The 59,869-nt window shown below is 41.9% G+C and overlaps 1 protein-coding gene across 2 annotated transcripts; it reads right to left on the bottom strand.

Annotated features, from left to right (window-relative positions):
• Positions 1-26,266: 26,266 nt before the first annotated feature.
• On the bottom strand, positions 26,267-47,828 carry naa60 (N-alpha-acetyltransferase 60, NatF catalytic subunit). Of its 2 annotated transcripts, none has more exons than XM_078537159.1 (7): positions 47,663-47,828; positions 45,555-45,670; positions 45,017-45,146; positions 43,222-43,318; positions 37,640-37,874; positions 32,190-32,381; positions 26,267-28,181 (listed from the first exon to the last, which is right to left on the bottom strand). In XM_078537159.1, the coding sequence occupies exons 2-6, from the start codon at positions 45,662-45,664 to the stop codon at positions 32,225-32,227; spliced, it is 729 nt and encodes a 242-aa protein (XP_078393285.1). In that variant the 5' UTR covers positions 45,665-45,670; positions 47,663-47,828; the 3' UTR covers positions 26,267-28,181; positions 32,190-32,224. The 2 variants fall into 2 exon arrangements, with proteins under 2 accessions (XP_078393285.1, XP_078393286.1); XM_078537160.1 differs by lacking the exon at positions 47,663-47,828 and adding an exon at positions 47,313-47,431.
• Positions 47,829-59,869: the final 12,041 nt, after the last annotated feature.

Below are 59,869 nucleotides of genomic sequence, written 5' to 3'. Positions count from 1 at the left end.
AGTGAATGTACCTTCAAATACCATTTCCCACTAACTGCACCACTAACCTCACACACTGCTCAATTCACATCTCCACAACCTCTTTCAATCAGGACCCATACTTGACATCCACATGATCCACAGCATCCTCATACACTTGGCACTGTGACAAACAGCACACCCACATCTCACAGATTGCACACTACCATATATTCAATCATGACAGCCGCATTATCCAAACAGACTGCAGATACGTTTCCCTCTGGCAGGTCAAGGAGACACACAACCAGAGGAGTTAAATGGAGGGGAACAGGGATACCTGCATGTCCTAACCCCCATGAAGCAAACAGGCAAACAGTGCTGGCCACTATTAGGATGGTCATTACTAAGGCCATGGACAGTGCCGAAGCTGAAATCAATGAGTGCTGCTTGAACACTGTGGGCAGATATGGCCTCCTACTGAGAGCCCTTCCTCTTCTAGCAACTTGTCCTGCTCTGCATGACCTCTGTACATTTGCCAAGTCATGCAGTATATCAAGGGGAATGGCTGCTTCATGTTTGGAAGAACTGGTTTGTGCAGAAGATCCAAAGTCAGCAAAAAGCTTTCCTGTAATTGCCAAATCAATCCCAGATGATTTTTATCATTTTAAACAACACCAAATTCTTATAGCACCAAATTCTTATAGAATTGAAGCAACATTCAGAAGAAATCAACCACCATCTAACCTGGAAGCAGCTGATGATCCCCTTAAATAGTGCTGGTGTGGGAGGGTCCTCCCAGTCGCTGAATACATGTCAGTTCTATCAGGTTAAGAGAGGGCATTAGTTGAAACTTTTGAGCTCCAAAAAAAAACACGCCACTAGCAGTAAATTAGGATTGCAAACGGATTGACATCAAGATCTGCCAATTCTGCATTCTTTGGGAAGCTGTTCACTGAGCGTGCACTAACACCCTCAACAATATGGCATCCACATGATTCGTCTCAAAAGAAGTGTGTGCCATGCCTCGGAAGCCATTTTGGAGTCCTAAGGGCACTCTTAGCTCCTAAAAGAAAGGCAGCAATTATCTGTGCTCAGGCTACACTGTTCTGTTTCTTTTGCTCTGGAATTCCAATCACCAAGAAGAAAGGAGACTGAGCAGTTGAACACACCTCACACATTTCTCAAACTATTCTAAAAATATTCCTATCTTCACAGCACAGAAAGAAATGTTAAGCAACCTTCTTCACCTCTCAAAATAGCAGAAATATGAAAACAAGTTCTATTTATGTTCAGTTATCATTTAGGCCGCTAAATGAGACAGTGACATTGTTGTAATGTCACTGGACTAGTAATCCAGGGGCCCATGCCAATGCTCTTGAGACACGGTTCAAATTTAAATTCAATTAATTAATCTGGAATATAAAGCTAGTTTCAATAATAGTGACCATGAAACCATTGTCAATTGTCCTAAAAACCCAGCGGGTTCACCAATGTCCTTTAGGGAAGGAAATCTGCCTACAAGTGACTCCACGGCAATGTGGGTGATTCTTAACTGCCGTCGGAAATGGCCCAACAAGCAACACAGTTCAAGGGCAGTTCAGGGATGGGCAACAAATGCTGGCCTTGCCAGTGACGTCCACATCCCATGAAAGAACAGGGAAAAAAAACAGAATATTCACATGGGATGTTAACAGGTTATTTTCTTAATCTTTGAAAGTGTTTTTATTTTAAAAAAACAGCAATTTAAAAGCTCCATCAGACATGGCAATGATACCAATCTAATATTTATGTGCTCCTCTTACAATTGCAATGGTGTGCCCAGTAAAGCAATAAACAGAGTTAGTTTGACATTGTCATGCCTAAAATGGAAAGTGTTTAGAGGAATGCAAGCAATAATTAGAGAAGCAACGTTTTCAAGCAAAGATAATATCAGTTCCTTGATTCCACTGGAGATTATATACAACAATGTTGTAAGGCATTTTGTGTTTAATTTTGTCTCCAGTAACATTGTTAATGTTCAACAGTGCATCTGATTCTAACATGCTAGCCCAAGAATGTGCTGAATATTGCAGTAAAGCAGTTATGATGCCAGACGGATAATCTAGCTTTCAGAGTTGAAATCCCGCCAAGTAAAGTTGTGAAATTGACCCTGTGGAGGGAGCTGCACTGGAAAGAAACCATAAAATCCATCATTTTGTTGTAAAAACTCAACTGGCTCACCGATTTCCTTCAGGGAAGGGTACCTTCTACCCCAAAGTGGCCAACATGCCATTCAGTGGCACAAGCAATCAGCAGACAACCAGGCTAATTAATTCAATCTTTTGTGGTTCTAGATGCCAGCAACATGCATTATCTAGCCTTTCAACTTAAAATTTGATGGAAACAGATATTCCACATAGCTATCAGGCCAAGAATACTCAACAAGCACATCGCAAGTACCTTACTGACAATGTCCGAACTTTTTTTCAAACTTTACTGAAAAATATATATGTTTGTTTTGGATGGGAAGATGGTATCAAAGGGAACTGTTGAATAACACTTGAGAAAAACCTTTAACATCTTTCAGGTACTCACACACAGACACATATGCTCTTCACAGCCAGTGAATTATTTTCGAAATGCAGCCGCTCTAATGTAGGCAATGCTGCAGAGATATCATGCATAGCAAGGACCATTGACACTAATTAGGTGAATAACCATTTACATCCATTGTATTTTCAGTAGAGGGATAAATGCTCTCCAAGAATTCAGGGAAACTCCTGGACTCTTCTTTGCAGAAGTGACATGGAACCTCTTACATCAATCTTAACAAGAGGCTGGTGCCTTAGTTAAATGTCTCATTCAAACCACTGCACTGCACACTGCAACATTCCCTCAAGTACTCCATTTGTCCACATAAGTCCTCAAGTCCTAGAGAGGCCTGGAATGCACAAACGCGCTGATTTTTTTGCACAAATGATTTAACATTCAATCTCCCATAAAGTCCTTCATGGGAGGAAACCTGCCAATCCATCCAGACTGGCCTACATGAGCCTCCAGATCCACCGCAATGTTGATGACTCTTAACTGCTTCTGAAATAGGCTACTAAGCCACATAGTTGTACCAAGCCGCTCAGAAGAAAAAGCACCAAGTGTACCTACACAACATGGATTGCAGCAGTTCAAGAAGGCAGCTCAACACCACTCTCAAGTGGCAATTAGGGATGGGTAATAAACACTGGCCTTGCCTACGATGCTCACAGCCCAAGGACGAAAGAAAGAAAATGGCCAATATTGATTAACTGGAATCAAGCAAAATGAATCAGAATGAAATTCATAATAATGGAATGAATGGCTGAGTTTATTTAAAGCTGCTTCAGACTAACAGTAAGGTTTTTTACACTGTTGAATCTATGCTTTAAAATTGCAGTACAAAATGTACTAATTTATGAATGAAATTAGTGACTTTACCTGTTAGTTATTTTATCAAATAGGCCATGAAATTATACCATGCAAACACAAGAGCATCAACACTAAATCATTGTCTGAAATTTTTTTTGTTCAATGGAAACATTAAGCCAAGGTACAATGTAGGAATCTGGGCCGATTAAACATTTGCCTTTCACCTCTGATGCCCAAGGATCACACCCAACAGGCTGATGGCATTAAAATCTCAAGTCTGCTGGCTAGAAATTGGCTATGCGAGTCCTCAGAGTCTCAGTCGGTTCCTAGTGGGCTTGGACAGAACAAAAGCATTCCTAATTCATCACTGATTAATAAATCGGACTCAGAGAGGGATCATAAGGCTGGCTGGTGTGAGAAATTGAAAATAAAATGTCATACTGGTGTAATCACCTGGGTTTGGTGATATTGGTGGTGCAAAGTAGAGGTTATGTTCTGCATCCAGCTGTACTACACTTGACTTGAGAGTGCTCAATGTTAACATGGCCGAACACCAGAATCTTAATGAGCACAATAAAGGTTTTTTTATTAAAAGGGTTAACAGCACAACAAATTAACTTCATATTAAGCATAAGCAGCCAATAGTTGGACAGTATAATTCCCAAGATCATAGTTTATATTTCAAATTAATAGATCGATCTCCTTTTGAGGTTGTTTCCAAAACATTCGAGCTTAACCAATAATTTTGGGAGTATAGATTGAAACAATCTGAGTTGCTGAGTGAACACAAATTTGAGGAAACTTACACTTGTCAGGAATCAGCTATTTTAAAAAGCAAAAACAAAACAACTTTAACGTGATGAAAAAATAAGATGGTTTGGGAGGTTTACAATCTATAGCTACAAAGTAATAATCTGGGTATTAATCAGAGTGCCACCCTTCCACTACACTCTTGCTGAATTTATGGTAAGGATAGAAGTCAGCCCATCTGTCTTCCGCTCCTTTTTATTTTAAGTGATTCTTAATTATCGCAGCTCTCTAAGCAAGCTACTGAATATAGTAAGACAGGGTTTTGTCAAAGAAGCATTTTAAGAGTCAAGCACTCCTGGAAGGTGGGGAATGTTAAATAGGGAGAACCATAAATCCAAAGATAATCATACATTGAACCAACTTGAACAGAAGCAAAGATGCATTAAGAAATTTCTTGTACAAATATTCTTACATAAAATACAGATTTAGAAAAAGTGCCCCAACAACCAGACAATTCAGGAAATTACTGCTGTTTCTAACTTAAAAAAAATATATTCAATGGTTCACCAAAATTGCCATTTTAGAAGCTATCTACTGAAGTTAATATTTGATCAGAACAGTCAACACATTCCGTGCCAGAAGCCCAGGTTTTCCCAACCAACATTATATTAGCACCAATTGGAAATCTAGGTCAGCCAACATGTGAAATTTTGATCCATTAGGGGCTGGTTATTTGTCAATTACATAGTATTTCTGTTGCTCGATACCAATTAAAATGTCTTGCAAAATTGGGACTGTTTGTTTGGGTGCCTGTCGCTTTTTAGAGTTACAACACCAGCTTTCCTTTCCCCGCCACATCTCGCTCCCTACCGATATATCAATATTTATTGTGGGTCTTTAAACAAAGTCATTAAAAACTACTGGTTTCCCTAGCAACAACATCCAAAGGAGACAAGAAGGGAGAGAGAAAGGATAGAAGTCCATAAGACCATAAGACGTCGGAGCAGAAGTAGGCCATTCGGTCCATCGAGTCTGCTCTGCCATTCAATGAGATCATGGTTGATCTGATAATGCTCAACTCCACTTTCTTGCCTTTTCCCCATAACCCTGGAATCCCTTACTGATTAAAAATCTCTCTATCTCAGCCTTGAATATACTTAATGACCCAGCCTCTACAGCCCTCTGTGGTAAAAAATTCCACAGATTCACTACCCTCAGAGAAGAAATTCCTCCTCATCTCCGTCTTAAATGGGTGACCCCTTACTTTGAGATTATGCCCCCTGGTCCTAGACTCTCCCACAAGGGGAAACAACCTCTCAGCATCTACCCTGTCAAGCCCCCTAAGAATCTTATATGTTTCAATAAGGTTGCCTCTCATTCTTCTAAACTCCAATGAGTACAGGCCCAACCTACTCAACCTCTCCTCGTAAGAAAATCCCTCCACACCCAGGATCAACCTAGTGAACCTTCTCTGGACAGCCTCCAATGCCAGTGTATCTTTCCTTAGATAAGGGACCAAAACTGTTCACACATTCTAGGTGTGGTCTAATTAGTGCCTTGTATGGTTTTAGCAAAACTTCATTATTTTTATATTCCATTCCTTTTGAAATAAAGGCGAACATTTCATTTTCCTTCACTATTACCTGCTGAACTTGTATGCTAGCTTTTTGTGGTTCATGCACGCAGCTGTTTCAGTCTCAAAAGTGCCCAGTTTACACCATGATAATCATACAGGATTTCCAACAGAAAAGCCTACAAGTTACCACATACTTTATCTCACTTTGTTTCTGTAAAGAAATATATGGAAATGACACACTGTTTTCTTGAGTCATTGTAGGAATGCCACAGAAGATTTACCCTAATTGCATGAAGTATCATTGAGGTTGTCCGCAAGAGTTAATATAAAGCAATGGGTGTTGACGCCCAGGTGCTAAAAACAAAAAATGTTTGAACCAGTGAACAAGGTCTTCTGGAATCTGATGTTTGAACTCTGGTTGGATGATTTATTTGACTGTATTTGCGAAAATAGTAACTTGGTATAAATTCATTGAAGTTAGAGAATCTCTAACTTAATTTGAAGCCATTGGTATGAGGGGTAATTGATGCATCATGGACTTCCCCATTTTAAGAATGTTTATGTACATGGTACAGGTGGTATTTGCTGATGTTCATGCCACAAAAAGGAGGGGGAACATAAATCTTTGGGGACTCCATAGGTAATAGTGCAGGGAGAGGCGCCATTGCAGGTAATCACTGGTTACAACTGGATAAATAAGAATGGAGCCAGGCGAGGGCAGTCCCACCCAGGACAATGGAGAGGCACTGGAGCAGGATGGTGTGATCAACCACTGGTCAAGTAGTATGGTTCGCCAAGATCATGGGACATTTGGCAATGAGCAACTAAAACAATCGTCTGCCATAAACATTCAAGTCTATGTCCCACGGACTTAAGGAAACGGAGGTGAGGGTTATACCTGGTTAATAACTAGGCAAGAGAGTGAGTTATGGTTTTAATGGTGGGAAGGGGATTGAGTGTAATTGAGCAGTTCGGTAGCTGCAGAAACACCATTTGTTTTTAAGATAGTTTTAATTAATTTTTATTAAATCAGGGAAGCATAAAAGAGCAAAAATGTGTTAAATCTAACGAACAAAAGCCTGATAAATGATACAGTAATTACAGACCACTTTAACACTTCCTTTCTCAAACTATAAGGATATGCCAATGGCAAAGTATTTTAGTGAGTGTAACTAGCTAAACTAACTCATGCACATATATATCAAATTATGCTATCGAAATCTCTAAAATAATAACTTATAAAGTACCAGAATGCTCAAACCATCTTTAGATACTATGGTGCAGAGATGAAGAAATGTATTTCTAAATATAAATATAAAAATTTTCCCTACAGCTACTATGAACAAAGCTCAGTAATATCAACTAATGAGAAATGCGGCAAGGCATGGTCTGTGATATGTTTTCCATGTCAAACCAGCAGACTGCTTTATTGATTGCCTATCATCAGCTATAACCTAGAAAACATTAACTTGGCAGCAAGATTAAGAAAGCCTCGTCACCTGTTCTAAAATTTAAAATCAAAAATCCAATTGTCTGACCTAGAAGCAAAGCATTTACAAGGGATAGCAACCATTGACAGTTGCTCTCTTAAGGTGATTGTGAGCCCCCTTTTTAGACAGCTACAGTTTATGTATTAAAGCTGCTCCCACAGTGCTGCTCAGTCGAGTTCCATCATTTTGACCTTGCGACCACGAAGGAACGGTGATTTGTGTCCAAGTTGGCATGTCTTCCCATGCACTTGCTGACATGACCTTCTAGATGGTGGAGGTCACAGGTTTGAGGAGGTTGTGTCAATGAAGTCTTGACAAGTCACAGCACTGTATCCTGTGGATAGTACACACCACATCAACAATGAAGGAAGTGATTGTTTAAAGTGGTGGATGGGTTGACATTCAAACAGACTGCTTTGGATCCACTGGGCCAAATGGTCTGTTTTCGTCCTGTAAATTCTATATTTTATGTCCTTGAGGGTTGTTGCAGGTACACTATCCAAATAAGTGGAGAATACTCTATTACACTCCTGACTATGCCTTGTAGGTGGGTGAGGCAGGGGGTAAGCCACTCAGCACAGAATACCCAGACTCTGACTTGCTTTAGCAGCCACTGCAATTTTGTGGATGATCCAGTGGATTTCTATTCAATAACAAAATGTGACATGTTGATGTTGGGGCTTCAATAATGGTAATGCCAATGACTGGTAGTTACATTATGTCTTGCTGGAGATGGTCTTATGGCACAAATGTTACTTGCCTTTTACCAGCGTTGGGCTGGTATTGTCCACGTCTTGCTGTAGCAAGGAATTGTAAGTTGAGCTGAACACTGTACAAAACAGCCCTACTTCTAACATTAAGATGGAAAGAAGATCGTTGATGAAACAATTGGAGATAGCTGAACCTAGGATTCTGCTCTGGTGAACTCCTGCTTCTGGACTTGAAATTATTGGCCTTCAAAACTACAACCAGCTTTTTGTGCAGTTGATATGACTCCAAATCGCTTAAGAATTTTCCCCATGATTCCAATTAACTCCAGTATTACTGGAGTCCTTAGTGCCACACTCAAGTCAAATGCTGCCTTGTAGCCAAGGGCAGTCACTCTCGCCTGACATCTGCAATTCAGTCTTTTGTCCATGCTTAGGTCAGGATTGTGATAAGGTCGGAAACTGAATGGTCCTGGCAGAACTCAGGTTGAGCATGATATTAGTAAGCTTGATAACACTGTTCACTATTCCTTCTGCTTTGCTGATGTTTGGGGGTAGGCAGGTCTTGCTTTTTCCGGACTGGGCATACCTGGCCAATTTTCCACATTGTCAGGTAGATGTCATTGGTAGCTGTTCTAAAGCATTTCGACAGAGGTACAGCCAATTCTGGAGCACATCTCTTCAGCACTGCAGCCAAAACGTTGCTAGGATACATATCCTTTGCTGTGACCAGTGTACCTAGTTTCTCGATGACATGTGCAGCAACTCAAATTGCCTGAAGATTGACAATGATGGTGGGGATTTCAAAAGGAAGCTGAGAAGGATCGTCCACTTCACACTTCTGGGTGAAGGTCATTGCAAACCATACAGACTTGCCATTTGCACTCCCATGCTGAGCTCTGTCATCATTGAGGATGCTCACGACACCTCCTCTTTGCAGCAAGGGCCTTGCCTTATAAGTTGCTTAACTGTCCACCACCACCACTCATGACTGGATGCATTAATGTGGGGTCACTTCACTCTGGCTTTTACCTCCAATGTTCAGCATGTATGTTGTCCTGTGTTGTAGCTTCACCATACTGGCACCTCAATTTCAAGTATGCCTGGTGCTGCTCTTGGAAATGCAGCCCCCGCCCCCCCCACCCCCTCCACCCCCCACTCTCTCCCCTCCCCCCCCTCTCTCTCCCCCCCCACTCTCTCCCCCCCCCCCACCCTCTCTCGCCCCCCCCCACCCTCTCTCTCCCCTCCCCCGCCCCCCCTCTCCCCCCCCCACCCTCTCTCTCCCCCCTCCACCCTCTCTCTCTCCCCGCCCCCCCTCTCTCTCCCCCCCTCACCCTCTCTCTCTCCCCTCCCCCCACCCCCCTCTCTCTCTCCCCTCCCCCCACCCCCCTCTCTCTCCCCTCCCCCCACCCCCCTCTCTCTCCCCTCCCCCCACCCCCCTCTCTCTCCCCCCCTCTCTCTCTCCCCCCCCCTCTCTCTCTCCCCCCCCCCTCTCTCTCTCCCCCCCCCCTCTCTCTCTCCCCCCCCTCTCTCTCTCCCCCCCTCTCTCTCTCCCCCCCCCCTCTCTCCCCCCCCCTCTCTCTCTCTCTCTCTCCCCCCCTCTCTCTCTCTCCCCCCCCTCTCTCTCTCTCTCTCTCTCTCTCTCTCTCCCCCCCTCTCTCTCTCTCTCTCCCCCCCCTCTCTCTCTCTCTCTCTCCCCCCCCTCTCTCTCTCTCCCCCCCCCTCTCTCTCTCTCTCTCCCCCCCCTCTCTCTCTCCCCCCTCCCCTCTCTCTCTCCCCCCCCCTCTCTCTCTCTCCCCCCCCCCCCTCTCTCTCTCTCTCCCCCCCTCTCTCTCTCTCCCCCCCCTCTCTCTCTCTCCCCCCCCTCTCTCTCTCTCCCCCCCCTCTCTCTCTCTCCCCCCCCTCTCTCTCTCTCCCCCCCCTCTCTCTCTCCCCCCCCCCTCTCTCTCTCTCCCCCCCCCTCTCTCTCTCTCCCCCCCCCTCTCTCTCTCTCCCCCCCCCTCTCTCTCTCTCTCCTCTCCCCCCCCCTCTCTCTCTCCCCCCCCTCTCTCTCTCTCCCCCCCCTCTCCTCCCCCCCCCTCTCTCTCTCTCTCCCCCCCCTCTCTCTCTCTCTCCCCCCCTCTTCTCTCCCCCCCCCCTCTCTCTCTCTCTCCCCCCCTCTCTCTCTCCCCCCCCCCCTCTCTCTCTCTCTCTCTCCCCCCCCCTCTCTCTCTCTCTCTCCCCCCCCCCCTCCTCTCTCTCTCTCTCTCTCTCTCTCTCCCCACCCCCCCTCTCTCTCCTCTCTCTCTCTCTCTCTCTCTCCCCTCCCCTTAATACCACTGGAAATTTGTGAATCTGCAATGGCTCTTGTCATGTGGATAAGTATATTCATATTACTCTTCATGTATGTTTTGTCACATCAGCACAGAAAAGGGAGATTAGATAACTCCAGCTGGGGAACTGAGCACTTTCTGTCCCAAAATTTCCATGCTCCACATCAGCAGGTTGGGTTGGACTTGTTCTGGTTTCAGTTTCAAACTGGTGTTAAACAAAACAATGTCAGTCAGGAGGCTCCAGACGTCCTCTCCCACGAAGTGTCCAGCCAGCTCTTGAGCTGCACTTTAATGGATTGTTTCTCAAAGAGGAACTGTTTTGTTTTTAATGCTGCGGAAGTCAAGTAAAATACTCTGCACAATATTACTGCTGTCCTTTAGCTCCAGACATTTTCACCTGGGAGGGGGCAAACCCTCCACCGGAGTCAGCTCATGGACAGGGAGGAGGGGAGGGTTAGGGACAGGGAGGAGGCGGGGTAGGTGGGGGGTTAGGGGCTGGGAGGAGGCGGGGTAGGTGGGGGGTTAGGGGCTGGGAGGAGGGGGGTGGTTAGGGACAGGGAGGAGGGGGGGAGTTAGGGACAGGGAGGAGGGGGGGAGTTAGGGACAGGGAGGAGGGGGGGTTAGGAGAGGGGGGGTTAGGGGCTGGGAGGAGGAGGGTTAGGGACAGGGAGGAGGGGAGGGGGGGTTAGGGACAGGGAGGAGGGTTAGGGACAGGGAGGAGGGGGGGGTTAGGGACAGGGAGGAGGGGGGGGTTAGGGACAGGGAGGAGGGGGGGGTTAGGGACAGGGAGGAGGGGGGGGTTAGGGACAGGGAGGAGGGGGGGGGTTAGGGACAGGGAGGAGGGGGGGGGTTAGGGACAGGGAGGAGGGGGAGTTAGGGACAGGAGGAGGAGGGGGGGTTAGGGACAGGGAGGAGGGGGGGGTTAGGGACAGGGAGGAGGGGGAGTTAGGGAGAGGAGGGGGGGGGGGTTAGGGGCTGGGAGGAGGGGAGGAGTGGGGTGTTAGGGGCTGGGATGTTATTAACATTAGGGAAGCCCGTGATGAAGTAACCTCGACACAAGAAGAGTGCAGAATAAATTTCACGGAGACCCCTAGAGATCCACCGCGGGGGTTTTTGTGTGTGTTGTGTGCCCTCGGCGGGGAATTTGGCGAAGGCGGTTCAATTCCGATTGTCCAGGAATGGCGAATTCTGGCGAATGAACTGCCCAAGTGAGGGAGAGGGAACAAACACCCCACACACACACACACACACACACACCCCCCCCCACACACACACACACACACCCCCCCCACACACACACACACACACACACAGTCTCCGGGACTGCGGCCTGACCCTCACACTCTTAAAAATAAAAACAAAACACGAATATATTAAAAAAAAGTGTCTGGGTCTGAAGTGGTGTGTTGGGGGGGGGGGGGGGGGGGTAAAGAGCTTCTCTAACATTTTAATAGGTTTTCTGATCCCCCAACCAGGCTTCCCGGTTTGGCGCGAAGACCAGAGGTTTCTCTTTCAGGGCAGCCCAGCCACTCCAATAAACAACAAGCAAAGCCCTCAATTCAACCCCGACAATTGCTGAGCGAGGGAGCGAGCGCCGCGCCAGTTAAAATCGGAAGGGGACCAGAGTTGAAGTTTCACACCAGCAAAAGCAGCCCAAGATCAATTATTCAGCACAGAGAGAGAGGGGAGGGGGGGGGGGGGAACAACACTGCATGGTCAAACCCTGCTGCTCTCATGTGCACTGATACAGGTGCAACACATTCATTGAGCATTTTCAGACAATTCCTACCTGAAGCAGTTTGAGGACAAGTTACTGTTCAGCCTCCCACCAGATGCTTCTGCGCAGACACACAGAGAGAGAGAGAGACAGACACCCACTCGCTTCGCTGTTCCTGTATGGACCTGACGTTTAAGGAAATAGTGCCATGTAGTTTTTGTTCCCTTAAATCCGTCCACATACTGCAGGGGCAAACTTTAGGCTGAATGGATCCGCGAATGTATATTCCCCTGGAGGTGTGAGCTGCACGAGCCGTTTAAAATACTGGAGGGGACTGAAATACTGAAGATGTTTTGCCCCCTTGTTCAATGGGGCGTGGGGAATATCCAGAACAAAATTAGAAATAATCCCCTTAAAAGGCAATTTAGTTTTAAAAAAAATAATTGCATAATACACTGTCCGACAAGAGAATAAATGTAAAATCAATTGCGGTCTGTTTTTTTTAAAAAAAGAAAGAGAGAGGTTAAGGATTAAAGATTTAAAAAAAAGAATTGTTGTGCTTAACAGAATGCACCAGGTGATGAATGGGCTGCTTTTGTTTGAAATATCTTGAGTACGTTTCCTGCAAGCATCCGATTTACTTCCTGTAAGATAAAAGCAAAAAACTGCGGATGCTGGAAACCCAAAATAAAAATACCTGGAAAAACTCAGCAGGTCTGACATGCTCTGCGGAGAGGAACACAGTTAACGTTTCGAGTCCGTAGTTCTGATGAAGGGTCATACGGACTCGAAACGTTAACTGTATCCCTCTCCGCAGATGCTGTCAGACCTGCTGAGTTTTTCCAGGTATTTTTATTTTTGTTTTTTTTTACTTCCTGTAATATTTCCAAAGCACATGAAAACAACCCTATTTGATAACAACTTGGATTTGTCTAGTGCCTTTTACACAATAAAACATTCCAAGGTAAAAACAAAAAACTGCAGATGCTGGAAATCCAAAACAAAAACAAAAATAAAAATAGCTGGAAAAACTCAGCAGGTCTGACAGCATCTGCGGAGGGGAACACCGTTAACGTTTCGAGTCCGTATGACTCTTCAACAGAACTAAGGAAAGAATCTAAGAAGAAGATGTCTAATAAAGAAGAACTAAGGAAACATTCCAAAGTGCTTCGCAGGATCATTCCCCGAGGAGAGATTAGATGAATAGCTTGGCCAAAGAGGTAGGTTTTAAGGAGAGTCTTAAAGGAAGAGAGGAGCGGTTTAGGAGAAACATTCTGCAGGTTGGCACCTAGGAAGATTCAGGTATGGCCAGCAATGGTGGTATGATTAAAATCAAGGATATACAGGGAGGCCAGAATTGGAAGAGCTCATATCCTTTGGAGTGTTCTTGGATGAACATTGTATCCTTTGACCCACTATGAACAATGTCACTGAAGTTCTGCTTAGCTTTAAAAATGTACAATAGCAGACCTTTTCTCTCCATTATGTCACATTTCATGCATCATAGTTTCTGATTGGTTGAATTTTTTTTTTAAATGACAGTGCACCATGAACAACACTAGGGGAAATCCACTACATAAATATAAAAAAGATTAAGCATCAAATTGGCAGCCATGAAATCTCCCTCTTGGTAGAATGAGTAAACTGTCAGAAATTTATTTGCTGAATAAAGCATTTTCCAAACTTTTTATTCATTCATGGAATGTGGGCGTCACTGGCTGGGCCAGCATTTATTGCCCATCCCTAATTACCCTTGAGAAGGTAATAGTGAGCTGCCTTCTTGAACCGTTGCAGTCTGTGTTTGTCAGAACACCCACAATGCTGTTAGCAAGGGAGTTCCAGGATTTTGACCCAGCAACAGTGAAAGAATGGCGATATAGTTCCAAGTCAGAGTGGTGTGCGGTTTGGTGGGGAACTTGCAGGTGGTAGTATTCCCATGCACCTGCTACCCTTGTCCTTCTAGATGGTAGAGGTCTCAGGTCAGAGGCTGGGAATTCTCTGGAGAGCAACTCACCTCCTGATTCCCTAAATCCTGTCCACCATTTACAAGGCACAAGTCAGGAGTGTGATGGAATACTCCCCACTTGCCTGGATGAGTACAGCTTCAACAACACTCAAGAAGCTTGATACCATCCAGGACAAAGCAGCCCATTTGATTGGCACCCAAACCATCATAATAAACATTCATTTCATCCACCATCGATGCACAGTGGCAGCAGTGTGTGCCATCTACTAAATGAACTGCAGGAGCTCACCAAGGCTCCTTCAACAGCACCTTCCAAACAGGAACAACTGAAGTCAACTTACAGAGAAGGAGGATGATTTTTCCAGATGAACCTCCTGCTAATTTATTTAGCCTTATCCACCACGGAACAAAGCAAGCATTTATCAGGTGGTATCCTGCTAGGTATCCTGATATCCTGCTTTCTTTGTTCTGTGGATAGTTAGATAGCTTGGTGAATAGTCATTGTTAACACATAAAAGTCAACTGCTGTCAATGGACTCTGTTTATCTTTACAAAGTGATACACTAGCAGCTTCCTATCTGGCCAGTTTCTTAACCTCTTAACACCAAAGGTCGTTGTCGGCTGTCCCTTGATTCTAGGATGGCAACTCAGTGTCATGAGTTTCTGCCATGGGTCTTCATGTGACTGATTCTTGATTTGCAAATCTGTAGGCACAAAGGGTAGGACTCCCCACGAGGTAGTGGGACCTGGAGTGCAGGATATGCTTCCCTTTCTTTCCTTCTCTGCCACCACTCTGCCTCAACATTAAGACATTGGGACTCAAAATGTGATGCAGCTTGGTGGACATGTTGTCACCATTCTGAATGATTGGTAGCAAGCTCCTCCTAGTCATTAATTTCAATGCTGCTTCAAGAAGAGCTTCAGGGTGTGTTTGAAGTGTTTTTTTTTTGCTCTCCTCTGGAACGTTAGCCATTTGAGAATTGAGAAAACAGGACCTGATGAGAAACATGGTTTCCAGCCATCCAAACACAGTGACCAGCCCATTGAAGTTGATTTTGCAGGAGTTTGTGGAGTTGGCTTCAGGAAGGACGCCAGCATTTGTTCAAAAGTTCTTCACTGAATCCAGAGGATTGCAGCAGAGGCATTGCTAGCGCTCTTATGTGTCACTGATACATAGTCCAGGTCTCACTGCAGTAAAAGTGTGTGTGCTCTGAACACTAGGACTTGAGCAAAGATACCAGACTGAGAAAAAAAATCAAAATGAAAAAGCATCATAGACAAAATACAACATGTGAGTTTTCTTATTTTCACAGAAAACTACAAATAAAGATGTTAAAAAGTTGAGTTTTGGGATCAGTTTTTCTTAAAAGTCTTATATATTAAAAGGGCATCGTTGTCCTTTAGCAATAGTATTTGGGTAAAATGTGCACAGGCATAATGTGATGTCATTTCTCACATTTCAATGATGACATTCTGAATGAATAACTTCATGTGATATATAATTATGAGTTCTGCAGCTCTGACTCAATGGCAGCACTCTCAACTGTGAATCATGAAGTTGTGGGTTCAAGTCCCACTCCAGAGCCTTACACATAATGTCTAGGGTAGCACCACAGTGCAGTACTGAAGGAGTGCTGCACTGTCAGGGATGCTGTCTCTTGGGTGCGATATTAAACCAAGTCCTCTCACTTAGGATGTAAAAGAGCTCATTGCACTATGCAAAGCAGAAGTTCTTCCTGGTGTACTGCCCAATATTTATCTCTCAACCAACATCACTAAGAGCAAATGGTCATACCACATTGCTGCTTGTGGGACTCTGCTGTGTGCAAATTGGCCATTGTAATTCCTACAATACAATAATGAATATGCTTCATTGGCTACATTGCACTTTGGGTTGTCCTAAGCTCACAAAAGACACTATATAAAACCAAGTTATTTCTTTATGAAAGCTGTCCTTGACATACTGCTCTACATACTAAGGACATAATTTGACCATTAGTTGGTCACTTCAGAGGGCAGACAGGGCCTTGCTTTAAGTGAAAGGCAACATTTCTGACAGTATAGCACTCCCTCAGTGCCAAGTGGGAGTGTCGGCCTAGATAAATGTGCTCAAGTCCCTGGAGCAGGACTTGAACTGCACAATGTTCTGATACAGAGGCAAAACTACTACTGCTGAATCATAGGAGATTTCTAATTGATTATAAATATTTAATTGTATTAATTTTCAGCTTTTAAAACTCTAAATAACTTCTTATGTGTCTTCGGAGGTACAGCTTTTCAATCGTTTGCGTGGAACACTTATTTTTCTCACATCTACACAAACAGATCAATTATCCCAATCTTATAATCTCATTTCTATGCTAGATCACAACTCTTCTAATTATGGGCAGTATCTTCTGTTCGACATGCGGGGCCTGCCCCGGCAAGCCGGCGCGTAAAATGATGCGCGGTGACATCGGCCGTGCGTCCCAACGTCACTGCACGTCATTCTGACCTTCAGTTCGGCCAGCACCCACCGGAGTCAGCTGCGCGCCCGCCGAACTGTCAAAGGCCTATTAAGGCCATTAATCACCTAATTAAAATAGTTGTCGAGGCTGCCCGTCCAACCTTAAGGTTGGCGGGCAGGTGAAGAGCCCAGGCGGCCTTTGCATTTTTCATGGAACCTCATCCATGGACGGGATGATGTTTCATGAAGGATTTATTAATTCAATAAAAATTTTTATCAAAATTCATTGACATGTCCCAGCTCATGTGACACTATCACATGAGGGGACATGTCTGAATAATTTTTTAAATTATTTTTTTCAATTCTTCATAATGAAATTAATCTCCCTGAGGCAGCTCTGTGCCTCACAGAGCGCAGGCCCTGACTCTCCCTCCTCCCCCCGCCAGCACAGGTATCACTCAGCACTCCTGGGTGCGTGTCACGCTGGACGGGTCTTAATTGGCCCGCCTACGTAAAATGGCGGCACGCAGCCAATCGAAAGCGGCAATCGGCTCCGCACTTGCCCACTCCCAATTGGCCCGCCCGCCCAACGGGGAGAAAATTCTCCCCTATGTCTATTTAAGATAAGGACAATAATTTCCAGTTTACACTAAAATTTACACCAAGCTCCATGTCAATTTTGTTCACAGCAATTTACATTGAAAGTTCCTAAGAATCTCATTAGCATTTGTTCAAATGTGAGAACTTGCAATACACAAGTGGTAATCAGCATAAACCATCAGGAATTAAGGAAAATATGGAACATATGCCACCTCAATGATGTTATAAAAATTAAGGTTTAATACCATGGAACCATCATTTACTCATATTGAGATTAAGATAATTATAGATTTACTCTTTCTAATGTAATAGATTCTGATGTCATAAAAATGCATTATAATGTAAAGAAAGGATAGTACAAGTCTCAATAAGAAATTATATGTTTCTGAAAAATCATGATGAAACATCGAAAATAGAGACTTCCTGGCCTGCTCTGTATGAAATTATGGATTGAAACTCCCAAGAAGTGGCAATCACCATCGGATTGCCATTCCACTCCTATTTACTTCCCTTACTCTGGAGCTCCACATTTCTCGCCCAGACTTCCAAACTGGGTCACCTCAGAAATGTGGGGCGTACTGATTGCAGAGTAGTAGGAACATTGGGGGAAACCAAGCCAACGCCCCCGGGGGAATTGTCAGGGTGGAAGGGGTAGTTGGGGTGGGATTTAGGGGTGTAGTCAGTGGTGGGGTTGTAGTTGGGGATGGGGGTGGTCAAGAGGGTAGTTGGGGTGTGAGGAGGGTAGTTGGGGTGGGAGGGTAGTTGGGGCTGGGGGTTAGTCGAGGGGGTAGTCAGGTGGGTAGCCGGGTGGTTGGTGAGTGGTGGGATTATTCGGGAGTTCGGGGACAGTGTAGAGTCAGCGGGAGTCGGGTGGTCAGGGGTGTAGTTGGGTGGTGGATGAGGTAGTTATGGGGTCGGGAGGGTAGTTGGGGGTCGAGAGTGGGCAGTCTTTAGGGGGTGGGGGGGTAGTCAGGGGCTCCACTGGGGAGAAAGGGGGGCAGTGGTATAGTTACCCAGGTATTAGAAATGGTTGTAACCCTTCTAACTTTTCATGGGTAATTCTTCTGATAAATGAGTCAGAACTAGCCAAAGTCTCCAACTTTAATTCAGAGTTTCAGAGGGTTCCAGACACAGGGGAATCGCCCATTGGATATTGAAAATTTCCAGGCAATTCCTGTGTAGGCAGTGCATGGTGACTTCCCAGGGGTCCTCCAGCGCATCTCCCAGGGTATGTCCGGGGTGCGACCATTCAGGGACCGGACGATCTGGGCCTATGGCTGTAAATTTATGCTCATTCAGAACCAGCATAAATTCAGGAAACTTGCCTTCTCTCATCTTTTACATGGGGATGTGGAATTAAATGGGGTTTTGCCAGGTGTAACTTGAGAAAGGCACAAAAGATTGGGAAATTGTGCATGTCAATGTTCTGTTGTAAGCCCTGCAATAATCACTTACACACAAATTTCCTCGGATAAAATAGTGCAATCCGTTCTTAAGCTGCAGAGGTTTCCCGGAAATTTTAGACCAATCTGAACAGAGCAGCAAGCTGTGAAAAATTATCTTACACTGTCCCCTAGTGTTAATGTACGGAGGTGTTTCATTAGCTTTTATTCGTAATTAAAATTAGAAAGCTACACAATGAAATGTAAAACTTCCATGTCTTCCTGGAAGTTCAACCATTTATTTCAGTTTTTTCCTGCATATTTTGGCTCTATCCAACTTTTTAACTGCCACCCTACTTACCCTAGAGCTACAGCTATAAAATATTCAGTGGATTTATTACTTTGCCCAGCGCTATTATGTAAAACTTTGTGCTTTGGGCCTATGCTGACTGGAAATTGGGTTGAGACTGTTCTTTTTATTTAAGACTCATAGTGAGATCAGAGAAGAAATGTATATTTTGTTGGATTCGAACCTTGAGTCCAAACATGAAAACACTATGTGCCTATTTCATTACCTGTAGGTATCTAACTTTCCACTTCTTCCCTTTTGAGATGGAGATTATTCTCCTGGAAAATACACCAATTCCCAAAGGTATAATAAAGAAACTGAAAATACTTTGGTCTTTCCTTGGCATGATTTTCACTCTGTGATTGAGTCTTCCAATACTTCATATTAGAGTATCTTATTTGTTATTCTACATTTATAACACATGTAATCTGTAAAATAGACATCCAGAAATAGGAATAACTTGCTCAAGTAAAAAAGCCTGATAAAAACCTTTAATGAAGGCATCTGTCATTATGAGGCCAATGGTGCGAAGCTACCATCTGTGGGATTATGACTGAACACCTCCAAGTCAGAATCCCATCTAAAAGTTGCTTTTTTACTTGACCAAGTTATTCCTATTTCTGGATGTCTATTTTATGGATTACATGTGTTATAAAAGTAGAATAACAAATAAGATACATTGCTGATGCTGAATATAAATGCCAACTGAGGAAGCCTCACTTAAAAAAAATCATGGTTTCCAATCTTGTGTATCCTGGATCCATTGTTCAATCTGTGGATATCCATTCTGAACAAAAAAGGTCTCACCAGTCAACTAGATGATATTCTGCCCGTCTTCTTTGATACCGAAGGACAAATAGGACAAACGACAAGGATAGATTGTGAGAATATTTAACTTTATTTGGCCACCAAACCTACGGCATAAACATCCCATTCCTGTAGGAATAGCATGATTTTTTTTCTTTCACCTGCATTTAATATCATAGCAAATGCCTGCTAAAAACAGCGGTGGAGCTAATTTTGGCTGACTGGCCAGGGGCGTCATATTTAAGACTTGGCAAGAAGGGGAGTGAGCCAACAGCTGGGAAATACCGACATACCTAAACAAATGGCCTCAACAGGGACCTGGAGGCGCAAGACGAGTGACGAAGGTGCCTGGGAGAAAAATGGAGAAAGGCCTTTAAAACTATGTTGGCTGACCTCCAAATGGTAGGCAGGGGAAACATGACTTCTCCTGATCCCACCACTTTCAAAAGTAGCTGTTACCAATTTCAGATACACAGAATTTACAACATGAAAACAGGCCACTCGGCCCAATCAGTCTGTGTTGCTGTTTATCCTCCATTTGAGGAAATAGTCCTAATCACATTCACTCATCATGTTCCTAAGTCTCTATCATTCTCTTTTACTTAATCCTACCTAATTTTAAATGTTAATAGAGTTTCTGCTGCAACCACTAACTCTGGAAGTGAAACTCACTTCCTAACACTCTGTGTAAAAGAGGTTTCTCTTCCTCTGTTCTAAACTTCTCACATTTAATCTTGTACCTACGCCCTCTAGTCCTGGACCCAGGGGGTCTCGTGGTGCAGTGGGTAACATCCCTACCTCTGAGCTAGGCATTCTGGGTTCAAGTCCCACCCCAGGACTTGTTTGGCCATGTTATGAAAACATACCTTCCATGACCATCAGGTTGATTATCAATCTGTAAATCTTTGTAATACACCTATGACAAGCAGGAGAGTTTCCTGGTCAACCAGAACCATGTAGTAGCTGCAGCGCAGAAGCCTCCCCACATTAAAAGACTCCATGTAGGAGCTCTTGCCACAGGTGCTGTAGCAAACATTCCCCTTGTTCCAAGGCACTGCTAGAGAGTAAGTGTGCTCTGGACCCAGCAGCTGCTTCTATCTGCAGAAGCAAATTCAAAATAAAGCAGAAAATGCTTGAAAGACTCATCAGGTCAGGCAACATTTGTGAGAGGAGAAAGAGAGTTAACATTTCAGATGGATGGCACTTTGTCAGCAACTAAGCTTCAGCAATTTTCTTCCTCATGATCCTAAACATATTGTGTCAGGATTTCATGATTGTTAAACCCATACAGAACTTCTTCTTCATTAATTTCTAATTTTTTTTATTTACCCATGGCTTCTTAAAACTCCCAGTGGTCTCCTTTCTTCTAAAATGTACCACTGAAATCAAATTTTCAAAATCATCCCACTTTAGGCACCTGTATAGCAACTTCTTCTAGTTCACCTCAGCTATCTCATTTGTTTTTCTAAAAGATGCATTAAATCAATCTAGTGTTTAGATTTTAGTACTGAATTTGTCCCTTTCTAGTTGGATCAGAAAGCTCATGATATAGTGGGCAGCAATGTTCCCTTTATTGCACGGCTGGGTGGCCATACAGCAATCGGGAATGTACCACACAGTACAATAAACATGATACACACAGCCAACGTTCCCTTTAAGATGGCCTGTGCTCAGCCAGAGCAATCTTGAACTCCCCCTCCATTCCCTTCCCACAAATTGGAGGCCTATAATACATCACTACAAATGTAAGAAGCCATATTTTCTCTGAGCCATACCAATGTTGATTCTGTCTGTATCCCTTCCTTGTCCACATCACTTCTGTTTACAGCATGAATGCTCCTTTTTGCCAGTATTGCCACTCTGCCTCTTACCCAAACTTTTCTATCAATCTGATATGTATTACGGAATTCCCTAAACCCCTCTGCCTTTCTCTCCTGCTTTAAGACTCACCTTAAAACCTACCTCTTTAACCCACATTTTTGGTCATCTGTCTGAATGTTTCATTACATAGGTAGCTCACTGTCAAATTTTGTTTGATTACACTCCTGCAAAGCACCTTGAGAGAATTTACTTCATTAAAGACACTATAAATGAAAGTTTGTGCTGATGGGATTATTTCCTATTCTCCCCAAGCTTCGACAAAATGTCTTTTTTCAACGATACACGTGACTATCAGTTAGATTGCAGGAGATTGTATCAGCTCGTCTTAACCATTGAATCTTCTCTTACTACTGCTGTGTTGTTAAACTCCCCTCAAAGTGACTTACATAATTTGCTGCTACCTTTGATATTTTTTTGATGACCACATCCAGAGTCCTTATTTTCACTAGTTGCTCTGGGTGCTCGTTTTCTAATTATTTTTTTCGTGCTTTTTCCTCTTAGTTAGCCATTCATCTTTCCACCTCCACCATCTGCTCCCCATCCCTCAGCTGTCTGACTACCCTCTCAATCTCTCTATCACTTATTAAAGTTCTGAATTAATGATAATTGCCATAGATGTGCGTGTTCAGTTAACATCTGGTACTCAAAACTCCATCTCATTGTCCCTTCCTGTGCTGTTACTTTTAATTTGTCCCTTGCATCTATTCCCTGGTTGACTTAGCACCTCCTTCTCCACTGTGCCAAATTCCCACCTCAATAATTTTCCATCATAGAGCCAGACCTTTCAGGAGTGGAATTAGAAAACGCTTCTAAACTGTGTAAGAAGTTTGGAGTTCTTTTTCACAAACAGCAACTGATGCTAGATCAATTGTTCATTTTAAAACCAAGATTGATAAGACTTTGTTAACCAAAGGCAGATATAGGAAGTTAGTTTGCAGATCAGCCATGATCTCATTGAGTGATTGAGCAGTCTTGAAGGGCTAAATTTCCTACTTCTTTTCCAAAACCTCGATTAAGATACCCACAAGCTACTGAATGATTCAATTAAGCCTTTCTTGCCTAACCATCATGGAAGAAATCAGACAAAAATTATGCATTATTTATTAACTACAAAATCATAACTTAAAGTTAAACAGAGTGCACATGCAATTAATAGATACGAGTAGATGTAGTCAGGTTCACCTAGCAGGTTGATTGTCAATGATGACAATGTAAATGAACAGTGTTAGTTAACATAATAGGTTACATGGTTACACAAGCAATTCAGTGTACCACTGTAAATCACCATCAAATGATGCTAAATATTAATTATAGTAGCGGAGTCTGAGATTATTACAACTGGTTAAATAATTTTAGAGCTAACCTCTACTTAACATCAACATTATTTAGTCAGTCTATCAAATAGTTCAAGGTCTATGTTGCATAATTAGTGATGTTGCAGAGCTTTTATATGATCTTGTCCTTAAGCGATGTAGCTGAGTCATTCTTCTTCCTCCTCTGAGACACATCATTAGCTACAGAAGTGTTGAGTCAGTGAATCCCTTGTGGTGGAATTATCTGTTGAACTTGGTGCTGGCTAAATCCCTCTTTCCTATGGTAACCTTCGGTCTCATAAGGTTTTCATCATGGTGGTCAAGTCCGTGTTAAGCATTGCCAGGAGTCCCACTCTGACATAAAAGTCTCTGCTGCATTTGCTGCTGAGGAAGACAGTGGGCCAAGAAGGTGCATGATTCACTGGCCTCTGTTTTCTCTGGGCCAGCTGATCTTTTTGTTTGTGTTCAACTCTTCCAATGCCTTTCCAAACAGTCAATCTCCAGAGGACAGAGACCGTCTCCCAGTTGTCAATGTAAGCCATCTTCATACCTTGCTTGCAGGTGTCCTTGTAGCAGAGGAATGGATCCCCAAGATCATAAGACCATAAGACATAGGAGCAGACATTAGGCCATTCAGCCCATCGAGTCTGCTCCGCCATTCCCTCATGGCTGATAAGTTTCTCAACCCCATTCTCCCGCCTTCTCCCCGTAACCTTTGATCCCCTTACCAATCAAGAACCTATCTCGGTCTTAAATACACTCAATGACCTGGCCTCCACAGCCTTCTGTGGCAATGAATTCCATAGATTCACCACTCTCTGGCTAAAGAAGTTTCTCATCATCTCTGTTCTAAAAGGTCTTCCCTTTACTCTGAGGCTGTGCCCTCGGGTCCTGGTCTCTCCTACTAATGGAAACATCTTCCCCACGTCCACTCTATCCAGGCCTTTCAGTATTCTGTAAGTTTCAATCAGATCCCCCCTCTTCCTTCTAAACTCCATCGAGTATAGACCCAGAGTCCTCAAACGTTTCTCATATGTTAAGCCTTTCATTCCTGGGATCGTTCTCATGAACCTCCTCTGGACCCACTCCAGGGCCAGAACATCCTTTCTGAGATACAGGGCCCAAAATTGCTCACAATATTCTAAATGTGGTCTGACCAGAGCCTTATAAAGCCTCAGCAGCACATCCCTGCTCTTATATTCTAGTCCTCTCGAAATAAATGCCAACTTTGCATTTGCCTTCTTAACTACCGACTCAACCTGCAAGTTAACCTTAAGAGAATCCTGGACTAGGACTCCCAAGTCCCTTTGGACTCCAGATTTCTGAATTCTCTCCCCATTTAGAAAATAGTCTATGCCTCTATTCTTCCTACCAAAGTGCATGACCTCACATTGCCCCACATTGTATTCCATCTGCCACTTCTTTGCCCATTCTCCTAACCTGTCCAAATCCTTCTGCAGCCTCCCCACCTCCTCAATACTACCTGTCCCTCCACCTACCTTTGTATCATCTGCAAACTTAGCCAGGATGCCCTCAGTTCCTTCATCTAGATCATTAATGTATAAAGTGAAAAGTTGTGGTCCCAACACTGACCTCTGCGGAACTCCACTAGTCACCGGCCGCCATCCTGAGAAGGACCCCCTTATCCCCACTCTCTGCCGCCTGCCAGACAGCCAATCTTCTATCCATGCTAGTACCTTGCCTCTAACACCATGGGCTCTTATCTTACTGAGCAGCCTCCTGCGCGGCACCTTGTCAAAGGCCTTCTGGAAGTCCAAGTAGATAACATCCATTGGCTCTCCTTTGTCTAACCTGCTCATTACCTCCTCAAAGAATTCTAACAGATTTGTCAGGCATGACCTCCCCTTGATGAAACCATGCTGACTTTGCCCTATTTTACCATGCACTTCCAAGTATTCTGAAATCTCATCCTTAATAATGGACTCTAAAATCTTACCAACGACCGAGGTCAGACTAATCGGTCTGTAATTTCCCGTCTTTTGCCTCATTCCCTTCTTAAACAGGGGGGTTATATTAGCGATTTTCCAGTCCTCTGGGACCCTCCCTGGCTCCAGTGATTCCTGAAAGATCATCACTAACGCCTCCACTATCTCTTCAGCTATGTCGTGACCCAGTGACCAATTCACCATACGGTCGGTCTTTGGGTATACAGCCACATTCATCCGATGAATGTGGCCGAGTCAGCGCTAATGTTATTGGCTTAGCAATAGGTGTGATGATACCAGCCAACTAGTTTTTCTTTCACCTTTCTCAATCTCAGACTACTTGCAGTTAAATGACACACAGCTCTGCTTACAACTAGCATAACTCACAACTAGTATTGCTGAAGTCCAGCCCTTGTCCTCACCACAGAACCTGGGCAATGAATAATAAGGGCTGATCATAACAGGGTGAAATTTAGTGGGACTCCTTTTGTCCTGGGCCTCTTCAGTTACTGTGAAGGCCTGTTAGGAGCTCTAGAAATATGTAGCAGATGGGGCTCTGGCAAACAAGTCCTCAACGGCAGAACAGGAGGAGGAAGATGTGCCATCTGGAATAATTCAACAGCTGTTCTAGTAGACAAAGGCTGCAGCAGAACTAAACTTCCAATCATCTTGGTTTCCTTGCCATTGAATCAAGGTTTCATTCTGTCAAGACGCATGTGGAAGCTGGTGTGCAATGGTTTCTCCACGCTAAAAGATATCAGGTACAGGTGTCTTTCTTTCTGAGCACATCTCCCGCCCAAGCCCTTTGGTGACTAATAAATGGGGACAGGAGCAGGATTGTGTTGTCTGGAAGCTTCTAGTCATGATCTGGCTCAGATGTGGCAGTTACAAAATGACTGTCTAGCACTTGGATGAGGCAGGGGTGCCTTTCAGCAGTTGTGACTGAGCAGCCCTCTTTAGGATCTGCTCTGCTCACCGTTTATTGGTGAGGGGACTGGAAAAAGTCCCCTAAACATAGGCTAGCGAGGGATAACCAATAATAATAATTTCTCTCTGTCTCACCTATAAAGGCACCTTTTTGTATCCGCTAATTCCAACTGAAGACATAAGTTTTATTTGATTAACGAAGACTGATTAAGAGAGCTAACAAAGGCAAAAAGAGACTCTGTGTTACCACTGACAATTAGAGAGAGCCACTACTAACAGAACTAAAGATTGACTGATCACATTTGCTGGGAGAGTTCCACTCCATCTTTTATTAATAATCTGCAACAAGTCTGTAAATATCCTGGGAGGCCCTCAATGTAGTGAAGCATAGATTTCTAGACATGTTTGCTACATTTTACAATCACTCTTCCAACCTTGTCTTTAGCAAAGGTTCCCACAAAAATATAAGAGGACATGTTTGTAACTCACTGGATGTTTCTGCCCTAGTACATTTTGGTGGCGGGGTTGGGTTATATCTATCAGGAAATATTGAACAGGCTGGGGCTCGTTCCTGTACAAAATGGAAGGCTGAGGAGTGACTGAATAAAGGTGTTTAAAATTATGAAGGGATTCGATCGGGAAAGTGTAGAGAATGTTTCTATTTCTGGTAGTACTGAGTTCTGGTGAGCATGTCCCCTACATTAATCATTAAAGCAAAGCCTTCACAATCTAATCAAAACAAAAGAAACAAATGATGATTTTGACGTAATTTTTAATAGATTGAGCAAGATTTCTTACAGTGCTGTGACCAGTAAATTTATGTATCCTAATTGTTTTAAGAAATAAATTCACACAAGAATCCAGATGTTTTGTTTCTTGCTTTACAAAACATAATAATTCTTTTTAAAAACATTTTATGCAACAGCCACATAAATTGAATCAACACAGGAGTCCAGAAATCAACCGGTGGTTCAACAAATGAGAAAGACACAAATAACGGAAATACAAAAAAGCAAAATACAACTGATGCTACATTAATTGGAATTTTTAATATAGTGTTAATATATTTAACTGAAATTCTGAACATATTTATCTTCATTTCAAACTATGGTTCTATGCTTCCATTTCTTACACAGCCTGGTGTCATATTTCATAAACAATGAATACTGGTTCTCAACAACAGATCAGAAGTCTAAATGTATTAAGACAAAGAGTGCTGCCCAGATAACAGGGGTGCCACTACATAAATATATTAACATTTACTATACATCTAAAGTGCAATTACTGTTTAAAAGTCTTACACTGATTGTCGTTGGTGCCAAAATTATTTTAAAAACCTGTGAAACAGTGTAGGCATTTTCTAAATTGTGAAACAGAATGATGGAATGAAGTTAAAAATGTCTAAACAGCTAGATCACTGAAGCTTAAAAAAATCTGAAATTCATGTAGATTGACACTTCACATAGGAACACTTTTCACAGTAGTTCTATCAGTTCATAATGATCTGTATTCCCATCTGTGACCTGCAACACCATTCACATTACACCATTACAGTAATTATCAGGCATATAGAAAAAAAAGATAAAAACATAGTAATATTTACACATTTGATTATTACAGTCTGGCATATGGAGTGAGTGACCACACAGTGTCTGATGTCATAATTTATGCACTGCAAAGCAAGAAAAAAAAAATTCACTTTTAAGAAGTAAAATTAGATCTAAACTCAAGCTTGTTTTTCTGAAACAGTTCAAGACAGATTTAAATAGAACATTTTGTGAATTTCTAAAATCGTCTGTTCCCAATCCTGAAAGCTAGTTTGTAATTCCAGAACAGAAAATGTCATGTGACACAACGAAATGCTGAAGAGCAGGACAAGCAGTTGTTGCAAATGGCAAAATCATCTATCTTGGACTTTTTTTTCTCCCTTTTTTGAATCACTGATCACCTCGTGGTTTTCCCACCAGGTGGGGTCATTCGTGTGGCTTAAAAGATAGTTGAACTGTCTGCATATTTTACCCCCAGGTATACACAAGGTGAACAAGTACAATCAATTCAGCTCAGTAAAGAACATGCATATATGAACACTTTACTAATATATTTTGCAACTAAAAGCAGGCATTTTTAAAACCAAAACATTGATCAATCACAAAAATAGATTTTGTTTCCCATAGTTACAAAATCCAACTTAATGAAGTGAACAAGAATGGGCAAAGGCTACAAATTAGTGACTGTGCAGAAACCAGTCCAACAACTTTAAAACCTGAATACAGTAAAATCCAAATACAGAATCTTTGCCATACACTCAAGGTGCATAATACAACTGAAATATTCAAACAAAGTCAAAAGAAATTATGAAAATCTACATTTAGAATCCACATATAATTACAAATAAGACATACAGTGGTTTTCTAGATAGCAGCAAATTACCAGGTGTAATCAAAAGTAATCAAAAGACATTAATGGAACAGATGAATCTTGACACAGTGCACTTGCTCCATTAACAGATAGGTAACACTGTATTATAATACATTCTGTATAGAATTCGAATTGCATCAGTGAGGGACTGCCTCCAAGCGTTTTAAAATATAGCATCCCCTCCTCCCTGCTTGGCATATTGATGTTCAGAAGAAATACAAATATAATCAGTGCAGACTGTCCGTTTTGTAGCTGAAAGGAAAAAATATAATTCCCAGTGAATTTACAAAATTATACGAAAACATAAAAGTGAATCTTTACAATAGTACTTTCAATAATTTCCCATTGGTTCTAAATCATTCAGCTATGTGGACAAAACAAAAACAAAAACTCAGCAGGTCTGGCAGCATCGGCGGAGAAGAGCAAAGTTGACGTTTCAAGTCCTCATGACCCTTCTGTTGACCTGCTGAGTTTTTCCAGGTATTTCTGTTTTTGTTTTGGATTTCCAGCATCCGCAGTTTTTTGTTTTTATCTCTGTGTTTAATTGACTGCCACTTCTCTTCAAGAAATGCCTATCTTGAAGAAGCTATGTGGACATATTAGGGATGCTATATTGTCCTCATCTACCATGAATTAGGAAAGTGGAAACTAGCCAGGATCTCTTCTCTTTTAATTCTGGGCACTATGCTTAGGAAAGGATGTCAAGACCTTGAAGGTGGTACAGAGGTAATTTACTAGAATATTACCTGCCATGAGGGACTTTATTTATGTCAAGACATAGATATAACTTTTTGAGCAAGAGATGATGGGAATGTGGGATAGAACTTTTTTAAGCAGCGAGTGGTAATGACCTGGAACTCACTGTTTACGAGGGTGGTAGAGGCGGAGACAATGAATGATTTCAAAAGGAAATTGGATGGCACTTGACGGACCTAAACCTATAGAGCTACAGGGATAAAGCTGGCGAATGGGACTGATTGGATTGCTCTACAGTTAGCCAGCATGGACACTGTGGGCTGAATAGCCCACCTTTTGTGCTGTCTTGATTCTATGAGACTGGAGATGCTTGGCTTGCTTTCCTTAGAGAACGAGGTTAAGAGGAGATTTGCTAGAGGTGTTTAAAATTATGGATGAATTTGACAGAATGAATAAGGATAAACTGTTTTCAGTGGCCGTGTGCTTAGTAATCAGAGGACAAAGGTTTAATGCGAATGGCAAAAGAGCCAGGCGTGACATCAGGAAACATTTTATTACGTGGCAAAGTTGTGGTCATCTGGAATACTCTTCTTGAAGAAGTGCTAGAAGCAGATTCAATAGTAATATTCAAGAGATAATTGGATATTACTCCAAGCGAGAAGATTTATAGCGAAACAGGAAAGAGCAGTTAAGTGGGATTAATTAGATAGCTCCATCAAAGAGCTAGCTCAGACACAATAGGCCAACTGACTTCCTTCTCTACTGTATCGTTCCACAATTATAGGAAAGATATTCAGCAATTTCAACTAGAAATATGTTTGCAGACATCAACTGCGGACTTGGTAATAATGCCCATGGCAGTCAAACAGTCTGTCAATTGTCATTATCAAAGCTCTCACATTGATATTGGCCACTTAGATTAGCTACTGAATGATGTGAGCTGTCCACTGTGCAATAGAGGGGAGAAATTTGGTGCAGAAAGCTAGGAAAAATATTTCCATTGTATAATCAAACCAGTTTAATTGTACTACACATTTGTGTCCCTACATAATGAAATTACTTAATTCTAACTCTCCAGATTTAACGGCAGTCAAATTTGTATTCTCACAAGAACATAAATGTTATTAGTAAATGCTTAATTTTCGCAATCTCAATTAAAGAGAGCCCTGCTCCTACATAAGATTCAGTCTATGGCTATTCCTTAATAATTTCCCAAAATTCTTCCAGATGACAAACATCAACTTCTCATAAAAAATTAAACTCAATCTATGTTAGGACTTTGAAACTTTAAGGTAAAACTGTGCAAATACCATTGAGTTTTGCAACTGTAGGTAGTCCAAGGTTCAACCATTATGTATATAACAATCATCATTCCCAACTCTATTAAGAAAAATTATTCACACATGATCTAATTATATTCAAAATTATGCATCAGGATTTTGATGTATAAAACCATAAATCTGTTCAGGCAATGTTATTAATGCCAGCAGAAAGAAAGCAGGATACAAATGACTATTGTGGATAAACTACAGGAAAGTAATCCCGACAATGAAATAAAGAACTGATATCACAAAGAGTAAACAGCCACTATCCAAAGTCAAAAACAGCAAAGTTGTATCAGTCATTTGTATCATTCTTCCTGCTGGCGCTAATAGCATTGCTTGAACAGATTTATGGTTTTGTACATTCTTGAATTGATAGCATAAAGAGCAAACAAGTATCAACCAAAGTCAGAAACAGCAAAGGAACTGAATCACAGGGAGGTACAGGCTTTAATGACTTCTGTCTCCCATGTGATTTGGTCAAGTGCAACTTGATTGTCCAAAATAATCAGACTATAACAGCAATCAGCCTTGGATTCATACTCGGGGCTCCCAGTTTGGAAGTCAAAACATCTTAACACTTTACTTTTTTTTTACAGGTATAAATATATTCTCAAAAAATCCAATGAGCAAAAAGATCATGCTATAACCACTTCTTAGACAGGAATGCAATTTGTATTTTTCAAGGCCTTACAAATAAATGTACCAAACTTACAAAACAATTTGTTTTCACAGCTGACAACCAATTTAAGATCATCAGTTGGGCTCGCAGTGCAGCTCAATTACACATGTTAGAAGCCACATATATTAATACGCAGGGCCCTGTCCTTTGCAGACAGAAAGAACATGTACACACATTGCACCTTTTTCAATTAAACAAAATAGGCGACAGCCATTCTCTGTTCATTCCCTAGGGCAACGTCTTGACCAATCAGAGTCAACCTGCCCGGTTTGAATTTAAACCAAGCTTAACAGTAAACTGTCAGTCATCAGTTATTTGGTGCATTCTCCATGGAAACGCCTCTACCAATCAGAGCCCACTTGCCAACCAATCAGCACTCTCTTCTCATGCAGTATAAATTGTTGTCCCCTTTACATTTGGTATTCTTACAAATCGTCCTGATGAGTGCGAGACGAAAAGCTTCAACATGTATGTTTTCTCAGCAATACTCAAATTTGTTTTCAATTAAACATCATAGGTCAAAAGTCACCTAACAATTAAGACAGAAAGGAACAGCTGTGAAGCGACGGCACTTACTGCCAGCCGCAAAGAAAACCGCTTGCAAAGATCTAGCAATCTCCATGGCATGGATTTCCTTTCCCCAAAGTCAGTTTGAATCTGGTGCTGAGTCAAGGGGATCTCCAGGCATCCAGCAACAGTGATTACAACAAGCAAGGTAAGCAGCCAATTAAATTTATGTCTTCTCTCAGACAGCAAATCAGAAAGTAAAATATATTGATTTTTTACTTTGAATTAAAATTTTACAGAGGTCAAAATAAATGATTAGGACATACACATGAAGGTAGAAGCTGAAATATCATTAAAAAAAGTGTTTTAAAAAATTAAAATGTGAATTTAGCAAACAGGAGAAATTTGACATTCTACAAATATAAAATTAGTTTTTAGAGACAGTGAGTTTAGTATGCCGTTAAAAACCCAGTTACACCTCATTCAACAAGATGCAACTTTTTCAAGGGTCCTTTCAGCTAGACTAATAGCGTAGAGACAAATTCTCATCAGTTCAGTGGTTTCCACTTGGTTACAGTTTGGGGGGGGGCTTCCGCAGTGCACCTTAAGGGGAACTGTAGAATCACTGACAGCAACCTCTTGATTTCTGCGTTTAACTGCGCATGTGCAGACTCCTGAACTTGTTGTCAGTTTCGGAAGAGTAATGAAGGGCAAACATGACAGTTTCACCATCATTACCACCACAAAAGCCGGGCCAATTAAATAATAATGAAGCCAAGGAGACAGTGTAAATCACTAGACCAAATGAAAAATTGAGCACATAGCATTATGCAATTTCACCAATTTTCAGAACCAGAAAATCCCAAATGAGGGCAAATAGAGCCACATCAATGTGATGCAAAAGCAATCAGCAATTAAGAGCACACACAACTACATTTTCAAAAGATTTTGCCTGAAACGTAGCACCGAAGTCATTAACTAATTTAGCAAAACTATTCAATAAGGTTGAATTTCAAAGTTGTAACAGAAAAGAGAAAATTTTAAACAGCTCACCTTTTCAAATTGTTTGCTTAAAAAAAAACATGAGATCACATTGCCCTGCTGTACTCTATGCCACCTTTTGCTGAGATACCAGGCCAGGGTAAAAAACTGCGGATAAGGTTCTGTGCCTGACGGTATATTCGCTGGGGAATGGAGCAAGGCCTCAGATTCACCAGAGTTGAACCAATGTGTTGAATATAGTCAGTGAAGGTATGTCAAGGACTATAACATAATTTTTGCACAATATGGGTTTAGACTAAATTCTTAATACAGTAGTGGAAAACTGAACGAGCAAGAATGTTTGAAACTGCTAAATGATGTTTCGTTTTTTAACAGTAATTCAAGTGGTGTGTCCATCTTCAAAACTGCAATGAAGCATCAAAATAATGTATTGGAATAAAAGCAATTGGGATAAGAGAGGGGGAAGGAAGAGACAAACATATATTACCATCCCTTCAGTGGGGAAAATTTGTGGTTTCATTCAAAATCTTCCTAAGCCATAACTGAGATCCAAGGCAGAAGATATGTAGATAACCCAGTTCCAGATGCTCATTGTAACAGTCAGGTGGAAAAACAACATCAACTGGTTCCTTGACAAGACTTCAAATCACTTCTGCTACTAAAACTTTTTTTTAATAACTATCAATAATGTCTCTCTTACTACATGCCTTCTTCATGCTGGATCATTATATCTTATTTCTATGGATCATATCAGGCATATATGTAATGTCCATACTTTCTAGTTTTGCTCTCCTTTTCTTGCTTCTCCATTCAAACTTTGCCAATAACAACTTCAATAATCTTAGTTTTGACTCCAAAAGTGCTACTCCAAGGACCCCTCGTTACTCATCTTCTTGTAGAATTAGTTTTCTATATGCTACAACTTAGTCAGAGAATTTTTTTTTAAATGTGATCACACACCCCTACATATTGTTTGCTTTTTACAAAAACGTAAGCTGGTGTTGTAATGATACCCCTATTTGACCTGAATCGATCTTATATTTTTAACACATGTACTTCTCCAAGTTCTTTGGTGGGGGCAGGCCAAATGTGAAGAGCTTGATATGAGTTGTTAAATTGCTTCATTTCACACCAAGTGAACATACAGAGCAACAGTTATAATCATATTTACTTAGTTCAATCAGTACAACTTATCTTTGTGTAATGATACAAAGAATATACCATGCTTCCTCATATCAATAGGTATGATTTAGTCTTAACTTTTAATATTTTCACCCTATCAAAGATTCTCAGCTTTCTTTTACAAAACTGGACTGCCCTTGCAGGCTTCTATTTGTGAAAGCTTAATTCCAGTGTCAATAGGAATGTAATCCTCTGCCACCAGCATTTTGGTTCTGATCTGAATGTACATCACCTAGCCCTTCTGTCTTATGAATTAACTCAATGACAGCCAAGTTTAGTTCAATATATTCTATGCCAAGGTTCCTCCATGCCAAGTCATAAATCCTGAATGTGACAAGTTGCTTAAAGACTTTGTTTTTATTTTTAAGAACCGCACGCTTTAAAAAAGTTTGGGAAATAGCTGTTTTCATGTTGAACACAGCATACCTCAAGATTATCGAAGTGAGTGAAGTTCCACTCTGTTCTCACCCAGACTATCCTCAGAAGCTTTAAAGCAAAGATGCTTACGAGAGGCAACTGAAGGAAAACAAAGTTTCCCAACTCTACTTGAGGTGCCTTTTGCTTAATACACAAAGAAAATCTTCTTGATATTCCCTAACCCATTCCCACAAATATACGGAAGTAGCATCAAAACTAAGAAACTCTAGTTCATTGACACTGCTGTGGCTTGGCGATCAGTTTGTTATTCAGAATTTCTGTTCATCTTCTCTAAAGAAACAACTTTTTTCCCAAAGCAGGGAACAAGACTCTTCATCCGGTTTAATCCCTTATTGGATTAAATGTTAAGGTCTTGGAATGAAAAAAATCTTAGATCTGGGGGCTTTTGAAACTAATCACTGACACTTTAACTTATTCAACTAAAGAAATTTCTCCAAATGTAAAATAATCTCTCTGGATTTCGCCTGTTGGCCTCGTAAGCTTCCAAATTTTCGCAGCTGAATATTCAATCACAGCTATTTTCAGGTTCATGCTAGTTATTACTGCATTCCTGATAGATCTGGAAAGAATTTTGGCAGGTTCTCAACCATTTATCTCCAATTTTTTTAAGGTAAACTCCAAATTATTTTCCTCTCCCAACTAATGATATCAATACAGCCCATTAATGTATCTGCCTTTGGAGTTGTTCATTTCTGGTCAACTTTCTTGGTGGCAATCATCTCAAGTTAAGGTTTGTTTCAGCCTCAGGTTATCAAGTAACTCTTACTGCAAATAAATAAACTGTCCTGAAAATGAAATTGCAATTTCTTCCAAAAATGGCATCTTGATTAAATAATCATTTACCAAACTTTTGTCCTGCTGACAAATTTAATTAACAACTGAATTTCACATTCTAAAAATACGTCTACATCTACACTGATCAAAGTAAACAGGTTAAAATAACTAGCCATGTTTTTCATAAGGAAAGAGAAAGATTTGAGACTGGAATGTTTAACAGTACAAAAACAGAATTACCTGGAAAAACTCAGCAGGTCTGGCAGCATCGGTGGAGAAGGAAAGAGTTGACGTTTCGAGTCCACATGACCCTTCAACAGAACTGAGTGTAGTTAGGAGAGGGGTGAAATATAAGCTGGTTTAAGGTGGGGGGCGGGGGGAGAGAAGTTGAGGGTGGGGTGGTTGTAGGGACAAGCAAGCAGTGATAGGAGCACTGAACAATTTCTCCTTTAACTCCTCTCACTTCCTCCAAATAAAAGGTGTGGCTATGGGTACCCGCATGGGCCCCAGCTATGCCTGTCTCTTTATGGGGTATGTGGAACATTCCTTGTTCCAGTCCTACTCCGGCCCCCTCCCACAACTCTTTCTCCGGTACATCGATGATTACTTCGGTGCTGCTTCATGCTCTCGTCGGGACCTGGAAAAATTTATTAATTTTGCTCCAATCTCCACCCCTCCATCATTTTCACATGGTCCATCTCTGACACTTCTCTTCCCTTCCTTGACCTCTCTGTCTCAATTTCTGATGATAGACTGTCCACCAATATCCATTACAAGCCTACCGACTCCCACAGCTACCTCGACTACAGCTCCTCACACCCCGCTTCCTGTAAGGACTCCATCCCATTCTCCTCCATCGCATCTGTTTTGATGACGCCACCTTCAAAAATAGTTCCTCTGACATGTCCTCCTTCTTCTTTAACCGAGGTTTTCCACCCACGGTCGTTGACAGGGCCCTCAACCGTGTCCGGCCCATCTCCCGCGCATCCGCCCTCACGCCTTCTCCTCCCTCCCAGAAACATGATAGGGTCCCCCTTGTCCTCATTTATCACCCCACCAGCCTCCGCATTCAAAGGATCATCCTCCACCATTTCCGCCAACTCCAGCATGATGCCACCACCAAACATATCTTCCCTTCACCCCCCCGGCGGCATTCCGTAGGGATCGTTCCCTCCAGGACACCCTGGTCCACTCCTCCATCACCCCCTACTCCTCAACCCCCACCTATGGCACCTCCCCATGCCCACGCAGAAGATGCAACACCTGCCCCTTCACTTCCTCTCTCCTCACCGTCCAAGGGCCCAAACACTCCTTTCAAGTGAAGCAGCATTTCACTTGCATTTCCCCTAACTTAGTCTACTGCATTCGTTGCTCCCAATGCGATCTCCTCTACATTGGAGAGACCAAACGCAAACTGGGTGACCGCTTTGCAGAACACCTGCGGTCTGTCCGCAAGAAAGACCCAAACCTCCCTGTCGCTTGCCATTTTAACACTCCACCCTGCTCTCTTGCCCACATGTCTGTCCTTGGCTTGCTGCATTGTTCCAGTGAAGCCCAACGCAAACTGGAGGAACAGCACCTCATCTTCCGACTAGGCACTTTACAGCCTTCCGGGCTGAATATTGAATTCAACAACTTTAGATCTTAAACTCCCTCCCCCCATCCCCACCCCGTTTCTTCCCCCTCCCTTTTGTTTTTTTCAATAATTAATATAGATTTTTCTTTTCCCACCTATTTCCATTATTTTTAAATCTACAACTAATATCTTGTCAGTCTTTCCACCCCACCCCCACTAGAGCTGTACTTTGAGTGTCCTGCCATCCATTCTTAATTAGCACTTTTCTTATATAATATCACCACCTTCAACACCTCTTTGATCCTTTTGTCTGTGACATCTTTTGATTATCTGCTCCTATCACTGCTTGCTTGTCCCTACAACCACCCCACCCTCAACTTCTCTCCCCCCGCCCCCTACCTTAAACCAGCTTATATTTCACCTCTCTCCTAATTACACTCAGTTCTGTTGAAGGGTCATGTGGACTCGAAACGTCAACTCTTTTCTTCTCCACCGATGCTGCCAGACCTGCTGAGTTTTTCCAGGTAATTCTGTTTTTGTTTTGGATTTCCAGCATCCGCAGTAGTTTTTTGTTTTTATCTCTATGTTTAACAGTACATTGGTTTCTGGCAAAATGCTCCTTTCCTATCCAAGGGAAAGATCATTCTGCTAGCTGAACTGATTCAAACACTATAACAATTGGATAAGCTATACTGTTATCCAATTACATGTTTTCAGACAGTATTTTATGTTTAATTGGACATCCAATGAAGCATTAAAGGATTTTATCTTTCAATTTCTATTGATTCTTAATTTCATTCCTTAGGTGGATTTTATATTAGGTGTTACTTGAATGGTAAGGTTATTAACTCAAGTTAACACTGATGTGTAACTGGCGAAATGTATGCAAGTGGTAGGCCCAAGCTAAAGAATAATATTTAAGACAATGGCGCTCATTCCCCAAATGAGGGTTCTCCCAACACCAATACAGGAAGAATAATTCCAATCACTTTGATTATGAACCTGACAATTCAGACAAAGAATTGCACAATGGTTGTCGTGTAACAAATTTGTATCAGAGGATTCATTGTTATACAACTAAGCCTGCAAGAATCATTCAAACTAAAATAAAATTCTACCTGTATGAGTTAGCGTTAGAGACAAATCCACTACACCTGTGGGTGGCTAATCTTCTTCCAAACAAAATAACTTACTATTAGCAATTTTCTTAACAACTCACTTCAATTCAGTTTGTTTTGATTAACACATTATAAAATATAATAAATCACAGATCTTATGTGAAAGCTAGTAACAAACATTATCTTAGTGTTAAAAATATTAAAGATAAAAAAGATTTAAAATAAGCTAAAATGCTTGAAATTTTATTTTTAAAAATCTTATTCATCAATCAAATGTTTTTTTTCTATGGAATTATAATATTTAAAAACTTGAAGCCTATAAATTATTAAACAATTGCAACAAAAATTTTTGTAGTTAAATGCAGCGAAAATATATTTTGGGGTTAAGGATCTTAATTCTCTTTAAAGGATATAAGATTGTCCAAGGAGGGTGTCCTCCGTTGATATAAAGAACATACGTAAAGCCATCCTTTAAAACACCACGTATAGAGTAATAATAGGGCAGGTAGTGATGTTGTTTAAAGTCCCTATTTTCATAGAAGTGGATGGCAGTACTATTGGTAGTAAGGACATGCAAATAGATCGCTTTGCAATGATCTTGAGCTGTGGTTGATATGTGATCCTTCAGGCTTTCAAGTAATAATGAACCTTAAAAATAATAAGAAATAGTAGTCACTAAAACAGACTTCAAGATTTTACATTTTAATACATAGGAAGTAAACCTGATTTAAAGAAGAAAAATCTAAGAGAGTACATATAGTAGCAAATAACACCTCTATCAACTCTAATTGAAGTAAAAAGATGTCCTATTTGTTAAGAAATACCTGGGTTCCACAAACCTTTCTTTCCTATGAAGGCCCACCAAACTGTCATACGCATGCATGAAAATATAAACACAGCTGGTACTAAAATCTCTCAACATGGGCATCTATGGATTTATCTCTAGATCCATTAAAAGTACCAATTCAAACTGAAATATATAGAACATACAGTTGTAATTACCATAGTTACTAACTGTACATTTCAAATTCACATTTCTTTTGTATTTTGCTTCAGTTTTCTTCCCCACTTAACATTTTTTTCATCCCCAAGGCATACAAAGTCGAGGCCTCTATTTCTCAAACCTTAGATATTGCCTAATACTGATTTTAGTTAAACTGCAGGATCCTTCTCTTCATTTCAAGCTGGTGTTGTTGGCTCCTAGTCTAGCTTATTTTTCATTATCATAAACAAAAACTCATGTTATAAGTCTCAATTTGCTATGACATAAAACACAATTTATCACGTGATTCCCCAATCTCAACCAGTCTAAGGCAGCACAACAGAAACCAGATGATTCCCCACAATGTGAGAAATTTGGAGATTCATCATTGCAAGGTGCACATGTATACAGTATTTTATTTTCAACAGGAACACAAGAACATAAGAAGAAAACATTATTCAGTGTTTTCTGGCACTAAGGCCTTGTTTCAGAGCCTGATTACTTTCCAAATATCGTCCACTGAATTCATACTTAACCTTTAGAATTTTCTGATGGAACAGGAATTCTGAATACCCAGATAGAACTTACAACTATTGCACTTAGTCTCCCATGTCTGCTAATAACAAATTTGAAGAAATTACCTCTTAAATTTATACAATAACTTATTGTAATCATATTCTCTAGCTACTGAAATTGGTTTTGCCCAAAATACATTCGCATTGTACTTTTCATTATTATAAATGTGTGAATCATGTCCTCTCTTTAAATCTTCTTACTCAAGTAATAGGAATGAGTTCAGCTTATCGAACCATTCTTCAGAATTGGTTAATGCAAAACCTGATGTTACCTTTGATGTCTTTGTCCGAATCATTTGTACTATCTCTATGTCTTTTCGTAGACACTATTGAAGTGAATTTTTTTGGGGCTTCTCTCACTCACTTGGTGTCAAACAGCCATGGAAAGCCTAGAAAAAATTGTGATGTTTTTATGGAAACTCACCCCCCTAACTACAATCGTACAAAATATACCCAAATGTTGTCTCACTAAATCTTTTAGAGTGCTATGCTCACTTCTTTGGACACAGATGTGTTTAAATACCCAAAATTTTGTTCGCATTTACTGCCATACACTTAAAGCATTTCTTCAAAAAGAAAACAACTTTTTTCCTGATGTACTCAGAATCAAGAATCACAGAATCTCACAGTGCAGAAGAGGCCCTTCAGCCCATCGAGTCTGCGCCGACACGCGAGACACACTGGACCGACCTACCTAACCCCAATTACCAGCACTTGGCCCATAGCCTTAAATGTTATGATGTGCCAAGTGCTCATCCAGGTACTTTTTAAAGGATGTGAGGCAACCCGCCTCCACCACCCTGCCAGACAGTGCATTCCAGACCATCACCACCCTGTGGGTGAAAAAAGTTTTCCTCACATCCCCCCTAAACCTCCTGCCCCTCACCTTGAACTTATGTCCCCTTGTGACTGACCCTTCAACCAAGGGGAACAGCTGCTCCCTATCCACCCTGTCCATGCCCCTCATAATCTTGTACACCGCGATGAGGTCGCCCCCTCAGTCTTCTCTGCTCCAACGAAAACAACCCGTCTATCCAACCTCTCTTCATAATATAAATGTTTCATCCCAGGAAACATCCTGGTGAATCTCCTCTGCACCCCCTCCAGTGCAATCACATCCTTCCTATAATGTGGCGACCAGAACTGCACACACTACTCCAGCTGTGGCCTCACCAAGGTTCTATACAACTCCAACATGACCTCCCTACTTTTGTAATCTATGCCTCGATTGATAAAGGCAAGTGTCCCATATGCCTTTTTCACCACTCCACTAACATGCCCCTCCACCTTCAGAGATCTATGGACACACATGCCAAGGTCCCTTTGTTCCTCAGAACTTCCTAGTGTCATGCCATTCATTGAATATTTCCTTGTCAAATTACTCCTTCCAAAGTGTATCACCTCACATTTTTCAGGGTTAAATTCCATCTGCCACTTATCTGCCCATTTGACCATCCCATCCATATCTTCCTGTAGCCCAAGACACTCAACCTCACTGTTAACCACCCGGCCAATCTTTGTGTCATCCGCAAACTTACTAATCCTACCCCCCACATAGTCATCTACGTTGATTATGGTCACCTCCTCAAAAAATTCAATCAAATTTGTTTCAGCATGACCTCTCTCTGACAGAGCCATGCTGACTATCCCTGATCAAACCTTGCCTCTCCAAGTGGAGATAGATTCTCTCCTTCAGAATTTTCTCCAATAGTTTCCCTACCACTGACGTGAGACTCACTGGCCTGTAGTTCCCTGGCTTATTTCTACAACCCTTCTTAAATAGCAGAACCACATTAGCTGTTCTCCAGTCCTCTGGCACCTCCCCTGTGGCCAGAGAGGAATTAAAAATTTGGGTGAGAGCCCCTGCGATCTCCTCCCTTGCCTCCCTCAGCAGTCTGGGACACAAATCATCTGGACCTGGAGAAATTCCCCTTACTTTGTGGTCTTATTTGCTATTTTAGTATTTCCAAGTCAAATGCCAAAATCTCCTCCCAAATAAACCTCTGAAATATATCCCCTTCCTCAAACTATATATTTTTTTCCACACAATTTATCATGTTACTTTTAAGCCCCAAATCAAAATAAATTTAAAGTGTGACCAGTATTGTAAAGCACCGGGAAGACCAAAGGCATTGTCTTGGGTCCCCACTAAACCCTGTACCCTGGTTACGGACTTTATCCCTCTCCCTGGCAACTGTCTGCGACTAAACCAGACTAAGCTCAACTGTGGTGTCATATTTGATCCGGAGAAGAGATTCTGGCCACTTTTCCGGGACTTTCACTAAGACCACCTATTTCCACTTCTCTAACATCACTAGAGTCTGCCCTGCCTCATGACACAACTGCTGCTGAAACCCTCATCCATGCTTTTGATACCCCTAGACTTGACTATTCAATGCAATCTTAGTCAGCATCAGCATTTTACCCTCTGTAAACCTGAGATCATACAAAACTCTGCTGATCATTTCCTTTGCACCAATTCCCATTCACTCAGCAACCCTGTGCTCACTGACCTACACTGGCTCCTGGTTAAGCAATGCCTTGATTTTAAAATTATCATCCTAGTGTTTAAAACGTGTCATGGCCTTGCCCCTCCCCATCTCTATAATCTCCTCCAGCCCAACAACCCTCCAAGATATCTGCACTTGTCTAATTCTGACCCCAAGTATCCCTGATTTTAATTGCACCACCACTGATGGTTGTGTCTTCAGTTCTGAAGGCCCTAAGCTCTGGAATTCCCTCCTTAAATCTTTCCTCCTTTAAGACACTTGTTAAAACCCACCTCCTTGATCAAGATTTTGCCCATCTGCCCTAAAATCATCTTATATGGCTCAAGTTTCGCTCTTTTAAAAACACTCCTGTGAAGCACCTTGGGCAGATTTATTACATTAAAGGTGTTATATAAAAACAAAAGCAGTTGTTGTTGGTTTAGTAACTGATTCACAAGGTACTTCACTGATCACAGGTATCCAAATAAAACTCCTGCCACTGGCAATACCCAGAGTTTACTATTATTTAACCAATTCATATAGAAATGTAGTGCTGTGTTCTTTGGAAAGAGGCTGTCAAAGGAGTCTTTCTTCTGATTTGTTTTCTCTTGCTAAGGGACACTGCTGCCTCTACTTGGCACTTTCTCATTCAATAAGCTCCAGCTTTCAGTGCCATCAGGCTGCCTTATTATTCTTCAGCTCATATTAAATGTTCAGAACATATATGAAGGCATTGTTTAATTTGTAAAAGTATTTTAAAAACCATTAACTTTGATAGAAATATAAAATGCTCAACTTTGCTTTAAAATATCAATTTGACAAAGTAGATCACAAAAAAGTTACATTGTCTTCCGCCCTTTCCCCCATAACTGAGAAGACAAGCTAGTAGTCTGATCATATGGCTCCATGCAGTGAATCATATAATACAATCGTATCCTATTACATAGTAATGCAGCAGTTTTGTACACCAATATATTGTACCCCATACTAAATTGCTTATTTTCCCCTTTTTCTTCAATAGCTGTGCTTTACGATGATAGCCATCACTTACAGTGAGCGGTAAAGCTCGTTCCCAATCAGTACTAGCAGCCCTTAACTAGCACCAATGCTCACTTTATGATTTTGGGTGTTTGTGTGGGAGTGACAGCTCTGAAGGTAGTCAATTATTTTTATTCCTAGTGAAGAGGAACCTTTACACACATCCTCATCCCACCCCAAAAGGGATGAGAAGGCAAAGAGCAACGAATCTGCAGAGGAAAATTCCCAGCAGGTTAATGACAGCAAACTCACAATTGCAAAGTAAAATGTTGCCATGAGGTTGCTCAAGCACCACAGAAGGATTTTACTGAAACCCACCCCGTAATTTTCCCTGGTTGACCAGAGCACTCACGACGGAGTTTCTAATCTCCAGGGTGAAGAAAGCACACAGAGTTCATCTGCCTTTACTTTTATCAGAGTGTTCTACAACAAACCGAGTGCATGAAACAAATTGCATTAGAGAATTAGGAGTACTGGTTGCATCACAGTCATTTCATTTTTACTTACTTCAGTTCTAGACATCAAACCAAAATCAAACTGAATTCTGTAAGCTTTTTTTAAAAATCAAATATAATTCTTGTAAATAGGACATTAAGTCAGTTATTATTCGCAATTACAGACAAATGGACAAGATGTTTTAGGAGTGAGAATGTTCATATAACATGGCCACTTACACTTAATAAACTTAATTTTTTAGGTCAGATTGAAATGTTAAAATCATTTAAAACCAACAGAATTTTTCAAATTGTTTTCTTTTAATGTTCAGAAACGTTGACATCGGCCTGCCAACAATCCTGACATCCTGTCTTAAATCCATCAATTACAAATGGTGGTCTCAATCTTCATAAACCTAGGATATTTAAACAAGGTCTTACACTAGAAATAAAATGGAAGCAAGTTAATACACTTACCTATTCCATGTTTTCTGAATTCTTTTACAACCCCTAGACTTAAAATGTAAGCAACTTGTATCTCTATAGGAAAGCTAGAGGCCAGAATATCTCCATCCTGTAGGCAACAATAAGAAGAGAGAACATCATCCAATTCCAGTAGATTATTGAAGATCAAATTAATTCTGATTGGTAATTTATCTCACACATTGTTCAATATCTTTAAGAGTTTTGCCCAGAAACAAAAGCAGGAAGCATTGGAAATACACATATCATTCCCCATCTTCACAAATGCTGTCTGACCTGTTGGGTATTTCAGGACTTTTGTTTCATATTCTAAGCATTCATTTAAGAATTTTGTTCAGTTTTGCTTTTGAAAAAAGTTGTACAATTTTTTAATTCATTCTACTATTTTGAAACGTATTTCTTAGTAAAATATACAAGTGTAAGTAACCAAGCAAAAATCATTCTTTAGCTACCTTCTCACTTGGTCTGCTAAGGACTTATTGAATTCAGCTCTTGCTGAAGTTGTTTTTCTTTATTTTGTGATCAGAACAGAAAGCAGCACCAAGCTATTTTGCTACAACTATGCTATCTGCCCATTTTTTTTTTATTCATTCACAGGATGCGGGCGTTGCTAGCAAGAAGTTATTTTCCTCGTGAAGGTGGTGGTGAACCACCTTCCTGAAAGCTTTGCTACATCATTTCAGACGGCAGTTAAGAGTCAACTAAACTGCTGCGGATCTTAAGTCACATAAAGGATAAACTCTGTACGGATGGCAGTTTTTCTTTCCCAAAGGATATTAATGAGCCAAAATATTTTTTATGACAATTCGGTAGCTTCATGGTCACTCCAACTGATACTAGCTTTTTATTCTAGATCTATCTAGCTAATTGACTTTAAATTTCCCAGTTGCTTTGGTGGGATTCGAACTCATATCCCTGGATCATTTGTCATGGCCTCTGAATTATAACTTCAATAGTATAACCACTGTAGCACTACCACACCCCTTGCCTAATAATACATGTGAACTTCTAGCAGGAATTATGGAGTAGAAATCAGGTGTGGGAAAGCTGCTGATCTTTCCTCTACTTCCCACTGACTTCTCCCCTATCTCTCAGGCTGAGATCATCTTATCAAACCTGGGGCTCCCTGCTTTATACGGTTCAGTGCCAGACAACAAAGTATAATTACCCACTGAGCCATCAAAGGAGCTCCTTACTTTATTCCAGTAACCATGTTAAAACACATAAAAATCAACTATTGCTGTCTTTGATAATTTGCTTCTTTGGTAACAAAAAGACTAAAGTAGGACAAATGATCCAGTGGGACATACAGTGCTTTGTATTATGCATCACTTCCAAGGTCTTGAAATCACTGCAGCCTTTTTCACTTTCAACATATATTATAGTAATAATTTTACTGCAAATGAAGAACATTAAATCTTGCCTGTATGTTGCCGTACTAGGTTGAAGTATCTTAGGCCCTTATTATTTATAATTATTTAATATATTAATTTTGTAGTTCCCGTCAAACAAAAATAATTTGCTGGTTTGTTTAGCGTTGTTGCAATAAGCGAGTTAATAGCCAGAGGACTTTTTTTAAACTAAAGAAAGGATCTTTATCAGGCAAGGCCTGACTATGTATTGCATTATTTACAGTAAACTGATCTTGTGATAAATATATTCTGCACCACATTCTATCAGTAAACAGGTATTGTTTTTTAAAAAAAGCACCAATACTGTTCCTTAAGAGTTCTTGCATTTGAAATGGAATGTGGAACACATGTCTATAAAATGCATTGTGAAGACGTACCTCTTTATGTACTTTTGCTCGACTTTTTATTTCGGCCACTATCATCCCCACAATGCCACCTTTATATGTGGCTGCCAAGGAAAAGAATTTCTTGTTGGAAGTGATGTCCCGGTACCATGAATCTGGGTACCTGCTCAAAGCAGAAGACAAGATCAACCTTCTTTCTACAAGTTTTGTAAAATAGTTTGCTATATTGTAACTGTAACACAAAAGCATCACCAATGTTGGTTAATTTCACATTTGCAATTATTTTGCTGATATTTCCAGCACCCAGTCTAAATTCATAATTTTTAATCAGACCAATACAGTATCATAATAAAATGACTTTATCCTGAAGCAAGGCTTGAAAGTAAATTTTGTTTGTTAAAGACAGTGACTGTGAACAAAAGATCAACATTTTTGGTAGGATTAATAGGGGAGGGAATATCTGCATGAAGTACGTTTGCTATTCTACGAAATATTTAGTCAAAGAAGGCCACAAACCTTACTCTGAAAAATTGATAGGAAGGAAAGAAAATTAAATGCTAGTTATACTCACTCTATTGGGAACCAGTCACCACATAGAAGCTTCACTGTATCTATGTCATCATGACAGAGTAACCGAAGTTGTATTTCACTAAGTACAGTGGAGGATACGATGTCTGTCATTCACAGCTGAAAAGGAAAACAAACTGCCCATGACATGCTGAAATTACTGTATAGTAGATTAAGTTACCCTTATTTAAAAGACAGACAAATAGGTACATTGAATGGAGTCCCGCTAAACGAAGAACCAGAAGGCCTCTGCTAGCCAGGATGCGGTGGCATTTAGATGGTAATATTTTCCTGACTGATTCAGTTCCAGATTAGTCACAAGGCCGGTCTGAATTACCAGAACTCATTGAGGTCAGTGGAAGCTCTCCTGGTACAGAAAGGTCAAAGTCTCTATCACTAAATTAACTCTGGAAAGAGTCAAAGAGAAAATATAAGTTGCTATAAGTCTAAAGAACTCGTAAAATGTGAAAATTATTTCCTAGAAGATAGTAAATTATATTTTGAGGAGATTTTAAAACATGCTAATGTTATTAATAATCCCACATACTGCAACCTCTTTTATGATGAATGGCAATTTCCTATATAATTTATACTGTCCACAGCCTCCTCCCCCCAATAAAGATAGAGAAGATTTATAGTGTACCAGTTATGTTTCTAAACTCGTCATCCAGAATCTTTGACATATAGTTTAGAGATGAGAGTTGGGATCCCACCATGGCAGTTTGAAATTTTGAATTCAGTTTTTAAATATCTGGTATTGGTAACCATGAAAATTGTAAAAACTCAACTGGTTCAATTATGTCTTTTTAGGAAGGATACCTGCCATCCTTTTCAAGTCTAGTCTCCACAGGAGACTAGTCCCATACCAACTTGGTTGGACTCTTAGCTGCCCTGTGAATTCTAATGTTCATATATGTTAATTCATTGAAGAATTACAGTGTAGTGGTTATGTTATTGGACAAATTGTGACCTACAGTGCTGAAGATGGTTCCCAATCAATACTAGTAGTTTTAGGGAGTGTTTATGTGGGAATGATAACTGAAGGTAGCCAGAGGATACCACTGCAAGAGGGGCCCTTACCCTCACCCCACCCCAGCCCCTCATAGATGCCGTAAACAAGAAAATAGTGGAGCTGCAGAGGAAATTTTCAGCTGGTCAATGATCGCAAAGTCTAAACTGCAAACTATGTGATAGATAAAGGTACACACAATTTCACTGTGAAGTTGATCGAACACAGGTGATACATTTTACTGGGGCCGACTGTATTTGACGAGAGCACTCATATTGAAGAGCAAAAAAAGTACACAAGTTAATCTGCCACACTCCTGTAAGTGGGTTCTATTGAGCGCAAACTACATTGCAGAATTGGGAATACTGGCTGTGACATTGCCATTTCGATTTCACCCATTCACACAAGAAGCACATAACATGTTCCATTCTAATCAGTTAGAAGGCACCATCAACAGGATGCTTTCTAAAGTATATGAGATACTGTACCTGTCACAAAAATATAATTTTAGTGCTTATATTGGGTAAACACACCGTTACACATTACCTTACTGATCCCCAATGTTTCACGATCTGCAAGGGTGTGCAAAGATATGTAATCGAATATAACCCTCCACCCACCCACCCACATTTGAAGGGTGCCTCCTCTCTTTTTGATCAACTGAAATGGATTGTGTTAGTGAAAAATATTGTTCCACAATGTCCTCCCTATTGCACAAACCATTTAACAAACTGTGCAAACACTAGTTATCACCACTCCAAATCCACCCAGCATCGATAACACAGAAATACCAGCACCCAAACCCTTCAAACCCAAAACAATTCAATCAAGAACTGTTGCTTTCTCTGACTTCAGCCGTGCCCAGGTTCCCTCCCAGATAATCTGATTGGCCCACGTCACCCAATCCCAAAACAGGTTGGTGACTGACCACTTCTGATTGGCTATTCCCTCCGTCAATCGCCACACTATGCCGCACCCCCTGCCCGGACGCGCAGCCGCAGTGCCCGCCGCCGGCCTCCCAGCTGGCGCCGCCCGCAAAGCCTCCAACTGGCGTTATCCTCAGGCGCCGGCAGCACCTTCGCTTCACAACAATCGGCGCTCACCTCGGTTCCGCGACGGAGGTGCGGGAAAAAAGCCGGGTGTAGCGCTGACTGTAGGTGAGTCAGGACAGGCGGTGGGCAAGTGCGGTCATTCTAGTCACCGTCAACAAGCGCCTCCCAGACAGTCAACCGCCTCACAGCCTCTCGACAGGCAACTTCCGCTCAGCTCGACTCTCGCGAGATCTCACTGTGCCAACAACTTGACATCATCCAGTCATTTAAGTCCCAGAATGTTATACTGGTGTGTGTGAATATAGTATTACAGCGGTTTGTGTGAACACAATAATATTGCACTGGTTTGTGAATGTAATAATATTGGACTGGTTTGTTTGTTTGTGTGTCTGTGTGAGTACAATAATGTCGCACTGGTTTGTTTGTGTGTCTGTGTGAATGTAATAATGTAGCACTGGTCTGTGTGAATACAATGTAGGACTGGTTTGTGTCTGTGTGAATACAATAATGTAGCACTGGTTTATGTGTGTGTGAGAGAGAATACAATAATATAGGACTGGTTTGTGTCTGTGAATACAATAATATTGCACTGGTTTGTTTGTGTGTCTTTGAATGCAATAATACGGCACTGGTTTGTGTGTGTTTGAATACAATAATGCACAGACACTTTTTATTAATTTTGCTTCCAATTTCCAACCCACCATCATTTTCACATGGTCTATCCCTGACACTTCCCTTCCCTTCCTTGACCTCTCTGTCTCAATTTCTGGTGATAGACTGTCCACCAATATCCATTACAAGCCTACCGACTCCCACAGCTACCTCGACTACAGCTCCTCACACCCAGCTTCCTGTAAGGACTCCATCCCATTCTCTCAGTTCCTTCGCCTCCGTCGCATCTGTTCTGATGATGCCACTTTTAAAAACAGTTCCGCTGACATGTCCTCCTCCTTCCTTAACCGAGGTTTTCCACCCACGGTGGTTGACAGGGCCCTCAACAGTGTCCGGCCCATCTCCCACGCATCCGCCCTCACACCTTCTTCTCCCTCCCAGAAACAGGATAGGGTCCCCCTTGTCCTCACTTATCACCCCACCAGCCTCCGCATTCAAAGGATCATCCTCCGCCATTTCCGCCAACTCCAGCATGATGCCACCACCAAACACATCTGCCCTTCACCCCCCCTGGCGGCATTCCGTAGGGATCGTTCTCTCCGTGACACCCTGGTCCACTCCTCCATCACCCCCTACACCTCAACCCCCTCCCACGGCACCTTCCCATGCAACCGCAGAAGATGAACACCTTCCACTTTACTTCCCCTCTCCTCACCGTCCAAGGGCCCAAACACTCATTTCAAGTGAAGCAGCATTTCACTTGCACTTCCCCCAACTTAGTCTACTGCATTCGTTGCTCCCAATGCGGTTTCCTCTACATTGGGAGAGACCAAACGCAGACTGGGTGACTGCTTTGCAGAACACCTTTGGTCTGTCCACAAGAATGACCCAGACCTCCCTGTCGTTTGCCATTTCAACACTCCACCCTGTTCTCATGCCTACATGTCCGTCCTTGGCTTGCTGCATTGTTCCAGTGAAGCTCAACGCAAACTGGAGGAACAGCACCTCATCTTCCGATTCGGCACTTTACAGCCTTCTGGACTGAATATTGAGTTCAACAATTTTAGATCGTGAACTCTCTCCTCCATCCCCACCCGCTTTCTGATTTTTCCCCCTCCTTTTTGTTTTTTCCAATAATTTATATAGATTTTTCTTTTCCCACCTATTTCCATTATTTTTAAATGTATTTCCATCCATTGTTTTATCTCTACCTTTTAGCCTTTTTCGATTCCTTCACCCCACCCCCACTAGGGCTATCTGTACCTTGCTTGTCCTGCTTTCTACCCTTAATTAGCACATTCCTTTAGATAATATCACCACCTTCAACACCTCTTTGACCTTTTGTCTGTGACATCTTTTGGTTATCTCCACCTATCACTGGCCCTCTATCCAGCTCTCTTGTCCCAACCCCCCTTAAACCAGCTTATATTTTACCCCTTTTCTATTTTTCCTTAGTTCTGTTGAAGAGTCATGCGGACTCGAAATGTTAACTGTGCTCCTTTCCACAGATGCTGCCAGACCTGCTGAGTTTTTCCAGGTATTTTTGTTTTTATTTTCGATTTCCAGCATCCACAGTTTTTTGCTTTTGTCTTAATGCACTGGTGTGTGTGTGTGAATACAATAATGTAGCACTGGTTTGTCTGTGTGTGAATACAATAATATTGCACTGGTTTGTGTGTCTGAATACAATACAATAATGTTGCGCTAGTGTGTGTGTGAATACAATAATGTTGCACTGGTGTGTGTGTGTGAATACAATAATGTTGCACTGGTGTGTGTGTGAATACAATAATGTTGCACTGGTGTGTGTGTGAATACAATAATGTTGCACTGGTGTGTGTGTGAATACAATAATGTTGCACTGGTGTGTGTGTGAATACAATAATGTTGCACTGGTTTGTGTGAATACAATAATATTGCACTGGTGTGTGTGTGTGAATACAATAATATTGCACTGGTGTGTGTGTCTTTGTGATTACAATAATATTGCACTGGTTTGTGTGTGAGAGAACTGGTTTAGCAAATAAAACTACATTTTTTTTGTTTGTACAAGTCTACAGTGGCTCACTGAGATTTTTTACATATCTAAAAGAAAGTGACTCTTCAAAAATTAACAACTTTTGGCTACATTTTTCTTCTTTAAACCAATAATTAAATCTAAATTGGGTTTATTGGTGGATTGCCACTCTTCCCTCTTCTATGATCAACTATTCTCAATCCCTCGCTCATTGCCACACAATCCAGTGGGTAAATTCAACTCATCTCAGAATGGTTCCTGTGCTAATAGGTAGGATTATCACCTCTAGGGTGTAGATTGGAATGATTATGCTTAAAACATGGCAATGCTGGGAACTAGGTACAGAGGGGCAAAGAGGTGCTCCTTTTCCTACCTTTTTTCAGTCTCCAGTGGCTGGAGCTGCTTCCAGGAAATAGAGGGTAACCTAGAGACAGTAGCGAGAGTTTGAAGAGCTAGTGGTGGGTGAGTCTGGGGGTTCAGAGCATTCCAAAGAAAATCAAAGTGTTACGTTACAACAAAGGAGGTAAGTAATTGATTGGTTGGTGAGCATTTTCCTTTTTCTCTTATCTTAGAGAGTTTTAATCAGAATTAGTAGAACATTAATTGAAATAATAAGAATATAAGCACAAGCAGGCAGCACCTTCCAAACCCATGGCCTATACATGCAGATTCATGGGAACACCAGCACCTGGAAGTTCCTCTCCAAGCCACTCAGAATCCTGACTTGGAAATATATTGCTGTTCCTTTCACTGTCGCTGGGTCAAAATCCTGGAACTCCCTCCCTAACAGTACAGTAGGTGTGCCTACACCACAGGGACTGCAGCGGTTCAAGAAAGCAGCTCACCACCACCTTCTCAAGGGCAATTAGGGATGGGACAGGCAATAAATGCTGGCCTAGCCAGTGATGCTCGCATCCCATAAATTGAATTTTTTAAAAAGGAGGTATTAAAATGTGATTAAAATAATTAATTAGTTAATAAAATACAATAAGGATGACAGGTCTGGTGATTTGCAACTGTAGTATATAAGAGCTGGTGGACACCAGTGTGATCCACGGCAACCACATCTGCAGTAATTGGCTGTGGCTTGAGGAGAGGGGAACCAGAAGTAAAAGTTTACACTGGTTGGAGTCATACCTAGCACCATGGAAGATGGCTATGGTCGTTGCAGGCCAATCAAGCTTCAGGCTTGAGGAGCTCCAGCTCAGTTCATGAGCTGGAGGCTGAGCTTCAGCCACTGCGATGCATCAGAGAGGGGAAAGTTACCTGGTCACTTTGTTCCAGGAGGCAGTCATACCCTTAAGCTAGGGTCTTCTAATTTGGTCTGTGGTTAGGGACAGGAGGTTGTGATTGCAAGTGAGCCAGGTATACAGATTGAGAAGGTAGAAGTGGAGGAGCCTCAACTCAGTATGGATGAGAGTGGGGGCTGCAAGGTGGAAGAGCAAATTGAGCTTGGCACAATGGTGCAGGGAGCCATTCAAGTGTAGTGTAGTCAGGGGATAGACACAGCTCTCTGCAGCCGAGAGCGTGAGTCCTGAAGGCTGTGTTGCCTGCCTGGTGCCAGGGTTCAGGACATCTGCTCAGGGCTGGTGAGAAACATGCATTGCGAGGGGGAAGATTCAGTTATCATGGTCCACGTGGGTACCAATGACATATTCTAGAAAAGAGGATTATGAGCAGTAGGGACTAAATTAACAAGAACCACAAAGGTAATAATCTCTGGATTACTACCTGAACCACAAATGATTTGGTATAGGGTAGATAAGATTAGAGAGTTGAATGCGTGGCTCAAAGATTGGTGTGGGAGAAATGGATTTCGATTCATGGGACACTGGCACCAGTACCAGAAATGTGGGAGCTGTACCATTGGGATAGTCTTCACCTGAACCAGTGTTCTAGCAAGTCACACCATTGTTTTTAAATCTGTCCCCCCCCGCCATCATTAACCTTTTGCTGTAGCCACTATTGAAGTTAATGTGATTTAAACAAGGTTAGAAAATGATCCTTTCATTCAACTTGGATTTTTGCAGCTTGTGCTCCCCTTTCAACTTCTCCATTGGCTTTGGAGTAATGAGGACTGATAGTTGCATACATAAGGCTATACTGAAATCTTCATACCTAAAACTGCTCCATCTCATCATCAATGTTCAGTTCCTCAGCATTACCCTTAGTATGCAAATGTATTTCTAAGGAACCCAGCGTAGTGAAGGACCTTCATATCTTGCTGAAATCTGGAAATATTGACATATAGCTCAGCATAGCCTTAAGGATACTTTCAACAATCTTGCATTTCAATGTAGCAAGGAATCAATCATATCCCTGTATAATATACTTCATTGACAAGTATTCCTGGTAGCCTTCTTTAAAATAGCTGACAATCACAGTTTTAGCTGCAATCATTTGTTCCCTTATAAAGGCCGCACAGCCACTTAAATCCAGATCACATTACAGCCTTAGTCCAAACATGGACAAAACAGCTGAATTCCAGATATAACGTGGGAGTGACTGCGCTTGACATTAAAGCAGCATTTGACTGCGTGTGGCATCAAACAGCCCTAACAAAATTGAAGTCAATGGGAATCAGAAGGAAAACTTTACACTGGTTGGAGTCATACCTAGCACCAAGGAAGATGGCTGTGGTTGTCGCAGGCCAATCATCTCAGTCCCAGGACATCGCTGCAGAAGTTCCTCAAGGTAGTGTCCTGGGCCCAATCATCTTCAGCTCCTTCATCAATGACCTTCCCTTCATCTTAAAGTGAGATGCGGGGTTGTTACCTGGTGATTCTACAACATGCAATATGATTGGCAACTCCTCAGATAGTGAAGAAATCTGTGCCCGTATGCAGCACAAGATGGACAACATTCAGGCTGGAGCTGATGTGTGGCATGAATTTTAATTGACACCCAAGTGCCGGGCAATGACCATATCCAATGAGGGAGAATCTAACTATCTTGCCGTAAAATTCAAAAGATTACCATTGCTGAATCCCCACCATCAATGTCCTGGGGGTTACCATTGGCCAGGTGCTGAACTGGATCTGCCAAATAAGTACTATGGCTACAGTGCAAGCCAGAGGATGGGAATTTGCAGCAAGTTACACGCATCTGACTCCAAAGTTTATCCACCATCTAGAAGACATGGCTTGAGTGCGATGGAATACTCTTCACATGCCTGGAGAAGTGCAGCTCCAAAACTCAAGAAGCTCAACACCATCCAGGATAAAGCAGCCAGTTCGATCGGCACTCCATCCACTATCTTAAACATTGCTGCCCGTGTGCTGGTGTTGGAGGCAATGTGTCGTCATATGCAAGACGCACTGCAATTTGCCAAGTCTCCTTTGACAGCACCTTCCAAACCACAACCTCGATCATCTAGAAGGACAAGAGCAGCGGATGCATGGGAACACCGCCATCTGGGAGTTCCCCTCCAAGCCACACACCATCTTGAATTGGAAATATATCACCGTTCCTTCACTGGCACTGGGTCAATAACCAGGAACTTGCTTCCAAATAGCATTGCAGGTGTACCAAACCACTTGGACTGCAGTGGTTCAAAATTGTGGCTCATTACCACCTTCACAAGGGGCAATTAGGAATGGGCAACAAATGCTGGCCTTGCCAGAAATGCTCTCAGCCCATGAAATAAAAAGCTTCCCACCCAGACTTCAGCTTGGCCAACACTTTCTCAGTCGATGCTGTGCCTTGCATAGAATTCCTGAATAGTGTTACTCATCAAAACCAACTCTTTTGCTGAGTTACACTTTGTATTTGCATTAAACCTCAATGTATCTGAAGACATTCACATCTTAGTGGTGTGTTCCTTGACTGACTCTCTTAGTCAAGTATCAGGCAATTTTCTTGCAACCCCCATACACCTTCAAGACATTTAAAATTTGGAAATAGTTTCTTTGTCTCAAAGGTTTGGGAGCAAATATTAATTGGTTAGTGATTGTCTTCATGCTACTGTAAATTACACTGCCCAAGCTGCAAGTGCTTTCATCCACACTCATCACTGTATCATAAATCAGTGCAGGTGCTACCACCATATTAACTTACAAATACCCATGTTTAAGTAGGATCTCACACTAACTCCATATCTGCCTTAGAGAGCCAAGGAGAAATTTCCTAAATTGGCCACAAGATTTGATTTCCACCTCATTCAGGAGATAAAGCAAAGGTAAAAAAAACCATAATGGGAATTATGTACAGGCCTCCGAACAGTAGTCAGGATGTGGGGCACAAGATACACCGGGAGATAGAAAAGGTGTGTAAGAAAGGCAAGGTTACAGTGATCATGGGGGATTTCAATATGCAGGTAGACTGGGAAAATCAGGTTGGTAGTGGATCCCAAGAAAAGGAATTTGTGGAATGTCTATGAGATGGCTTTTTGGAGCAGCTTGTGGTGGAGCCCACTAGGGAACAGGCAATTCTAGATTTAGTGATGTGTAATGAGGCAGATTTGATAAGGGAGCTTAAGGTGAAGGAACCCTTAGGAGGAAGTGACCATAATATGATAGAATTTACCCTGCAATTTGAGAGGAAAAAGCTGGAATCAGATGTAACGGTATTACAGTTGAATAAAGGCAACTACAGAGGCATGAGGGAGGAGCTGGCCAGAATTGACTGGGAGATGAGCCTAGCAGGAAAGACAGTGGAACAGCAATGGCAGGAGTTTCTGGGAGTAATTTGGGAGACACAGCAAAAATTCATCCCTAGGAAGAAGAAGCATACTAAAGGGAGGACGAGGCAACCATGGCTGACAAGGGAAGTCAGGGACAGCATAAAAGCTAAAGAGAAAGCATACAATGTGGCGAAGAGCAGTGGGAAACCAGGGGATTGGGAAGCCTACAAAGACCAACAGAGGACAACTAAAAAAGAAATAAGGAAGAAGATTAAATATGAGGGTAAACTAGCCAGTAATATAAAAGAAGATTGCAAGAGTTTTTTTAGATATATAAACGGTAGGAGAGAGGCAAAAGTGGACATTGGGCCGCTGGAAAATGACGCTGGAGAAGTAGTAGTGGGGAACAAAGAAATGGCGGAGGAACTGAATAGGTACTTTGCATCAGTCTTCACGGTGGAAGACACGAGTAACATCCCCAAAGTTCAAGAGAGTCAGGGGGCAGAGGTGAGTATGGTGGCCATTACTAAGGAGAAGGTGCTAGGAAAACTGAAAGGTCTGAAGGTGGATAAATCACCTGGACCAGATGGATTACACCCCAGAGTTCTGCAGGAGATAGCTGAAGAGATAGTAGAGGCATTAGTGGTGATCTTTCAGGAATCACTGGAGTCAGGGAGGGTCCCAGAGGACTGGAAAATCGCTAATGTAACCCCCCTGTTTAAGAAGGGAGTGAGGCAAAATACGGGAAATTATAGGCCGATTAGCCTGACCTCGGTCGTTGGTAAGATTTTAGAGTCCATTATTAAGGATGAGATTTCAGAATACTTGGAAGTGCGTGGTAAAATAGGGAAAAGTCAGCATGGTTTCATCAAGGGGAGGTCATGCCTGACAAATCTGTTAGAATTCTTTGAGTAGGTTAGACAAAGGAGAGCCAATGGATGTTATCTACTTGGACTTCCAGAAGGCCTTTGACAAGGTACCGCACAGGAGGCTTCTCAGTAAGATAAGAGCCCATGGTGTTAGAGGCAAGGTACTAGCATGGATAGAAGATTGGCTGTCTGGCAGGAGGCAGAGAGTGGGGATAAGGAGGTCCTTCTCAGGATGGCGGCCGGTGACTAGTGGAATTCCGCAGGGGTCAGTGTTGGGACCACAACTTTTCACTTTATATATTAATGATCTAGATGAAGGAACTGAGGGCATCCTGGCTAAGTTTGCAGATGATACAAAGATAGGTGGAGGGACAGGTAGTATTGAGGAGGCTGGGGGCTGCAGAAGGATTTGGACAGGTTAGGAGAATGGGCAAAGAAGTGGCAGATGGAATACAACGTGGGGAAGTGTGAGGTCATGCACTTTGGTAGGAAGAATAAAGGCATAGACTATTTTCTAAATGGAGAGAGAATTCAGAAATCTGTAGTGCAAAGGGACTTGGGAGTCCTAGTCCAGAATTCTCTTAAGGTTAACTTGCAGGTTGAGTCGGTAGTTAGGAAGGCAAATGCAATGTTGGCATTTATTGAGAGGACTAGAATATAAGAGCAGGGATGTGCTGCTGAGGCTTTATAAGGCTCTGGTCAGACCACATTTAGAATATTGTGAGCAATTTTGGGCCCTGTATCTCAGGAAGGATGTGCTGGCCCCGGAGAGGGTCCAGAGGAGGTTCACGAGAATGATCCCAGGAATGAAAGGCTTAACATATGAGGAACGTTTGAGGACTCTGGGTCTATACTCGATGGAGTTTAGAAGGAAGAGGGGGGATCTGATTGAAACTTACAGAATACTGAAAGGCCTGGATAGAGTGGACGTGGGGAAGATGTTTCCATTAGTAGAAGAGAGTAGGACCTGAGGGCACAGCCTCAAAGTAAAAGGAAGACCTTTTAGAACAAAGATGAGGACAAACTTCTTTAGCCAGAGAGTGGTAAATCTATGGAATTCATTGCCACAGAATGCTGTGGAGGCCAGGTCATTGAGTGTATTTAAGACCGAGATAGATAGGTTCTTGACTGGTAAGGGGATCAAAGGTTACGGGGAGAAGGCGGGAGAATGGGGTTGAGAAATTTATCAGCCATGATTGAATGGCGGAGCAGACTCAATGGGCCGAATGGCCTAATTTCTGCTCCTACGTCTTATAGTATTGCAAGGTGGTGGACATATGTTGAATGAAGTTGCATTGTTGACACAATGGGATGTGCTCATCTTGCAATCATACAGTGCAGGGGGCCACCATTCGGCGCATTGTGCCTGTGCTGGTTTGACATGTTTCTTTGCTCTTATAAGTAATGACAGCTGTTATTGATGCAAAAAAAACCTACATGATGCACAACATAAATCCAACAGCGAAAACACTGCACAACCTGAAAGTAGCCAAGACAACCATGCAAAAGATAGGGAGGTACTGCACAGTTGAACACTGGATCAGCTTATGTCAATAAATCCAAACTGCCAGTGATAGTAGAAATCTAAAAGATATGTATGAAAGGATCAAGGGGTCATTTGGTCCTTCCATCAAAGTTGCCCCCACAGGAAGTCAGCAGATGAGGACTCACCAACAGAAGTAAACAGATGTCCTGCTGGGCTGAACACTACTGTGAGCTGTACTGTTGTGAGACAGAAATTTCCAAGTCTGCACTTGCCGCGCTCCTGCAGCTACCTGTCATGGATGAGTTAGATGAAGAACCCTGATCATTTGAGCTCCAGAAGACCATAAACTGCTCAGCAAACAGAAAGACACCCAGCCAGGATGGAATCCCAGCCAAACTGTTCAAGCATGGAAAGTCCTGTCTATTACCACATCTTTATGACCTTTTCCTTCTCTGCTGGAACGTAGACTCCGTTCTACAGGAGATGCATGATGCAAAAATCATCTCACTATAACGAAGGCGACAGAGGAGACTGCAACAACTACAGGGGCATCTCACTGCTTAGCATCACAGGGAAGGCCTTTGCTAGGGTCATACTTTTAAGACTTGCAGACATAGTGTACCCAGAAGCACAATGCAGTTTCCATGCCAACAGATCTATCGTGGACATGATCTTCTCCATACACCAGCTACAAGAGAACTGTAGGGAACAGAGTATACCTCTTTATCTTTCTTTTGTAGATCACACCAAGACATTTAACACCATCACCAGGGCAGGATTCTGTAAGATTTTGGGGAAAGTTAGCTGTCCACAAAAGCTCCTCAGTCTCATCCAGTCCTTCCATGAAATCATGCACTGCACTTTACAGTTTGATGGCTCCACTTCCAACAGTTTGAGTGCAGAATGGAACGCGATGTGTCCTAGCCCCCACTCTGTTTGGCGGCGTCTTCTCCAAGCTATGATATGGATGGAGTCTACTTACATACTAGGTCAGACGGCAAGTTCTACAATCTATAAAAACTGAAAGCGAAGACAAAAACACTATGATGACAAAAACTCCTGATCAGAGAACTCTACACTGATGATGCTGTGCTCATCACCCATACGGAAACCCAACTACAAAGACTCATGGACTGTCTTTCCCATACCTATAACTTGTTCTCCCTGGCTGTAAGCACCAATAAAACCATGGTCAAGGGACAAGGTGCTGCACCTCCACCCCTGATCATACAAAATAACACTTCGCTGGAAGTGGTTAGCAAATTCTGCTACCTTGGATCCATTGTGACAGACAATCTGTCCTTCGATGCAGAACTTGATACATAGGGAAAGCAGCCACCACCTTTGGCTGACTCAAAATGCTCATGGGATAACATCTAGCTGACCCTTAGAACCAAGCTGGTGGCTAATAAGACCTGTATTCCCAGTACTTTGTTGTATGACTGTGAAGCATGGCCGACTTACATCAAGAAGAGCAACACAACTTCCATCTTCGCTGTCTGCGGCACATTATGGGTATATCCTGGCAGAACAAAATTCATGAAAATAGCAGTCCCCTCAAAGGCAGAACCCCCAAGCCTGTTAGCATTCATCAAACAGAGACAGCTTCATTGGCTTAGACATATCCACAGGATGGAGGATAGTCACATACAAAGATTTTCTGTATGGTGAGGTAGCCGGAGCCAGACAAGTAGGATGCCCAAAGCTCCAGTTCAGGGATACCTGCAAGTTTGACATTAAAGGCTCTTTACATCAATTATTGCACCGGGGAGTCACTAGCTGACAACAAAGGAAAATGGCAACACCTGTGGGCTGGCGTGCACCACCATGATGACCAGTGGCTAGAGTTTGGCAACAGACATTAAAGTTGAAAATGATAACCCACAACATCAAATGTAGCTTCATGTGCAGCACGTGGTAGAATATGCCTCTTCAGGATTGGCCTCTCCAGCCAGCCATCAGCAAAAGACACCCCATCTGAAATGGATTCGTTTGCTGCATGTCCATCTTCTTTCTTAGATAAAAGATGCTGGAACATCTTAAGTATGTTGAAGTGATAGCTCTGACAGAAATGTGAGGTAATTAATAATCCACAAAAGTTGGTGTAATTTAGTATTCCAGATCACACTTATGTAGCAGGTATTTTTTCTATTAAGACAGAACTTTTAAACAGGTGTCTTACATTGGTTGTATTTGCAATAGTGAAATTTTAAAAATCTGAATCATGTGACCTAATTGGTCACGTTTCAGCATTTAATGTAATTGATCGTGACCACAACAGATGAGCAGTTCAATGAACAATTAAGTTGTCATGTTTATCCATACTGACACCATAATCACAATTACACTTGAAATTTTTGCCTTTCTAGCTTTAATTGCTTTTCAGCAATGAGTATGAATTGGCGAAGGCTGAGAATCCGTGGGAGGTAGAATGTTTGACCAGGCTCAAGTTACAAATAAGAGGCTTCACAGCCTCACTAGATTTTTTTCTTATGTAGGACACTGACAGAGTCACGACTTGAGAAATATATTTTATTCCTTATTTATAGGCTAGTTGATTCTGCTAAAACATTGAGCAAATCCTCTCAGTAATAACAATTGAATTTTTAAAATGGTTACCTCCAAAATCGTCCTTCATTACAGAACTACAGCA

Source organism: Cetorhinus maximus, unplaced genomic scaffold (assembly GCF_964194155.1).
Source record: "Cetorhinus maximus unplaced genomic scaffold, sCetMax3.hap1.1 HAP1_SCAFFOLD_1993, whole genome shotgun sequence".
Lineage (NCBI taxonomy): Eukaryota > Metazoa > Chordata > Chondrichthyes > Lamniformes > Cetorhinidae > Cetorhinus > Cetorhinus maximus.
The sequence above is the reverse complement of the archived record's forward strand: the minus strand, read 5'-3'. Positions and strand labels throughout refer to the sequence as shown.

What these genes read in the sequence shown, in the direction of transcription:
- naa60 (XM_078537159.1), bottom strand. Translation starts at nt 45,664, where the DNA reads ATGACAGACATCGTATCCTCCACTGTACTTAGTGAAATACAACTTCGG. An exon ending in GGTGACTGGTTCCCAATAGA is followed by an intron (nt 45,147 to 45,554) that starts GTGAGTATAACT and finishes TGCTTTGAGCAG; the next exon opens with GTACCCAGATTCATGGTACC. An exon ending in CACCCTCCTTGGACAATCTT is followed by an intron (nt 32,382 to 37,639) that starts ATATCCTTTAAA and finishes ACATACCTTCAC; the next exon opens with TGACTATATTCAACACATTG.